We start from the raw sequence: 72,089 nt of genomic DNA on the forward strand, positions 1-72,089 counted from the left end.
TGACATGTCATCTTTTCAGAGTAAATACGAGCCGGGTCGCTCGGGGGGAGCGCTAACATGCCATTTCCCCTCTTAGAAGGAGTGGGTGAGGAAGAGAGGAGAGATGCGAAGTGGCTCGGGCATCGGAGGGGGGGGAAGTACATGCCACTGTCATCAGAGGAAAACCATGTATTTCTTAAAAGCACTTTTTTCCCAGAGGAAGTCAGAAAATAATGCTTATTTGAAGAGTTCTATCCAAAATGGATATATATATTGTATAAACTGCATAGGATCGAGTTTGTAGAAGTGTTGGCACTTGTCAAGCAAGTTAGTTAGTGACTTAGTTACTTTAAGTCACATTTTTGGGGGCTGTGAGGGGGAGATAAGCTCAATTAGCATTGATGCAAGTCCTACTGGTCACTGATAGATGTTGAAAAAGATCATAGTGTGGCGGCCTCTATGAACATTATTCACCATAATCTGTGGTTTGGGTATGTTTAACACACGCAGTTATATTGTGTGCTTCTCAGGGTTAAGGAGACACGGTCCCTTTAAGAAGTCTGGTTTTCTGAGTGACGTCAGCTCGACGTAGTGTTGTTGTGTTTTTGGCAGCGTGATGTAAATTGTCTTGCTCTGTGGGTTTCAAATAAATGACACATGAGTTGGTGTAGTCAACGGAGAAGCAGTAGCGGCCTTAGCTATGTTATCACCCGTTTCAACTGAAACGGGCCCCGCACTCCCAAAGGGCCCCCGACTGACATGCAAGCATTGAATAATTCACCCACTTTTTTATATATATATATATATATATATATATATATATATTATATATATATTGTGGCGAGCTGTGGTTACTCAATCAAAGATAACGCACTGGACACCGTTTCAAAGCTAACAGCTTTTATTGCAGTTATAACCAGTTAGCAGTTCAATATTCACAGCAAAACGGTTGGCGGGTCATTTCTTTCACTACGAACATTACTAACGGTGTCAACTAATACGAATAGTAAATTCTCAAACTAAAGCAAATACACATAATTAAAAGAATCTCTGTAAGCAATTATTTAGGGTTAAATAATCCTACCAGGCCAACAGAGCATGAGTAACAAGCTCTCCAGGCCTGGCGGAGCTGTCCACGGTGCTGAAAGAGCATGAAGTGCAATTCATTGTAAACAACCTGTAGTTTCAGACACTTTTCATTCCCCAAGCAAAATATGGCATTGCTTTTGTTGTTAATTTAATTTGAGGGAATTGTTTAAGCTGTTTTTATGTCAGCTGATACATAACACATAGGCCTAGTGCTATTCAATGCGGACTAGTAGTTGCCGAGAAGGGCGAGGCTTCTCCTCATTCCCAAAGCAAAAATGTCATTGTTTCAGTTTTAAATTGTTTGGTTTGAAATTGTTTGTTTGAATTGTTTGGATTATTTCTATGTTGAGCTGCCCATGATGCCGAAAGTGCACATAATGCATTTAAGTTGAAGTCCGAAAATATACCATTATTGATGCAAACCAACTTGAATCCTCGCTTTTTTTTTCTCTTTTCTCTTTTATGTTTTTTTTTTTTTCACACATTAGCTCTTGAAACGAGCCCCCAGATGCTTAAGAGCTTTAGAAGTTGTCCGTCTCCACATTCTGCCACTTCTAAAATAGATTACTTAAGCCCCCTGCAAGTAAGAGCAAAATGGCTAAAATGACAGGGTTTCACAGCTGTGAGGTATTTACCTGGCAGCAGCGGCAGAGCAGTGCAAGGTCAAACGTGGCAGTGTGTGATTGTTCTGGCGAAGTGCGAGACTCGGTCATTTAGCGGAGTGGAGTGGAGCGGCATGAGACCTTATAAAAGCTGGGGCTTTTTGCTGTCAGCTTGCTTGGGTGGAGGGCTGCTGGAAGCTGTGCTGCCATTGTTATTTAGGTCTCCGCCTCTGGAGAGGAGTCAGCAGCTCTGACATGTTGAAATGATTTGGAGTTCTTTTGTTGTTGTTTTTCTGTCACCTTGTGAAAAAACTCTGCCTCCATGTCTATTGTCTATTTTACAATAAAAAAAAAAAAAGTTTTTAATTGTAAGTTTAAATGATAAAAGCATGCAAGAGCTTTGCCATTGTCACACTTTTAAATGTTTCTGAAAATAATGTTGCACCTTGACTCCATCCCCAAGAGGAACTGTTTGGGGAAAATCAAGGTTTGCTCTCTTTTCGGCGTCGGAAGTTAAAAGGAATTGTACAAAAATGAGTTTCTATCGTGTAACATTCAAGAATGTGTCTGCCGTACTACTGCGGGATAGATGCAGGATAAATGTATAGACACTCTACAGTCCAACAGACCGCAGGTTTTTATAGCAAAACCCTCAACAAGTGAAGACACACTGTATAGTCGCAGCTGCAGTATTAAGAAAGGAGGAAAGGCAAAGAGTGAGAAATGGATGGATGGTGAAAATATGGATGCATGGGTGGATGGATCACTGAAGGGAAGGAATTAATTAATGGATCAGGTGATATATACAGTATATAAATAAAAAATACTATATTCTGCCTCTAATACTTACTACTACTAGTAGAAATATAAATTACTATTTTGTCCTCCTCTGATGCTATATTCTGTGTATTTGTGGTTCCCTCTACTGCCCTGGATGGAGATATACAGTATTTATATCTACACTCCTGCAACCATGCTACCTCCAAAATATCCTACTAGTACTACTACTTCAATGTCAGCCATGAAAACTCCCCATCTTCCATCTACTGTGCAGCCATCAGCACTTGTACTGCAACCTCAACTAGTACTGAGCCTGTTGTTTCTCAAATGTTGGCGATAGAGCTGAATATTAGTATTTTAACAGACAATTCATTCAAACTATCGCGTACTATACCATTCTTTGCACCTTCTGAGGACAAATTTAGACTTTTACTGTCAGAGCAGCAGCTCAGCCAGCAGGCAGCAAAACGTGGAGCCTCTACAGTGACTATATCTGTATCTGTGTTGCTGCTGCTATTTTTAGCCTTCTCTGGTGCCATATTGTCTTTATTCACAGTTTCCTCGGCCGCCTCCCGGCTCTGCGAGCCTCGGTGAGTTTGCACGGCGCTCTAGCCGACGTTCAGGAAAGTCTGGTGCTGTTGCCGGCGTGTATCTGTCCTCTCTCCTCTCAATCTCAGCTGGTTAGGTTGTTAGAAATGCCCTCCAGCTGCTCCCCGAGGGGTGGAGCAAAGTGTCAGCTCCCCACACAGCTGCAACAGTATGAGAGAGTGGAGGGATTTGATTCTCTCTCTCTCTCTCTCTCTCTCTCTCTCTCTCTCTCTCTCTCTCTCTCTCTCTCTCTCTCTCTCTCTCTCTCTCTCTCTCTCTCTCTCTCTCTCTCTCTCTCTCTCTCTCCTCTCTCTCTCTCTCTCTCATGTCTGTGCGAATTGTGTGCAGGATGAATTTGGGATTTACAGGATTTGTCACATAGGGTTTGCACGTGTCTGTGCACCACACACACACACTCACTGTCTCTCACTCTCATATACACATTTTCTTTCACACACACACACACACCTGCACCAACTGCATATGCCAAATGTAAATTCTCCTCAACAGTCCAACTCCTGCCTGTTAGATTGGTTTTCATTGTCAGGGTTGGGCAATATGGGAGTATGTGTAATGGGATTACAGTAATCTGATTACAAGTAATGGTAATCAGCTACTGAAAACATAATTGTCTCAACTTTAATTTTGATGCTGTATTTACACTTGTTTCACATCGCTCAAAATGTTTGCTGGGACGTGTTTTGGAAAAGAAAACATTTTTTTTTACTTTGTGATCCTCGATACGAGCATTATGTTATATATCTTGAAATAATCTTAGCAATCCGATTGGTCAAAGACGCATTCCAAACATGCAGCTCATATGAAGCCGGGTGCGCCGTACATCACCGGTACTTCATGATCTTTCTTGCTCTCTCCTGTTTTCACACAAACCTTTCAGACAGTACACATACGTCTGTCACCTTTATATAAAAAACATGAAATAAAAAGAAAACCGCTGTACCTGAAAAAGTGTAGGGTGAGGCTGAGCTTTTCCAGGAGTCAAGGCACTCTCAAAGTCTGTGTCAAAGTCAAGTTTAGTCAGAAGACAAGTCAAAACAGCCGCTGACGCATTTCAGCCGTCTCGTCCTCCATCAGGCCCGATGCCAGGGTTTGAGCCACGCCCCGGCAAGGGCCAGACAGCTGAAACACACCGGCCAACAGTTTGACTTCACTTTGACACAACACTCTGACATGTGGTTTCTTCTCTACCTTTTTCACATTTGACATACCACTTCAAAGAGCACCTTACACACACACACACACACACACAGAGCATATAAAACGTTTTTGTCTTTTTAAAGTAAGAATCTGTGATATTTTCATACACAAAAATGTCTGTTTTGCTACTCCGTTTTCCAAAGAAAAATCCTCTGCTGTACGGGAAGTGATGTGTTTTCCAGCAGCAGCGACAGTTAAGTAGCATAGTTAAATAAATAGAAGAAGAACTGGGTAGTTGCCATCATGGCCACCTACAGAAACTCCATCAACAGAAAATTCAAGGGGAAAGAAACAGATGAATCGCTCAGACAGAGGGAGACAAGTTTGCTAAAAAGGAACGCGACCGTTTCCGAGCCAAAACTAGACTGAACATCGGCGTCGCTTTCCAAGATGAAAAACACTCCGAGATGAGGAGCGATGCAAATGTGACTCTTCTTCTTTTGGACTGGTAGGTTTCACTATCGTTCAGTAGCTGCGGTCTACATTAAGTAACTTTATCATCATGTTGAGTCAGTGCTTACATTGAGTATAAAACACCAAAGCAATGTCTGCTTATCGCTTATTGAGTTGCAGCTTGTTAGATCTGTTGCTAAGTACTAATGTAGGTCTACTGCTAACATTACTGTAAGCAGTTGCTGTCTTTTTTTCGGCTTTTTTCTATTATTCCTCTGGTAAATAATCTGCTGTTGTTTTTTAAGGTGTTATAGTCATTTTTTAATCTGTTTTGTTGTGGGATGTTTCACTTACGAACATTAAAAATCTCTGCCCCATATCTACCCCTCCCTCTTTCTCCACTGTGTACCGACTACTAGAGCAGAAATGGCATAAAAATAACCTTTCAGCAGCTGCCGATTTATTACAGTTATAAAACACGCATCCTTAAAAAGCAGAGGAAGCCTCAGAGAAGAAAGCCTCTGGTGGCGAGACGCTGCTCACTCAGCCAGGCAGTCATGATGGAGCATGTCACAGCCATGGAAACTAGGCTGGGAGAGTGATGTGTGTGTGTGTGTGTGTGTGTGTGTGTGTGTGTGTGTGTGTGTGTGTGTGAGAGTGATTTCCAGCATGTGTGCGTGCTTGTTATTTTAAAGTGTATGCAGTCTTCAAATACTGGTAATTATTTAACATTAAATAACACATTTTAGCATAAATATTTAACTATGAATCACTTTATTTTACTGTTTATTTCTCAGTACAGATGCAGTCATCACAGCTGATTCACATTTTAAAAATGTAATATGCTCTTGCAGAGCTAATGTTCGTCTGTATTAGAGTACATCTTGTAGATTTAGTTTATCATCTGCACAGTTGATAAAAGCACTGGAAAAAGATAGAATAAAAAACAAAAATGTGCTGCTAAGACAAATATATCCTGAGGGCCCCAAAAGAGGAAGAGGAAGAACAAACCAACAAGATGAGTATCAACGACAGAAAAGGACATTGAAACTCAACAAAGAAGGAAATGGCAAAGAAACAACAAAATGCAAAGTGAAATAAAGTGGGAGTTTACACTCATCCAGGCTGTGTGTGTGTGTGTGTGTGTGTGTGTGTGTGTATGACTTAAGTCACTTTCAGGGACACACACCAGACTTAAGACCAGTTGATTGGGGACGGCTTGTGCAATTGGGGACAAAAGCCGTGTCCCCAATTGGTAAAAAGCTGATTTTTGGGTCAGTGGTTAAGGTTAGGGTTAGGTTAAGGTTAGGTTTAGGCAAGTAGTGGTTAGGGTTAGGGTAAGTCTCCAGGAAATGAATGTAAGTCTATGTAAATACCCCAAAAGTGACTTAAATAAGACTGTGTGTGTGTGTGTGTGTGTGTGTATCTGTGCATGATGTCCTAGTTTCTTCTCCCTCAAAGCTGGTTGATGTATCCAATCATGAGCCATGGAGGGCCGAGAGTCTGCAGGTTTTCCTTGCAATCACCACACCAGGTGATTTGCTCCTTCTCTGCTTGAAGGTGCGTTCATCAGTGAAATCACATGGGCTGATTATCAAATCCAAGAATGCCAAGGCGGTAGGCTACTGCTCGAACGATCTTCTCATGGAAGTGAACAGAGATGCTTCCTTACAGTTTGAGATGGACTTTGTGCTTCACATTGCATGTGTGATTCATTAAGACAGCTGTTCAATTTCCCATCTGTTTCAACCGGCTCTGTAGGCCTACTGTAGACCAGTGATTCTCAACCTTTTTCATATCGAGGACCCCTAATTTAGTCCACATCAGAGCCACAGACCCCCATTTGATGAGATTTTGTCCCTCGGACCCAAATCTGAGAATATTTTTATCGTTAGATATGATTTTGTCCAGAATCCCATGACTATCTGTATTGTAGGTAGAGAGATAACAGAGAAACTATGATCAAAACAGTCATTCTTCTACATTCTCTAATTGTGTTAACTTCTTGTAAATGAAATAATGCTGAAGTTTAACAATTCATCAAGTTGCTGGGGACCGCCTCGAATCCCCTCGAGGACCCCTGATGGTCCCCGGACCCCACGTTGAGAACCACTGCTGTAGACTACAGTGCTGTAGTCTACCTAACAGTGAGAGTTAGCTAACTAGATACTAGCTAACAAGCTGATATTATCTGAACACAAAATCAATCAGATGCATCAGTGGAGAAATGATCAGTTCCCCATTTAAAAACAGCACAGAAATTAACCGAGTGTATTCAGTTCTATTGAGACGGCCGAGTTGTACGTATAGAACTGCAATCAGTTGTTCTCAGCCGCTGTTGTCCAAGAGCTGAGGACCTCCAATATGGCCGCCAGGGGGTGTGTTATGTCACCGGAAAGCATATTTGGCTGTTAACAAGTAAAAACTCTAATTACTCATGCTTGCCCTCAGTGTGTGTCTTGGCTAATAAGGACAGAACAACCATGTCAACCAGCTACAGCTGTTTTAGTTGCCTAAACTCAACCGTTAGCCAACCTTTAGCTGAAAATGTGCAATTCATGTTATTGTCACAATCCAGTTTGTGGTGGAGGAACTTAATTTTCACATAATTTGTGTCCTCGAGAGTTTTAGAAATGTTATCAGCTCTTCGCAGTTGTTGTTGCAGAAGAGCTGAGGACCTCCGATACGGCCGCCAGCCGGTGTTTTATGTTCCCTGGAAGCCCTCTGTACCCAGGTAGCAGGTGGTGGTGGAGGGGGAATGAAGGGGTGTTGCTCTGCTAGTGAGGCGTTAGTCTGGGGTGAAATGTACGGCTGTAGCTTGAGGTGGTGTGTGTGTGTGTGTGTGTGTGTGTGTGTGTGTGTGTGTGTGTGTGTGTGTGTGTGTGTGTGTGTGTGTCAAGCCCAGTGATCCCTGAGCTTGGCGCTGTCTGGGCTGGAGGGTTGAGCTGGAAAGACAGACGGGGTTGTTGCTGTTGTTGAAGCTGATCCCCGGGGTTCGAAAAGCCTGGTGCATCTAACCTCTAGCCTCCCACCACCGCCTCTGGCTGTGACACACACACACACACACACACACACACTGAAGTCAGAGAGAGCTAGAGAGACAGGCAGAGAGAGAGAGGAGACACGACAGGAGAGTTTGAGAAAATAATTAGAATTTCAAGGAGGTGAGAATTGTAAATCGTCCGAGCGGTGGCGAGTGGGCGTGCACGTGCCTTCCTCCAGCGCCGCGCACGCCACGCCACGCCACGCGGCGAGGGCGAGAGACACGGAACGTCTCTTCCCAAATTGCCGTTCGAAACTAATTATGTTTGCCGTGTTCACGATGCCGTGTAATGTGAGCAGACGCACGTGTGTATAGAAGGCAGTGAGTGCTCATGTTTTACCTTCTGATCCCAAAGAGAGAGACAGTGAAGTCTCTCTCTCTCTCTCTCTCTCTCTCTCTCTCTCTCTCTCTCTCTCTCGAAGTTGAGAACAATAAGTCTTTATTTAGCTGGCACATTTTGTGCAACGAGTGACTGATTAAGAAAAAGACCATAAAAGGTATAGAGTTATACATCACCGAGACACAAAACCATAAAACTGAATCGCTGCTAAATGGGTTAGAGAAACAATAAAATAAACAATAAACATTATAAAATAACAGTAGCTAAAAAAAAATAGGAGAGAATAATTTACAACCATGGCAGAAAGGCAAGTCTTCAGCTTTTTTTTTTTTTTAATGTCCAGAATCCACAGCCAAAACATTTTCCTCTCTTCTCCCAATCAGTCAGTCAGTCAGTCAGTCAGTCAGTCAGTCTGTCAGTACTCCAGCCATTCAATCATTTGGATTCCCAGTCAGTCGCCCAATCAGTCAGTCACCAAATCAGTCAGTCACCCAGTCAGTAAGCCAGTCAGTAAACCAGGCAGTCAGTCAGTTAACCAGTCAGTCAGTAAGCCAAGCAGGCAGTCAGTGATTCATCAGGCCTGATTACTGACAGCCAGTAATCTAGCCAATCAGTCACCCAGTCAGTCAGTCACCCAAATGTTGTTGTTTTTTTTGGTAATTATTATACAGTACAGTATATTGAATTAGAAAAGTATATTGGGCAAAATTCAATAAAATTTCCTCAATACACAAAAAAGATTTAACGCTCGCTTGAAGCAGAAAATATGCAATAAATAATGTGAGAGCTGCAGTGGCTCCCTGTGTCAGAAGCTCATCCTGCTGTCTGCTCTTTAGCCGTTACAATACAATCCTGCAAAGTGCATTTCTGTGTTTTGTCTTCAGATGAAAGCATGAAATATGGCCGACATTAGCTGATAACAAAGAACAACAACAACAAGCAAAACTAATTTGTTCTTGAAAGACTTTTTGCTCGGATGTTGTTGTTTTTTTGTGTGTGTTTTTATTATGAATTTGAAAGCAGATGCTTGCAAAGATAATTTCACAAAATTTCATTTTTGCATTTTTGTAACAATCCCACCCAACCTTAAGCCCCACATATCGTGCAACCTAACTCTTTCTCACAAATGTAATTTTATTATAATTTTTTTTCTCTTATCAACCCACTCACATTCAATCTATAGTTTCCTTCTGTTAGTTGTTTATTTTGTTGACGTTCAGGAAGCCTAGCTATTAGCTTTAACCCAGTGGATGGAAAAACACCCAATTCACATTTTAATTCACATTTTAAAAGGTTTGTGTAAAATGCAGCAGGATCGCTTGCTGGAAACGTAGCTGATGTCTCTCTGTCTGTGTCTCTCCCTGTCTGTCTCTCTCTCTGCCTACACCCCCCTGCCCCCATGCCTCTTTCCCACATCATCAGCAAATTTCCCCTTTCTCTCTCTCTTACAGACACATCCTCGCATAATTACAATACAGTCTGGCACTCTATTTCTCTCTCTGTCACTCTTTTTCCACCCTCTTCTATTTCTTTCTCTCTCTCTTTTTCCACCCTCTTCTATTTCTCTCTCTCTCTCTCTTTTTCCACCCTCTTCTATTTCTCTCTCTCTCTCTCTTTTTCCACCCTCTTCTCTCTCTCTCTCTCTGGCTCTCTCTCTCTCTCTCTCTCTCTGGCTCACAAATCTTGAAAATTGAGATTTGAAGGATGGTGCTTCGCGAGGCCTTGATACAAGGCTACAACTCTCAGTCAAATGAAGACACTCCTTTTTTTTCATAGATTTCTGTCTGAGAGCGAGCGGCCACTCCACTCACTCCACACGTCTGCAAGTACTTTGGATTTTATTGAGGTAGTAGCGATGATGAGAGCGGCAGTATCTGAGGAGGTAGGCATCATTTACATGTATATTTTAGGCTTTTCATTGATGCTTTTATCTAGGGCGACTGACAATAAGTGCAACAGCAGAATAAGCACAACTCCTACTTCAAAATAAGTGGAAGCAATCGATAGTAAGGAGTCCAAGTGTCAGGCAAGAACATATCAGAAAAAGTAGAAAAGGAAGAAAATAATGTATGCACATTGAGGGTAACAATGAATACACTGTAAAAACGACAGAACAATGCCCTCTTGAGTTGTATTGAAGTTATTTCTGAAAGGAAGCAATTTGCTCTTTCAGGATACAAGCAAATAACCTAAATTCATATATATATACCTTGGAGTATTGCTGTGGATTTTTAGGGGAAAAAAATGCTCGTTCTGTGATGGTTGGAGACCACAATAAAAAAAAAAAGTAAATATGCACTCGTCTTGAATTTACATTTTGATTCCCTTTGATTATTCACAGTTGAGTCCATTCTCCACAAGGCTCAGGACAATTTCATGCATTTCCATCCTACTCAGTACCACCATCTCATGGCATGCTGCTCAAATGCACTGCTGGAGTCCTACACCCAGGACTGCAACTGCATGACATGCTGCCTGTGTATGGACACTATATAAATGTATATATGTAGAATGGTATGCATTATCAACTGTCTATTGTTTGTATTGTGCATCTGTTCTGTCCCCTTGTGCTGAGTGTGAGCTCCGGTTGCCCTGTTGTCTCTGTACCAAATGTGCCAGTGTGTTAAAAAAATTAAAAAACTCTGATTCTAGTAATGCTACTTATTCCTATTAAAGGTTTAGCTGATGAAGACTGTGATATACAGTTGGTTTGACTGCTGTTGACAAAATGCTCTTATTGTAAGTCGCTTTGGACAAAAGCGTCTGCTAAATGATGTAATGTAATATAATGTAATGCACTATGAGAGTTTATGCTATGTCTCTGCACCAGTGTCACCACAACAAATTCCTGTGCAAATATTATACTTGATAAATAAATTCTGACTCCAATTCAGGGAGCATTGTTCAAACTGAATTTACTCTACTCAGGTTGGTCAGTATCTCTAGCCTGTAACCTTGTTACTGTGTTTTATACAGTAATTGTAAAAGATTAGTTAAAAACTTTTTGTAATCAGTTAGTTAAAAAATTGCACTTTGAATGTGCCCCAAAATTTTTGACATTGATAATTTTTTGACAGGTGCTCCTAAAAAAAAAAAAGTAAGTGTAGAGCCCTGTAACATGTTATCCTATTACCAGTCTACTCAATGGAACAGGTAAGTGTCAGCAGTGGAACAGGTAAGTGTCATCAGTGGAACAGGTAAGTGTCATCAATGGAACAGGTAAGTGTCATCAATGGAACAGGTAAGTGATATGTTTTTGTACATTAGGACTCTTTAGTCTGGCCTCTCACCCAGGGGCTCTCCAGCATGGTTCAACCCACCGGGACACACTCCTGCCTTACCAAACAGGAGTGTGCACTGATGGGCAGAACCATGCTGGAGAGTCCCAGGGATCACAGCGGCACGCAAGCCTCCACGCCACATCAAGGCAGAGTCCATGTGGAGGTTTTTTTTTATGAACTATTTACAAAATCAGGATATTTGAAAAAATGAAAACGAAAAAAGCAGAAAAAAAGAAATCTGCTGCCTCTATTAAGGTCTTTCATGAATGGAAACAAAAGAATGAAAACAAAAAAACGCAGACAAATACCATCTGCAGCCTCTTCTTCTGGAGGACTGTTAGTCTCTTTTTTACTTGTCCAGTGCCTTCCTTTTCTTCCTGAAAGCATCATATGTCCTTGCTGGTATGGAGTGTGCCTGGCAACTTTTCTGGTACTGCTGGTAGGCGTCCTTCAGTTTGACCAGAGGATCACGGTTCACCAGCCGACACCTCCAAGTCTGTCCACTGCATTGATGAACTTGCAGGCAGGCACATGGCGTGAGATCTGACTTGATGCCATCCTGGTCATCAACAGCCTGGACGTCTTCCTCAGGCTTGGAGGACCTCTTCCTCGGTCTCCTTTGATGGCGGTTTCAAGCTTGGCAAGCGGACGCTTTGCTGCTGCACACGGAAGGGGATGGAGTCATGGAGCTTCCAGATGAGCACATCGTACATCTTGGGTAAGGTAATTGTATTCTATTTTGATACAATCAAAAGTAAACTTTATTTTAATAAGTAGAACTTTTTTCCAATTAATTTTGCTTTGACTCCCATGCATCTTCAACATCACAATTGATTCTCAGTGTGTTTTCAAACGTCTCCTACATGTGAGAGGCAATTGGTGTGTGTGACTCAGCAGGTGTCAAAAAAGACAATACCACATTTTCTATACATGAGTTTACTTATCAAACACCAAGTAACAATAGGACTTAGAACAATCACACTGTATCAGCGAGGGAATGAAAAGACAAACTGGATGTATAAAAGGTAGACAGGACACCAGACCTGTTCAACAAGTGTGAAGGCATCAGATCCATTGGTCCAGTACGCCTGCATTATTCATAAACACCTTCCTGCATCCATTTTCAACTGTCTGAACGTTTCTGAAGTGGAATAAACCGTGACAACTTCTACTCTTCTGCTCAGCCGCAGCACCGGCCACATTACACACTGCAGCATGATTCCCCCCTTTTAAAATTCAATTACTCCCCCTTTGGAAACAGAATGAGAATTTTTTTTTTTGTCTTTTTTTTTTGTCTTTTTTTTTCCTCATTGCCATCATCTTCATCATCACCGGCTTCATTGCTGTTTCTGATTAGCTGCTTAATGAGTTCACACGCCATTATGTTCAATCATTGCAGGAGTCCTCATTGCTCTAGAATTATGCAGCCGCAAGACAAACAGTGCTGTGGAGGCTATGACAGAATGCACACACACACACACACACGCACTTTAATGTGTGTATGCACGTGAGGCTCACAGTGTACTATATTGAGCATTGTGTGTGTGTGTGTGTACATGTGTGCGCATTACACACTGAGCCCAGACTAATGCTGGTCATTGTTATTCTGCTGCTGCTGTCAGATACAATCATTGGTATCTTGCTAAACCATCAGGATACTCACCGACTGTTACAAAAGTAACGATGTATTCACATAAATAAACTGTCTAGATGCTGAATACAAAGAGCAGCACAATGGGAAAGACAAAAAAAAAAAAAAAATCCATTATGTTTTGCACTCGTTGACTTATTCTCGTTAAAATACAGTTCTTTTCACACTGGAGGATTCACACTTTTCACACTGGAGGATTCACACTCAACAGCGGGATAAATTATGGTAAGCGTCATGATAAAATAATAGAAATTGTGGATGAAACAAAAAAAAAAACAAACATTGGGTTCCATGCATTTGAAGCACTGCAACTCAGTTCAGTTTGGCTTGGTCTCAGGGCCGTGCAACGTTTTCATATGCATGGGATGAAACATCAGATGTCAGTTAGAAACAAGTATTTGCAGTTAGACGGGACCCCAATGTCATTTCCCCCGGACAGACTGTGTGCATTGCATTAAGAAACTGCATGTACTGTATGTATCATGACAAGAGAGAGCAGAATCAAACAAGCAGGGTCAGCTGTCCCTTCAGCCAATGTCGGTTGGTACAGTATAGTTCCTGAACTGCTGTGTGTATTGTTTTCATGTCTTTTCCTTTTACTGCATGTAGGCTGTCACCCACACAAGGAAGAGTTAAATCAGTTTCTGTGTATTGGTAAAAAAAAATTCCTTAAAGCTCTGTAGGAATATATATTTATATCCTATTAAGTTCCAGCCAGTCAATCTGACCAGTCAAACAGGCGTTCTGACTGTGCTTTATAAGCCTATAAAGGACACCTCACCATGCTTTATAGTTATGTGCCTTAGTCCATTGAGCAACCAAGGAACCCCATTCCACAGACTGGGAGAAAGAGATCTACATATTGCGTTTTACTATGTTTTCCAAAATGCTATCCATTTTGGAAATAAGACAACAGTGAACCTGTCGTCCCCCACCAGTGATGCAGTCCACCTTACAGCCAATCAGTAGCAAATATATCACTTTGATCTGGGTGCTACAATTAGTGTAATTTTGAAAACGCAAAAATTTGGTGTTGAGATGCATCACTCCCCCAAGTTTCAGCAAAGTTCAATGAGTGGTGTGTGAGATGTTGCGTGTAATAAAAGAAGACTGATCCCTAGCTCCTCCCCTCCCAAAAAAAAATCTCATTACCTGAAGTAACCTGAAGTTCCACACTGTAAAGGTGTTTTCATTTTGTCAATACAGGACTTAGCTTATCAGCTGAGGGCTTCCAGGTGACGTGACACCCTCTAGTCCACAGCTCCACACACACACACACACACACACACACACACCTTCAACCCATTCTATTGTTGAATTGTATAGGTACTTTTCATGTACACTGAATGTGATATATATTGAAATGTCCTACATATATTGAATTGTCTCATACATATACTTAATTGTCTTGTGGATGTATATTTGACTATAACCATAGATATTGTTTATTTTTATATTTGTGCTATACTATGCACGTCTTTGATACTTGACGTTCCAGGTTCTTAATTGTTCTGGATTATTCATTAACAAAAAGACAGAAAAGGAGGAGCCAACCTGTGTAACATGCACTTTGACAAAGACAATATGTGGAAACGTGTCAGCGTTTAACAATAAAGAGAGCTATTTTAAGAGAGATGATGTTGCAGTCAGTCTTTGGGATTTGCTGTCCTCACTGAGTGACAAGCACTCCTATCCCAAGAAAAAGTGTTTTGTTGCATCGGCACAATACTGGAATGTAGCTCCTTCTGTGGAGCGGGCGAAGAGTGTTAGTGTGTTGATTCCCAAAGCGTTTGGCAACAAATCGGTACATCTGATGCCGAAGCTCACGCATTTGTGCTACTTGCTTGTCTAATCCAAAGAGGTCTGATGATCACTCTCGCTTCATACACAGTGTAGCCCTTCACTGTCTTGCACATACACACACACACACACACACAGACATACACACAAACACACGCACATGCATGTGTACACACACTTTTATGTATTTATGCAAACACTCACACGCACGCACTTACACATGTACACACATACACAAACAGGATTTTCTCTTTTAAATGCACACAATACATGCATGCACATACCAAAACATTCATACACACACACACACACACACACTCTTTTCACACACTCTCAGACACACACATTCATGCAAACACACACACACACACACACACACATATTAACACATGTACACACTCTTTTCACACACATACCGTCTCTCTCTTTCTCTCTCACACACACACACACACACACACACACATTAACACATGTACACAAACACAAACACACACACACAGACTACCAGCGGCAGCGTAGCCATGGAGAATGACAGCAGATATGGACGATCCCCAGGCTTCCCTCTCATGGGAACATGGCTGCCAACAGCTGATCTGCCACATTCTTCATCATCATCTCCATCGCCGGCGCGCTGCACACAACACCCACAACAAATCTGCTCGTCCTTCATCTATCTCTCTTTGTGTTTCCCTGTCCTCTGCCTGTTCTCTCTCTCTCACCCCTCCCTCCCTCCCTCTGCCTCCCTCTCCGTCTCTCTGTCTCTGTCAGTTTGATTCAGTCTGTGCAGCTCAATGGGTCGAGCATGAACCTGCCAGGGTTCAGGGGTAGTTTGCACTGACATTGTGTTCACATTGCAAGCAACTTGGTCGATGTGTCGCTCTATTCTGACTGTGGGCGGGGCCAGAGGCTCTGATTGCATCTATGTAGTGGTCTGCAGCTACGAGTTTTGAACAGGCATGTTTTATTCACTGCTTTGGTATTTACTTTCATAATGTTACATCCTTTGAATTAACATAGCTAGCTAGCAAGCTCTAATTACACTGAACAAAAATATAAATGCAACACTTTTGGTTTTGCTCCCATTTTTCATGAGTTGAAATAAAAGATCTAAGACTTTTTCTATGCACACAAAAGGCTTATTTCTCTCAAATTTTGTTCACAGAATTGTTTAAATCCGTGTTAGTGAGCACTTCTCCTTTGCCAAGATAATCCATCCACCTGACAGGTGTGGCATATCAAGATGCTGATTAAACAGCATGATTATTGCACGGGTGTGCCTTGGGCTGGTCACAATAAAAGGCCACTCTAAAATGTGCAGTTTTATCTTGAAAAAAGACATTTATTAGGCACTGAACTATGGATCTCACATGACTTGGGCTACAGATATGCATTTTTTGAAAACCAGTCAGTATCTGGTGTGACCACCATTTGCCTCATGCAGTGTGACACATCTCCTTTGCATAGAGTTGATCAGGTTGTTGATTGTGGCCTGTGGAGTGTCGGTCCACTCCTCTTCAGTGGCTGTGTGAAGTTGCTGGATATCGGCAGGAAGTGGAACACGCTGTCGTACACGCCGATCCAGAGCGTCCCAAACATGCTCAATGGGTGACATGTCTGGTGAGTCTGCAGGCCGTGCAAGAACTGGGATGTTTTCAGCTTCCAGGAATTGTGTACAGATCCTTGCAACACGGGGCCGTGCATCATCATGCTGCAACATGAGCTCTGCTGGACATTCCTGCAGTCAGCATGCCAACTGCACGCTCCCTCAAAACTTGCGACATCTGTGGCATTGTGTTGTGCGATAAAAACTGCACATTTTAGAGTGGCCTTTTATTGTGACCAGCCCAAGGCACACCTGTGCAATAATCATGCTGTTTAATCAGCATCTTGATATGCCACACCTGTCAGGTGGATGGATTATCTTGGCAAAGGAGAAGTGCTCACTAACACGGATTTAAACAAATTTGTGAACAAAATTTGAGAATTTGAGAGAAATAAGCCTTTTGTGTGCATAGAAAAAGTCTTCGATCTTTTATTTCAACTCATGAAAAATGGTAGCAAAACCAAAAGTGTTGCGTTTATATTTTTGTTCAGTATAGATAGCATTCATTGAAAATAAACAGATACAAACTAAAACGACTGAAGAGCTTTCCATCGACAGCAACGGTGGACGCAGCCGTTCTTCAAGCATCGCTTTTGAGACGTTTATTCCTGTAGTCTTTCAAATTTGAAGTTGTTGAAAACTGGGAAACCTTGAATAGTTGGATTCAACTTCTTCTTCTTCTCAAAAAGTTTGCACTTGCCAGGCAGAGCTATTCCTCATGAAATCTGATTGGCTTTTGACGGCAGATGACAGCAAAAAAATCAGTCGTAGCAAACTTTTCTCGGACAGGCTCGTTGAGCGTCCAAACATCAGCAAGTTTTCCCAGTCGCTCAGCTCTGTAGGAAGTGAATGGACTTCTGGTGATTTGTTTATCACGTTTCTTGCAGTGTGAACTCACGGTTATAGTACTACTATAGTGCTTTGGTTAAATGTGCCAACTGAATGGCAGTTCGTTAAGCTTTACTGGCATAAAGTGCAATTCAGTGGCATAAAGTGCAATTCAGTAGAGTCAAATCAATCAACTTTACGTATATAGCAAGTTAAAACAAAGTTCTTTAGGGGAGATTACAAAACGATTACAAAAGATTACAATCGCAAGAGCAATCGAGCATAAAATAACATATCAGACAGTGAAAGGTCAATGAATGGGCTTATATAGGCTTTAAGACGGGTTTCAGACGAGCTGATCTGATGCTTTAGGGAAGCCTTTTCTGCAGTCTCGGTGCAGCCAAGGTAAAAGCTCTATCACCCATAAGTCTTAACCGGGACCTCGGGGCCGACAGAAGCCCCTGATTAGAGGATCAGAGCGACCTAGCCGCATTGTACGAGGACAGAAGTTCAGAAATATATCCATGCAAAGCTTTGAAAACATTGGGAACGATTGGGAGCCGGTGTCCAGGAGTAATATGGTCCCTTTAGATAAGTGTGGACAAGCTGGAGACAGGAGTTAGATGCCTGACTAAAACCAGAATACACAAAATTACAGAAATCGTGACGGGAAGAAATGAAGGCATGAATGACTCTCTCCAGGTCGGAAAAGGACAGAAAGGGCCTGATTTTGCCAAAGGATACGCCAAAGCTATGTTTGTGATCAATAAAGATAGTAATCAGTAAGAGCAAAATGAGCCTCTCTCTCTCTCTCTCTCTTTCTCTCTCCCTATCTATCCATCCATCCATCCTCCCCTTCCCCTCCCTCTCTCCACCATCACTCTCATGCCAAGCGGCGTGATAAAAACGGACGCTGTTTTGGCAGTGTGTTCGCTGCCTGCTATTGGCCGGCTGTTGAACGGCACTGCGGAGACTTGCACCCTGAACAGCCTCCAACCAGCCTCCAACTCCCAAAAAGCATAATTAGAACCGCAGTCGTCTTTACGTGCCAAGGACTCCACGCATACAGAGAGTTTACTTTGGTGTGGTTGATGCGCTCAGACGCAAGTTTTGTACAGATGAAGTCTCACTTTTTGCTCCATGTTTGCTGAATTCATGCTGCACTTTCCCTTAAAAGGAACTGTTTGGAAAAATCAAGTCTCTTTTTCAAAGTCAGAAGTTCTGCTCACTCGTTGGTTGAGAGGCACCAGTTTTGTCTCCAGTTTTATGAAAGAATTTCCTGCAGTATTAAAGGATAATTCTGGTTATTTTCAACCTGGGCCTTATTTTCCTAGTTTTTGCCATCATGATGATTGATTGTGTGCCAACTTTCCTCCCTTATTTCACTGTAGAGCTTCTTGTACCCGTCGTACCCGGCAATACACACTCAGAGGGCCAACGCAATCTCCAACAGCCGAACAGCGATTAAAAATGTGGCACAGATGGGTAGTTCTATAATTGTGGGACATTTCATGTTCGTGGGTCATATCTTGCATATATTTTTTAAAATCCTTCATACATATTTATGTTTGAGCAAAGACCATCATTATGTATTACAGCAACTGTCATGTATTTATGAAAGTAAGCTGGATATCACTGAAAACTGTTTTTCCCCTTTTGGTCACAACAACCTTCTAATTCGGCAAAAAAACAGAAGCTTATTTATGGATTCTTTTCATCATTTTCCTTTGATGAACATGAGATAATCATGACAGACAGGCATTCACTGCTAATACACCAAACATTAGGTGTGAAATAGTAAATTTTATGCCTGTAAGCTTCTCTTAGTAAGAAATGGTTTGTCCCCAAAACACCTAAACCTCCCCTCACCTCATGATGTCATTTACTGAGGAAGAAAATCCTGGAATCCGTTCTCGTTTTTCTTAAAATTTATTATAAAGTTGTGTCTGAGTCAAGAGAGGATTTATTGGAGGTCAACAGTGTTCCTCTAATATCATTAATAAATGACATTTAATCAATTGTTTGTGTAATATTTATGAAATTTCTCTTTTAAAAATGCCATACGGTATCTGATTCTAGGCCTCCATGTGGAGTTCAGGCCCAAAACTGCAAAAATGATAACATAGTCGATAAATTAATCAGTTAACATTTCATTTGTCGAATAAATATCTGAAATAATTATAGTCTGAGCTTGGCAAGTAAATATATTACATTTCAGGGATGCTTTGGAAGAAGATATATATTTTTTTATATACGTTTTTTGCCACTAATTTACACAAGCAGATGCAGAATAAAAGCACTGAATACTTCTGTAATGGTAACCACATTGTGTGTGACACTACACACACACAGACGCAGAGCGACACACAGACACCAAAGAACGTACAGAATGTAGCTTCAAGTCACAATTGCTTTTTATCTGGAAACAGCATTACATGCAGCATGTGTAATGTGCTTTAGAGTCGCCGGTGCTTTCTGAGAGACACTCACAAACAGCACATACTGCACATGTTCACATATAGGATCTACATGCCTCCCACTTCCCAAACATAATTGGAGTGACGAGTTTTTGTGAGGCAGGAACATTACATGCATGCATAATTTAGATTAGTGTAGCCGTGTTTCCGCACCGTAGATGCACCATGGTAACACACATGTGGTAAGAAGGGCTGTTTACCAATCTCTGTTCCTTTCACTTACAAAACAGAATCAGCAATCACAGCCCGCTTTCTCTTGCCAAGTACATCCCGCTGTGTACGAGGAATTTGCAAAGTGCAAATGATGTGTAGAGATTCACAGTTATAGTAACACAGACAGCTGGCAAAAACAAGAGTGAGACGCTGAATATTTGAAGAAAAAAGAATCCGCCACTTACAAAATGATTGTATGAGTAAAAGTAAAATTCATCATGGAAAAACACATTGTTGAACTGTGTTGAATTTCAAAATATAATGCATATAATGTATTGCAATTAAACATTTGATGTAAAGAAAGGGATTGTGCAAAATTTAACGACAACTGACTCGACATGTATTCTACTTTATGTTTTAAGCTTCAGACTGAACTACATAAGTTCTTGATTGATTGATTGATTAATTTTTTTAATAACAATACTGGCAAGTTGACATTCTGTCCATAGCATCTGGAGTTTGAATGCTGTACAAAACATTTCACCTTTACATTTTAGACTGATGCTCTGATCCATGTCTTACAATGACCGCAACACTAGAGTAAGCCTCAAATCTTAAATCACCATAAAGCAATTAATCATATGAACTGCAAAGGTCAGACCCATAGCGCCCTGACGATACTCCTGTAAGAGAGAAGTTTAGGAACAGAAATATGAGAACCTGACGATATTTTTTAAACGTCAAGGTAAGAGCAGGTAGAGGAAGAAGCTGTGGGAGAGCGGATGATGTAGGGAGGAGAGGGTGAGAGATGAGATTTCAACTTACAACAGCAGACGTGTGAACACAACACAGGACACAAACCCAGCAGGTTTTCATCATAAATGCACACTTGAAGGTACAGTGTTTAGACAAGGACATTTGGCAGAAATTTAAAAGCCCAATACATCGACACCCTGCGGAAACAATTTTGCCTCATTACCGTCTAGATGAGAGAGAGAGAATTTAGAATTCTAAGAATTCTAAATTCTAAGGGGGGGGGGGGGGGGCACTACCAGAGCCGGCCCTAAGCATTGGCGTTATAGACGTTCGCCTAGGCCACTAAACTGTAGAGAGAGCGCAGGGGGCGCAAGCCAGAAAGTTTTTTTTATTTCTTACATATATATATATATATATATATATATATATATTTTTTTTTTTTTTATTATTATTTTTTTTTTTTTTAAGGCGCCCCCCAGAATATAATAATTTTTTTAGGCGCCCCCCAGATCAGGATTCATATGTTTTGAGAATGAGAATATGAAAAATAAAACGTAGGGCCGCCCCCAACACTGCGCCCCTCTATCATGTTTTCTTTGGTTTCTTCCATTTGTGTTGTCGCGTGTGACGCGCTCGCGGCTAGAACAAGTGGGGAATTTAAATATCGTTAAGTTACTAATTGACAACTTGAAGAGGGGCGACCCCAACAAAAAGCTTTCTGGAGCACACTGGAAAAGGCGAAAAAAGATGCAGGAGGAAAAACGGCAGGGAAACAGAGGTATGTCTGATGACTGTTTGTGTTTATTGACATTTTTCAAGCAAAGGTTTAAAGCTAGCCAGCTAGCTAGCTAACGTTAGCTAACGATAGCAGCTGATATACCGGTAGTATCATGATGGGAGCTGGCAGATGAGCTGCTTTACCTGTCGTCATCTAGATAGATAGCTAACTACCTTTACCTCACTGATATTATTAAAGCTATCTATTTTGTTCCATCTGTAACTTACAAATGGTAATGGACACAAAATAAGTCTGCTAAATCATTAATGAGCTAGGTTATCACTTCTAAAAATGTATTTTGCATAGAAAAGGAAATTATGTCACCTAGTCAAAACTAGTCAGGCTGCTCAGTATTATTGCAGATAGATACCTACATTATGATCTGTATAATTTCCAGGTGCACTTTTAAAATATCTGGGTAATCCCACCACTGCACAACCTGAGGACTCAGTCTACTGCATCACTGCCTGTAGCAGGTGAGTTCAGTCAAGTTTTTTGTGATATTGCCTGTTGAGTTTATTAGGGTCGGGGGTAGTTCATACACATATTCACACCTGGAAGCTTCCCAGCACAGTACCACAGTTTTCTAGTGTTACAGACTAGTACAGTACAGTGCAGTACCATACAGTAGCACTTTTATTACCACTAAGTTATATGTCTAACTCCCCCACCCTACACACACACACACACACACACACACACACACACACACACACTCATAGTGGGTGTCTAACTGTATCCATGCATGTTTGACTGTGCCTGCAGGTGAAAACTTGTCATCTACACTACCTGTCCCAAGTGTACCTGCTACACAATCTGCAGGAGAGACATCAATCTCATGTACTACAGCACAGTCTGCAGCAAGTGAGTCCAGTTTATTATTGCACATTACATTACATACATACATTACATACAATACATTACATGCCCGTGCATAAGACTGTCTCGGCGGCACGCGGGGGGCGCTTTTCCAGAATCTCGCCTAGAGCTACAGAAACGCTAGGGCCGGCCCTGGGCACCACACATTCAAACCACAATTATACCTTTATAAACTTTGTCATATTTTCTTTATATATTAGGCCTACTCTCTGGGGGGAATGCATACACGGCCAAAATTAACCTTTGATACTAAAAAAGAATATGCATAAAGAGAAAGAATCGTGATTGGTGTGTAGGTGCCCCCCTGCCTCCCATCACATTTGAATTTGTCCAGTTTAAGCATTTTGTGCGGTAAAATAAAACCCGTTCACGGAGGAGCTGCTAAGAAAAGGTAGGCTGAAAACTACTTTCCCAAGTGTGTTCGCCGCAGTCAGGCTTTTCTTAACCTGCCTGTTACTAACTGTAAGGGTGAGAGATGTTTTTCACAACTTAAAAGAGTGAAGAACGAACTGGTCGAGTTGATGCTTGTGGAAAGGTTTTCTCTTTGAACTGGATGCGCGGTTTGTGATGCTTATAACAACCATAATTTCGAATAGCCTACGCATTGCAATATATTCAGGGATGGACTGGCCATAGGGACTACCGGGAGAATTCCCGGTGGGCCTCTCAGAGTGCGAGGGTGTCATGGGGCCGGAACGCAATCCGGGAGTGAATCTGACGACGGAACGCGCGTTCCGGTTCTGAAAAAATAAATACAGAGCAGTCAAAATTTGGTGGCTTAAACAACTGGTTTAGTTAGTTTTTACACCAACTTTGCCGGCTGGGCGGTGCTTGGACCTTCGAGCCAATCACAGTGCTTAAAAACGCGATCCCCACCCAACTGGGAAGCCGGGCCACGTTAAACAAACTCACATCAAATAACCGGCACAGCTTAGTCTGAGCCGCGGAGCTGACAGGTTGTGTTGTGAAATCACCAGCAAGGATGGTTGGTGTCCGGCCGATTGTGGTGGGCTGGTCTGGACAAAAGTCCCAGTCTGAATGTGCTGCTCCTTTCACCTTCTGCAGTTCCCACTGTCACATCAACTCACCTGAAGTGATTGTTTGCTACAGTTATTGAGCTTGCCTTATTTTGTGGTATGTGGGGCCTTGTGTGTGGTGCTGAAGTTGCATTAGATGTCTGTGTAATGATTTTTTTTAAATTTTTTGTATTATGATTTTTTTTAGTCATGCTCTGTAATGGCTTGGCATTTAGTCTTCATTCAGGCCTTTGGAAATTTATGGTGGAAACAATGATTTTTAGCATGGTGTCTTTGATATGAGTTGCATTCAAATTTAATACAGTATAGCTCTGTGTGTAAAGCCTAAAATGGCATTTGTAGGCTCAAGTCAATCTATGGTGTAAAGTTATTTGTTGGTTAGTACATTGTCTTACATTTGTCTGCAGTTATGTGTGTTGAGCCTGTATTGTTTAAGTTAATGTAAATTTATGATCTTTATTGGCATAGTAAATTTCACTTTTTTGCATGTCAAGTGGACGGAGGGGGGCGCGAAGTGCCGTACTGACTTACGGCAGAAAGTCAGACCAAACCAGGAAGAAAACAGACGCAGTTTGAATGCAGACTATAGTTACTTAGATTGAACACCGTGAAGCTAATCTGGCAGATAGTGGTAACATGGAAGACAGGACTGTAACCGCTGGACCCTCTGCAACAAAACAAAACAAGAAGCCTATAACAGAAGAGGCTAAAACAGAGGGAGAGGGAGGGCAGCGCGAGACCCGGAGCTCCCGGTAGCTCCGCGGATCGATCGGCTTGAAGTTCCTGGTCCCCAGCCCAAACCGTTTAACTCAGCAGCCCATTCTTGGACTGAAGGCACCCCCTCAGTCTTCTATCCTCTGAGAAGAATCTGTCTGCCTATCATGATACTAGTTTGGACCCAAATTTTAATGTATTTGTCTCCTCCCATTAAGACTGATCCATCACCTAAAACAAATAATCTGGGGCTGAATGGAATTTGGGTCTCTGAAATCTCACAGAGAATATCATATATCCTGGCCCAAAATTCTTGAACTTTGTCACAGGACCATACAACATGAATTAGGTGACCTCTGACTTGCATCGCCAACAGTTTGGTGTGTCTCTTAACCCAAGTCTAAACATTCTGGAGGGAGTCCAGTAAAAGCGATGCATAATCTTAAATTGCATGAGACATACCCTCGCATCCCCTGACATTGTTTTAATGTTCTTACAAATCCTATCCCACTCCTCATCCTTCAATGTCAGGTTCAGATCCCTTTCCCATGTCTTCTTGAGAGCTGATAAGGCCCCATTACCCAGGCTCTGAATCATCATGGAATAATACACAGATGCTTCATGACCTTTCCCATAGCTCATTAATACTTTATCTAAAAACTCTGCAGCTTTGGGAGCTGGTGTACTAGATCCAAAGATCCCCAATAGCAAATGGCGAAGTTGCAGATACCTGAAGAATTGAGACCTGGGAATTCCAAATTGTTGTACCAAGTCCTCAAAAGATTTCAATATACCATTGTGATATAGATCCCCCAATGTAACAATGCCCTTTTCCTGCCAATCCTGCCAACAAAAAGGGGATTTACCAATACATAACTTTGGATTCAGCCAAATACTCGAAGAGACATTTAGATACGGATCCAAATTAAACATCCGGGCAACTTTAGTCCACATAAATTTTAGGTGAGCAATTATTGAATGTGCTTTTGCTTCTCTAGCCAGTTTGACAGACAGACTTTGCAGAGGTGACAGTGGGGCAAGAACAGATTGCTCAATACAATACCAGGGAGGGGCCCTCTCAGGAGGAAGTGACCAGTGGGCCAGGTGTCTTAGATTAAAAGCATACTAGTAAAACAACATCTTGGGTAGTCCCAGACCTCCTCTATCAATTGGTCTTTGTAGTTTACTGAGGTGTAATCGGGGTCGTTTACCATTCCAAATAAATGTCTTTGTTATCCTGTCAAACCATCTAAAATGAAACGAAAGGGGAACCTCCAGTGGAAGAGAATGGATGAGGTAATTGAGTTTGGGAATGCAATTCATTTTTACGACATTAACCTTCCCAGCCATAGACAAATTAAGAGCCGCCCATCTATTAACATCACAAGAGATTTTGTTTAACAACGGATCAAAATTCACTTTAACCAAGTCTTTCAACTGAGGGGGGAATAGGATGCCTAGGTATTTGATACCTTGCTTGGGCCACTGAAATGCACCTGGTTGGAAGGCTGTAGAAGGGCAATAAGCTGTTAAAGGGAGCGCCTCTGACTTGGACCAATTCACCCTATAACCTGAGAATTTTGAAAAATAATTAATGATCCTGAGGAGGCAAGGTACTGATCTACCAGGGTCGGACACAAAAAGTAATATGTCATCCGCATAAAGCATAAGTTTATGCACCACCCCACCTGCCAAGACACCTGGGAAGTCAGTCTCCCCCTTATGGCAGCCGCTAGAGGCTCTATAGCTAAACAAAACAACAAAGGAGAAAAGGGGCGAGCCCTGCCTTGTTCCCCTCCCAAGTGCAAAATATTCAGAAATGAGCCCATTGGTTTGCACTGCAGCCTCTGGGTGCTTGTATAGTAAATGAATCCACTTTATAAAGGTGCTGCCAAACCCATACACTCCCAGAATTTTGAATAAATAGCCTCATTCAACCATGTCGAACGCCTTTTCGGCATCCAGAGAAATAGCGGCTACCGGGGGCTGGACCTCAGCTACCGACCACATGATATTAATGAGACGTCTTATATTATCTGAGGAGCCACGACCGCGGATAAACCCCACCTGGTCAGTATGGATTAGAGATGTAATTACCTTGTTTAACCGGTTTGCTAGGATTTTGGAAGTTATTTTAACATCCAGCTGCATTACAGAAATTGGGCGGTAATTCTGACAATCACCTGGGTCTTTACCCTTTTTAGGAACAAGACTAATCAGTGCCTGCCTCAAAGTTGGCGGCAGTGCACCCCTCTCTAATGCCACTGTATACACCTCTAACAGAGATGGAGCTAGTTCTGTTGCAAAGCTCTTGAAAAACTCTGCGGTGAAGCCATCAGGCCCCGGCACTTTACCTGCAGGCAGGGCATCAATTACCTCTCTAAGTTCCTCCATAGTTATGTCTGAGTCAAGAAATTCTCTTTGCTCTTCTGTCAATTTAGGAAGCCCTAGTGGCTCTAGAAAAGTATGAATTTCCTCATCAGTAGAGGTAGACGTTGAGCTATAAAGATCAACATAAAATTCTTTGAAAGTCTTATTAATATCTACAGTTGCAGTAAATACTTCGCCAGTCGGGGACCTAACAGCACGAATGGTGGAAGCCGACTCTCTCTGTTTTATATATCTGGCAAGTAGCTTTCCTGCCTTGTCCCCTGACTCAAAATAAGTTTGTCTTGCCCTGAATAAATTAAATTCAACCTTCTGAGATAATATATTGTTGTATCGATATTTTAATTGAGTCAGTTCTCTCAGGCCGTTATGTGACATTCGCCGCTTCAGCTCTGTTTTGGCAAATTTAATTTTACTTTCCAATTCTAGCAGTTTTTGTGCAGTAACCCTTTTACGAAACAAAGTATGTTGGATAATGTGTCCCCTAAGCACAGCCTTAAGTGCCTCCCATGCCACACCCGCCGATGACACAGAGAACCAGTTAGTCTCTAAATAATCTTTTAGCTCTGTCCTTAACCACTCTATATTTGCTGGTTCCTGTAATAGAGATGAATTAAGACGCCATCTACAAGAACGTCTTCTTTCACTTTGAGGCAACAGGTCTAGGCACACCCTGGCATGATTGGAAATTATGATACTCTCTATTAAACATCCCGTAGCGGAGGAAATAAGTGATTTGGATATTAAGAAAAAATATATCCTAGAATAAATCTTGTGCACTGATGAAAAAAAATGTAATCTCTCCCAGAAGGGTTCAGGATTCTCCAAATGTCCACTAATCCCAAAGTCTTGCAAGCCCTCTGCAGTGTCAGGGAGGCCCTGGGAGCCCTACGTACTGCAGCACCACTATGGTCAAGGACCATTAACAGATTAAAATCCCCCCCCAGAACAATGTCATGGTTCCCAACGGCTTGTAACTTCCTTTCAAGATCTATAAAAAATGTCTGATCCCCATTAGGTGCATAGATATTAGCCAGAATTTGTGTTTGCCCCTGTATTTCAGCCAGCACAATAATAACTCTTCCTAAGTTATCTTTAATTTGTTTGAGACATTTAAATTGCAAATGTTTGCTAATCAATGTAACGACCCCCTTGCTCTTACTAGAACCTGCACTGAAAAACGCATATCCAACCCATCCTCCACAAAGCTTTTCAGACTCCTCTGAAGACATATGTGTTTCTTGTAGAAACACCACATCATATTTGTTGCCCTTAAGACTGGTCATAACCTTTTTTCTCTTGATGGGATTCCCCAATCCATTAACATTCCATGTGGAGAGACGCATAGAACTTAATTTAGACGACATGACTGCCTACATATTAATGAAACACAACCGTTCACTAGGTACAGTTCAGTTTCGCAGTGGTGATAACTAAACACAATAACCCCCAAAACACGCACAAAACATAAAATGTGCATTTGAACCTGAACTTTGCACATTTCAGCCCCCCCTCAAGGTCCATCCCATGGAGAACCGATGGTCCGTGACTCGTCCACAAGGCTCCACCCTTCCTACCTCGCATGCTCTGGTACTGTGTTAATTAGTCCAAACCAGTGTCTTTATATTGACGTTCATAAGCATAAAGGTAAAAGAAAAAAGAAAAACAAAGCAGGCTATCATTGAAATGAAGGCTAAGCCCCATAATCACTCATCCCCCCAGCTACTCACACCATAGCGTCTATGAAGGCCATTGCCTTCCGAGGGCATTAAAAAGTCTTTACTCCGTCTTTGGTTTCGATTTTCAGTTTAGCAGGATTCAGCATTCTGAAGCTCACCTCCCGTTCGTGCAGTTTTTTCTTGCAGTCCTTGAATTTGTCGCGCTTCATCTGCGTGGCCCTGGAGTAGTCCGGAAAGAGCATTATGTTGTTATTTCCCCAGCTCAGCTTGCCTTTGTTCTTCGCCGCCCGTAGCACCAAATCCCTGTCCGATGATCTCAAAAACTTTGCCAGTATGGGTCTGGGTCTGTCTCCTGGCCTGGGCTGCTGGCTGGCGACTCTGTGTACACGTTCAATCTCGCGTTTTCCCTCTATATCCAGCAAATCCGGAATCAGTTCCTCCAAAAACTTTACCGCATCCCCTCCTTCTTTGCCTTCGGGAATTCCAATAAAACGAACATTGTTGCGTCTCGAGCGATTCTCCATGTCTTCTAATTTTTCCCAGAGCATCTCGACATCTGACTTGCTAGCTGGCGGGTTAGCCTGCCACTCTTTCTCGGCTGTTTCAAGATACTCCACTCGCTTCTCGACCTCGTCTATTCTTGTGATTAAAGTGGAGAGTTTAGTCTCCGGTGGCGCGGCATATTTCTGTCAGGCCCTCCATATCGCTGGAAATCTTCGTTAGTGCTGCATAGATGTTACCAATGTCCTTGTCATGGCCTCTGTATGCCATGTCCTAAGAAATACATTAATCTATTTCATATTCTTCAGTCTAACACTGCCACCTAGTGACGCAGAGTGAAAATGCAGTTTTAGTCTAGAGTTAAGTTTCACTTTTGCTTTAGTAGAGGAGATTACTCACGTTTCTGTGTTCTGTGGTAGAACATTTTCTTCTGTATGTTGAAGCTATCGAAGGCCATATCCGTAAGTTGATATCTCATAAGTCTTTATTCATCTATTGTGATTGTGGAACGTAAATATTGTTCATCTTGTACATTATTAGAATTGCTGTTTTCTCAGTTAGCACAAAGCAAATCTGTTAGCTTAGCTACCAGTCTGTAGCCTATGCAGCCTAGATTAAAAAATACATGCTGTTTCATGGCATCTGTATACATTTACTTACTCTGATTCTGGTTATAAGGCAATGTATGTTTTAAGAGCCTTTATTCATGGACATTTTTGTATTGATTTGTGTTTCAGTTTCAAAGTCAAGTTATGTCTCTCAGTAAACTCAACGACAATGCAACCCTTCGGTCTCAAGAGTCTTTCTGGGCATATTTGATTGTTTAGCTAGCTGGATAAACTGCTTTAACCACGGAGAGGGAGGCCAGCATAGTCCTGACCTATGTCGTGAGGCCGGACACACCGCCGCCATCATGGTCTTGTATAGCGTCAGGTCCTTGTGAGCATAGATGTCTTTTTATATCTCCACAGGCCGATGACTTCGAAATTTTCGACATCTTTTAGCACCCGTACTGTTTATCAACCAAACCGAGCACTAATTTCCCTGGTTACATACCTTTAAAAGGATAAAGGTAGCAAAGCGATGAGGAGCTCGCTACTCGGCGGCCATCTCTCACATTGCGTCACGTGACTCGTAGTGATTTTTTTTCTGTTCATTTTCAATTAATGCTACCTAATCAGTACTTGCCAGCTAGTTGGTTAATTTGTTAAAACGACATAACATTATGAAAGGCAACACCAAAGCAGGAAAAAATACATGACTACTACTGTTCAAAACGTTGTAGCTGCAGACCGCTACATGGATGCAATCAGAATCAGTGCATTAACACAAGAGCCGATTCCAACTCATTTGGCTTTTGTCTGAATGAATTATGATCCACTGCATGATTTTGAACCATTATATTATTTAATTAAGCCAATGAAACGTAAAATCCCAATTAGGATGAAATCTGTATATTATAGTTTCATAATTTCAGAAATTACAACCAAGGTCATTAGCTCGCTGATTTACACTTTTACTGACATTAGCCTTGCATTACGCTCTGTCAAGACTTGGCTTCAACACCAACCCCCCCCCCCCCCCCCCCCCACACACACACACACACACACACCCCTCCCTCCAAGCCCATAATAACTAATCAATACTCTCAGGCGGTCGCCAGCTACACTGCAAAACAAAAAAGTCCTTCTTTCCAAGCAGAAAGGTGCTTGCTGGTTCCACTAACAGTGTATTGTTTAGTTGGTGGAAAAGGTCAACGTTAATGATCCCGTTTCCCAAGACCATAAACTGTGTCTTGACAACCAGTAAGTCTTACTGAGTGCCAGATCCATAGCAGATAATCAGCAGCAGGCAGAGGCTCCAGCCGTTAATATCGACGGCTGCTTAAGGAAGCATGTCTTTATAATTGCGTGCGCTGCTCAGACATGCTGTTTGCTGCATTCCACAAAAAAGTGGTTTTGATAAATGTTGAAAGTAGAAAAAGAAATGAGCCCAGAGAAGATTGTTATAAAACATGTTTATCCCCTCTTCATCATTATAAAACAACAGACAAAATATCATTTTCATAAGCAGTATTGATTACCTCTTTCCTGGGGTTCCCTCTCAGCCACTCGGGCAGTGTGTGTATGTGTGTGTGTGTGTGTGTGTGTGTACTTGTGTGTGTGTGGCGGTGTAGTGTGTGTGCATGTTCATGTGCATGCATTTGTGTATATGTTTATGTGTATCACTGTCCATTTTAAGATGTCAAAAATCATAGATGCTAAACTCCCAAGGGCTTACAGATTACCATAATAATATTGTGTATAATGTGTGTGTGTGTGTGTGTGTGTGTGTGTGTGTGTATGAATGCCTGGGAATTTGCATGTACACATGCTTTTTCTATGTGGGCACAGGTATGTGAGTGTGTGTGTGTGCATTTATATTTATGTGTGTAAGTGTGTGAATTGGTATGTTTGCCAGGGCATTTAAGCATGCATGTGTTTTCTTTATGTGTGTGTGTGTGTGCTTCTTTAAATATTCTAATCAATGTTTACGACCTCAGGTGGGGGTGGGGGGGGTGGGGGGGGGTGGGTGCTGTCAGTTTGCCAACTTCAATGCAGCTGGAGATTCTCTCTCTCTTCTCTCTGTCTCTCTCTCTCTCTACTAATTCTCCTTGCTCTCTCTCCCTTCTCTCCCCACTATACTCTCTCATCCTCTCACAAGTTTCTTTAACCTCTAACCAGCCTGATTTTTTTCTGGCATCATCCGTCCTTTCTTACCTCCCCTCTCATCTCTTTCCTCTTTTCCTCTGCGTCTCCTCTCTCGCTGTCTCTCTCTTTCTCTCTCTCTCTCTTTCTCTCTCTCTCTCTCTCTCTCTCTCTCCCCCTCTCTGTCTCCCTCTCTCTGTCTGTCTCTCTCTCTCTCTCTCTCCTCTTTTGGGTTTCAAATCATGATCCCCTCTGCTGCAAGGAAAACTCCACCTACTCAGCGCCGTTAATGTAGTCACTGACAGTGAGAGCTCTCTCGCTCTCTCTCTCTCTCTTTCTCTCTCTCTCGCTCTCTCTCTCTCTCTCTCCCGGGCATGCCCCCCCTCCCCTCCCCTCCCCTCCTCTTCCTCCTCCTCCTCTCCAAGCATCCTGCTCTCCTCTCACATCGCTCTCCAGCTCCACTTGCGCTCGCAGCCTCCCGCCTGTCCGCTGCTCTCTTCTCTCCTCTCTCCCTCTCTTTCTCTCTCCATCTATCCTCCTCCTTTTACACACGCACGCACACACACAGACACACACACACAGACACACACACATATACATGCATGCACACACACTCCCTTCTCTCTCCATCTCCCCCCTCTCTCAGTCACACTCGGTCCTGTGCAGATTGAGGAGCCCCGGAGAGGAGATGATGATGATGATGGTGGTGATTTTGCTGGAGGCAGAGCTCTAGTGGCTTCCCCACCGTGATTTTTTCTGTTTTGCAAAAAGAAAAAAAAATTTAAACCAAGAACAATGTTGATGCAACAACACCGCCTCCCTCTGCGCTGCGTTGATCTGCCTGCCTCCTTCCCAAAACCAGCCCGTTTTGGGGGGATTTAAGAGAGAGAGCGCTGCGCTGCGCTGTGCGCTCTGCGGTTCTGGTGCGCTGGATCCCTCCTTCCCCTCCTTCTCTTCCTCCTCTCTCTCCACTGAAGGATGCTCAATTCTTTCCGCGAAGAGGAATACTACTACAACTACTACTCCTGCTGCCGTCCGCTCCTCTGCCCCTGCCAGATCGCTGTCTGAGAGGCGCCCCAGTCCCCCGTACCCTGAGGGAGGAAGAGGCATGTCAGAGGCACCCGCCGCTTCAGGAGCCAAACGCATGGAGACGAGCCGTCTGCTGGTTCTGCTGGACACCAGCCTCTAGACCGGACTAAGATTGCCTAAAGAGAGAGAGGAATTTGGGTTCCTAAGAGTCCCTCCTGACAAGCTGAGAAAATCAACGTACAGCTATACCAAGGAACACCGGCTGCTTAACCAGCTCTATGGTTTTCTGACTTGTCCAAGACTTGGCATCTGACTAAGAGGTAAGGCTGTCTTTACTTTGACTTGCGCACTTTGCCTTGTGGTTTCTGGAGGATTCACTCCTGAGCAATGTTGATTCTGTACTTTGGAGAGGAACGATCCCTCTCAGTGATGTGGCAGATTTTGCTTTGCTGGATTATTCTCTCTCCTCTCCATGCTGTTTGCTCATTTTCTTATTCTGCGTCCACGACAGAGAGAGAATAGATCCTGGGCTCAGCGTGCAGCGGAGTTATTTCCTATCAGAAATGAATGGCATTGCATATCCTATTTACTATGCATCATCCGGTGTCTGTAGCAGTGTCCCTCACTGTGTGCGTCTGTGTGTGTGTGTGTGTTGCTCCTTACCAGGCAGTAGAAATGAACAGCATTGCAGCTGAAAATCCAGATTTAGCGTTAAGTGTGTCTCCAGGACTGCTGAGCATCCAGCGTCTGTTAGCAGTGTGCCTCAGTGCGTGTGGATGAGTTTGTCATAATTAGTCCACTGGCATAAGTGAACAGTAATCTGTGGAAAATCCAGAATTAGGATAACTGCATTCAGAGTTTGCTACTGCAGCAACTGAAGAGTTCATTTCCAAAACGATATATGTATATCCATTTCTGGAGAGGAGGGATTATCATTATGTTAAGTTTATCATTATATTTAAGTTTATCATTCACTAAAATCTCTAAAATATAGATGACCTGTCCTGCCTTCTCATTTTGTCATCCCAAGACTTCAGTTACCTACAATCCTTTAAAGATGTACCATGATTTCTTTGAATTACCATTTTCTAAGGTTTTTCTCATATGGTGAATATCTAATTTTGGAACAAATCTCTTCGATTATCATGGGATGTAGCGTGTGTGGATGGGTTATTCCTCATAAAATGGCATAACTGAATTTATCCAGCGCATATTAAATGTACCTCTCATCACCCAAATCAACTGGTCTGAATGAATGGCAGTGGATATGGAACATCATGATGTGTGATAACTGCATTTAGAGGTCTGCTATGCATTCAGTGTCTGCACCAATGTGTCTCACCATGTGTGGGTGAATTAGTCCTAATCATCTCGTTTGAATGAATGCCAAAGGATAAGAAACATTCATATGTACATTGACTGTATTTGGAGGTCTGCTATGCATCCGTTTGTGCATGGGTTAGTCCTTGTCGGATGGCATAACTGCATGGTATCTGTATATGGAAATCCAGACTGAGGGTAATTGTATTTAGAGGTTCACTGTGTGGTCCATCCAGTGTCTGTATCAATGTTCCTCACCATTTGTGGATGGTTTACTGCTAATCCAATGGCATAAATGACCCTTAATGGGTATGGAACATCTAGATGTGAGTTCTACTCTACAGCCAGTGTCTGTACTCGTGTTCATCGCAGTCTGTGCTTGAGTCATCACGAGTCAGATGGCATAACTGGATCGTGTCTGTATAAATGAATCCCAAACTTAGGGTAATTGCATTTGGAGGTCCACTATACCCAGTTTCCGGACCAATGTTCTTCACCGTTTGTGAATCAATTACTCAAATGAACGGCAGCGGATATGGAAGCTAGGATGGGGTAACTGTATATTTTCTGCAGCCCGGAAAAATAGAAAGACATCAGCTGTTCTGGAAAGATTTAATACAGTGCGAGCTATTTTAGCATACTCTATCATGCTTTTATGGTGCATCTATCCAGCTTTAATACTCTGTAATGAACATGTTGAGGGCTTGGAGCCAGAAGTGCCAGAAGTGAGATCTATATAAAATGAGATCTATATATCAAGTAAAAACTCTATTTAGTAGTGTAAGTATATCTTTGTTTATTTATGTGATGACATTATTATTATAAAAATATATTTACAACAGTTGATCAAAGTTATGGCTGCTTTTTGTTTTGGCTCTCCTGTGAAGTTTGCCAAAACCTACTTACTCCCTTCTGGCTTTAGATCCTCCATATACAGTTTGTTTAACATAATTTATATAGTAAATCTTATACACTACAACCAAATTAGTATATTATAACACAAAACTCTCTCAGCTGACTACTTACAATAATCTTCCTTGCACCTTCGTTCACCTTCTGAATTTTCCAAACAATTCCTTTTGGAGGCGGAGCTAAAGTAGGGACGGGAGGATCTGCTTATCTCACGATACGATTCGATACGCGATATCAGAATCAGAATCAGGTTTATTGCCAAGTAAGTTTTCACAATACAAGGAATTTGCCTTGGTATGTAGGTGCATACAATAAACATGGAGAAAAATAAGAAAGTAGAAGTAAAAAACACAAGTACTGCAAGTCAAAAAGTCAAGAACATAAATATAAAAAACAAAAATAGAGATATTTACAATACAGAATATGAAAAAATATAATAAAAAATGTGCAATATATCTGTTTTTAAAGTAAAATGAAAAAGCTGTACAGTTTGTGCAGGAATGTGCAAAATATTGACCAGAGAATGTGAATATGAGCTTCACGATTCGATACAACCACGATACGATGTAATAAATAAAAGTTCAATGACAACAAAGTCTGACTGCGCAGAATTACGTTTATTTCTGAGAAACAAATCTTTCTAGCGATGCCATTGGCTCGCTAGAATGTAAACAACAATTTAAAAATGTCATTACAAAGTGACAATGATATAATTTGGATGGAGAGCTTGAGAAATTGTGATGGTCAAGCGTCTCATTTGTGATTACTACAGCAGAATGAAATGTAGCTAATATCGTGATTAATTTTTTCCCCCCACGATACGTATTGTCACATTTTTGTATTGCGATATATTGAATTTCGATTTATCGTCACATCCCTAAGACAAAATGCAGCGCTAATTCAGTAAGCATCTCAGCAGCTTTTTAAAAAAAATAAATAAACGGAACAAAGAAAATGTTTCTGTCTTTTCAGCCATTGAATACTGCAAGGAATGGTCTGGTGACTAGTTGGTTGAGAGACCTTTCATTTTTCCGTCACCATGTACTAATTTGGTTCTGCCGTTTGACATTCAAGAGAGAAATGTCTGCAGTACTAATGCAGGACAGATGCAGGATAAATGCATGAAAGGGGAGTTGCCACTGTGTGATGAACAATATTTTATTTTTTTTTCATAATGGATTTGTTCTTTTTAAAAAAGAAATAAATTTAAAGTGACAACCCGCTCCCCTTTAGTGTCTTTATTATTTGTTTCGGCAGTTGGAGAGCAGAGAGGGAAAGAGCAGGGAGACACGCAGCTCCACTGGGATCCGACCCTCGGACAGTGAAGACACACCTGTGATCCCATAGGTGGGGAAATTGTTCTTTGAAGCTCATTATGATATCCACATTGATTTTTTTCACAGTTAACAGCTTGTCTCCCCGTCTCAGGTAATACTGCCCATCTCCATTATCTCAGTAAGGTTTCCCATCTATCACGCTGTGTTGAGAGAAGTGCATGTTACCATGGCGTCACGATACAGTGATACCAAGACTACAGGGATTTTCAAAGGAGAGAGGCTAGAGAGCGATGCTATTGGCTGTTGGTGTGTGGAGGCATTTGTCAAAGGTGCTGCTTGGTTTGGGGCTGTTGCTGAATGAAATAGGAGTGCTTTCCAAAGGCACTCTGAAGGAAAAGTTTAAAAAGCTTTTATTTCATTGTTAGTTCAAAAGAATATTAAAAACAATTCCAATGTGTTTCGGCCAAGAGCCGTGAAATAAAGGCTTTTTAAATTTTTGCTGTCAGAGTGCTTTGGACTCCTCCCTTTTTTTACCACAGGCAGATTTGTTGGATGATAATCTGGATTCAGATTAAATTACAAGCAGTAACAAGTGAAACCTGACGTCCCCCCATAGAAGATGCATCGTCCCTCCAAATTTCATCAAAATCGGACTGGTGGTGTAGCACTTGTGGCTTTTCAAAGTTTGAAATTTTGAGCATTAATTCTAGCGCCTCCATCAGGCCAATCAGTGCAATTTTTAAATAACAGAACACAGCGCCAAAATGCATCATCCCTTCAAGTTTCGTCAAATAGATAGATAGATAGATAGATAGATAGATAGATAGATAGATAGATAGATAGATAGATAGATAGATGGATACCTTTATTGTCACTGTACGAGTACAATGAAATGTCGTTTGGAGCAAGCCAATAGATGCCTAATTAAGGATAAAAACTATAAGAAAATATAAACACTATAGAGTATAAGATACAAAAATATAAAATAGATAAGAACGAAATAATACTGTATATGCACAGAATAAAAGAGTGTAATGTCCGGTACTGGGAGCAAGTGGAGCCAGTAATGCAGCATAGTTGGAGAGATATTGCATAGAACTGATTATTGGGGGGGGGGGGGGGGGGGGGTAGCATAGGTGAGTTAAGGAGGGGGGTTGAAATAAATAGAGGAACAGTCACAGTGGTTGATAAATAATTCCATTATTGCACTTGAAGAGAGGTAGGATGACTAGTAAACAGTCACAGTGGTTGAGATAAAATAGTCAGTGCCAGTAGAAACGGTTGCACATAGATCACCATGTGTAAGTGTTTAAATGTGTGTAATGTAGCTGAGGGATAGAAACTGTTCCTCGGCCTGGTCGTGCGAGCGTGCAGGGCTCTGCAGCACTTGCCAGACGGCAGAGGGGTGAAGATGCTGTGGCCGGGGTGGGTCGGGTCTCTGCAGATGTTCACGGCTGCAGCGGCTGCAGCGGGTTCTGTAGATCTCTTCCAGTGTTGGGAGCTGTGAGCCGATGATCCTCTGAGCCGTTTTGATGATGCGCTGGAGGGCCTTCCTGTTCTCAGAGGTGCAGCCGGAGTACCATGCTGTAATGCAGTATGTCATGATGGACTCTATGGCGCACCTGTAGAAGTTGACCAGCAGCTTTTGGGGAAGTTGTGCTTTCTTCAGGCACCTCAGGAAGTGAAGAAGACCTTTCTTGGCCATCGCTGTCGTGTTGATAGACCATGACAGGTCATGGCTGATGTGGACTCCAAGGTATTTGAAGCTCTGAACTGCCTCCACCCTCTCACCGTTGATGCTGATGGGATGGTGGCCATTATGTTTCAGTCTCCTGAAGTCCAAGATCAGTTCTTTTGTTTTCTTTGAGTTGAGAACGAGGTTGTTGTCCCGGCTCCAGCTCTCCAGGTTCTCCAGGTTCTCGACCTCTTCTCTGTAGGCTGACTCGTTGTTATTGGTGATCCTACCTATCACGATGGTGTCGTCCGCAAACTTGATTATGATGTTGGAATCATAGATGGGTTTGCAGTCGTACGTGTAAATGCAAAAATTTACTTCACCCGTTGTGGGTCAAAATGAATAAGCAAGGTTCAAGAGTCTTCTGTGGATTCTTTATTCAGCCATGCATGGTTCAGTTCAGTGTTCCAAACAAGCAACAAAGAAGTGACAAAGAACGGAGTTTAGGATCCACTTATATAGGTTAAAGTAAACAAAACTATAAATCTTGGCTCATAGCCAAACCCACTTGGCTCAAAACCAAACCCACTAGTTCGGACTTTTTACTGCGTGTCCACCTATAGAATCATTTAAAACCACACATAACCATATATAGTTATCATGCATGCATTCAAGCACTGATTACATCATTGTAGTAAGCAGGACAAAAAACACTCCACTTTCCAGGACAAAGGAAAGCAAGAACAGAGTGTACTATCCATATAAAAAAGCACATTATACATTTTATTTCTTACATACGTGAAGAGGGAGAATAGACAGGTGGTGTTTGAGATGTCACATTTAAGTTAAAAACTTTGACCTTTAACTACAGCGCCCCCATTAGGCCAATCAGTATATTTTGTAAGTATAGCTGGATTTGTGTGGCAAGTTTCATGTCATACAGACCTAACGATGTAGGAATTGGGCTTGAAAAGTTAGAAATTTTGACTTTTAATTGTAGCACCTCCATCAGTCTAATCAGAACGCATTGCCAGTGTGCGTAGCTCTGAGTCGGGGCGGTGCAGCGGAGAACATTTAATTTACCCCTCTCTCCACCTGACAGCTGGGTTGCCAGGTTTCTGACATTAGTAAGTTTTTGCAAATTGGGGCTCTTAGCAGGCCAGTCACATTCCCTTTATGCCTTTAATTTCAAGAAACTGACAATTCTATAATCCTAAAGAGAAACATAGCGTAAATGAAACAGGCCTTAAAGCTGTGCCATATTTCCAATTATATGATAGCCTTTTATTAATTAGCATATTATATGGACTTGCATGATTGCACTGTTCGTTCATTAGGCCTATAATAGGCTAATTTGTGTTTTTATTTCATTTGATTTCAATATCAAGTGCTATAATTTGGAAATGGCTGGAGGCCTAAGAGGTTTCCTATGTTGAATACAGAATCAGTTAGGCTAAATAAAGTGAAGCTGTTGTGTTTATAGTGGGTGTTGGATGCAAGCCTACTCAAAAACACACAGTGGCCGCTGTACTTGCGCCCTCTTTTCTCCAGAGCAGGCATGACGGAGTAGAAAAGAACCAACTTTGAAAGTCAGAAACCCAGATATTTCGGGGAACGCCTCTTTTTGGGAAAACTCCTGAGAGAGAAAGAGCTTCGCTGCACGGACAAGCATAAAGGCTGAATGTCGACCTGCATATTTTTGTGGATAAATCCCCACTATGTGCGCTCATCTCAACTCTGAATATGAGCTTTAATTGGAGTAAGTGTAATCACAGTAACACCGTAACGTTGATTCAAGACCCTTTAACTTAAGATAATCATGATGGACTTGTCTGTCTCTTCTTCTCTGGTGTTCATACCAGGTAAGAACACATGCAGAAATAGCTGAATATGAGCATCAGTCCGGACTTCATTTTGTTCTGCTAGGCTTTCCAAGCATGAGCAACTGCTGGCTATCAGACGTCAACATCCGTCTCCTTCTACCCATAATCCCTTATGTTTTGGAGTCGTTTCCTGTAGTTGGTTGGATTACGTTCTCACTCCTAACGAACCGCACCGCAGTTCTCTTGTTAGAGCACTGAGACTTTCAGGCATCTCGGTGCTGTTATTTGGTGCCACTCAAGTTCAAATGGCATCGTTCACAGCTGGACAAATGAACCAAAATGAAGGAGTAAACACTGCAGAGTTAAAATGAACTGCTGCAGACATGCTTGGTGTGACCGCTCCCTTAATTTAATTAGTTATACCTCACGTTTTGGGTTCGAATCCAACTCTCTAGTGTTGGTGCAGAGGGGAGAGGCCAGGAGAGAGAGGCAGAGAGAGAGCAATTGGGTCCAAGGAGGAAAGAAGAGATAGTGTGAGAGAGAGGCAGAAAGACAGAGGGAACGGGGGGGTGAGAGAGAGGAGAGAGGATGAAGGGAGGAGACAGAAGGACCGGGGAGCTGCAGGTGTTGATCGAGCCTCGACGAGAACAGAGTTCCCGTCGGAAACGAGCGCCACGATGATGGACACTCGGACAAGACAGCTGGTCAAAAGACATTAATAATGAATCTGGAGTTCGGTGTAGCAATGAATACTGCAGCAGGGAGGGAGGAGAATCCTTGGAGGTGTTTCTCCATGACTCTCCCTCACTCATGAATTACCAAAATGAGCGCATACGCCCGTACACATACACACTGCAATTTGCGCACAGCATATCATAATCATACACACACACACACACGCAATGCATAACTACATTAGAGCGCAGAGGACGTCACCTAAAAGTCCTGAAAGTTGATTTTGAGCCAGAGGACGAGCTGCTGTGCCCTTCAGTGTCTCTGTGGCTCTCAGCACCTTAAACAAATCAACTCATTTTAGTGGCCTGACTGCAGCCTTCACTGTCCTTGTTTAGCCTTGAGACACACTTCAATTTGTGTGTGTGTGTGTGTGTGGATAGATAGCGTGTTGTTTTGTGTATGTGCATACATGCTTGTGTATATCCAGGTGGAGCAGTCGACGCTTTTTGTAACCTTAAACAACGTTGAACCTCGGTATATATTTCAATCTTGGCTCAGTTCTAATTGAATTTCCCTGAATTCAAATATTAAAATGTGTGTGTGTGTGTGTGTGTATGTGTCCAGTCCACTCTGTCCACTCTCTCTCTTGTCCACGTTGGCCGGATGAGCAACATTGTGTCTCTACACAAAACAAAAAACAATGCAACATAAAAATAGCCTCTCTGAATTCATTATGAATATATTTATTTCTTCTCCTCCTCATTCAGCAGGGGAATGCTTAGTAAATCTGTGTGTGTGGGGTTGTGTGTGCGTGTGTGTGTATGTGCATAAGTATGTGTGTTTTTCTCTGTGTGGAAATGTGTACATGTGTGTGCTTGGATACATGAATATGTGTGTGTGTGTGTGTGTGCTGAGTATGAGCGGTATGCTCTCGGGGCAGAGGAAATTGGAGGCTTACTTCCTTTCCACTAATTACCCAGTAACAGTCCCCTCTAATTGCCAGGGCTTCACATGCATTTGATGTCTTTAAATATCCACCAGTATAAAGCCAAGCAAATGAAGCAGGGAAATGAAGGAGAAAAGGGCAGATAAAGGCATAAAAAAAGCAGGTCAGTGTGTTGCATTTTGTTTGAAGTTGCGTACAACCCGTAAACGGCGCTGTACAGATGTCGCCAGCGGAGAAATCCCGCTTTTTACTGCATGCTGCGCTTTGGATCCGTCCCCAAGAGGAACTGTCTGCCGACTGGCTGGCTGAGAGACACCGGAGTTTTGCTTTACCCCATCCGACATGTTGATGTTGAATAGATGTTGTGCCAACGCTGAAAACCTACATAAATACAGCGCCAAAATGAAAGATGAAACGATGTCTGCAGTCGTTCACAGCTGCTACCTGGATTGTTTTGTGAAATCAGGACCTAAATACCGTCTGATGTCAGTTCAAAGCAGCTGTTTTATTATGAATTTCTACCGTGACGTAATAATATAATGTGAAAATTTTGCGCTCGTTTCGGGTTGACGCCGAACTTGGCCGCCACCTGCACATCACCGCCCGTGAAAAGCTCGCTGTGACACGATACTAATTTGAATCTACTGAGTTATTTCCAAGAAAGAAATGTCTGCAGTGGGATTGGAGGATAGAAGCAGGATAAATGCATGAATAGGGGCTTCTATAATGGCTACCGCTGTATACGGTAGTAATGCAGGATAGATAAATGCATGAAAGGAGACGTTTTCATTGCCTACCTCCTGTCAGCTGGATGCACGGCCTCTCGGCAAAGCAGCGGCTCCGAGCTAAACACTAGAAAGCAAACAGTCTGAAATCCAGTTTTACATAAATATTTAATCGGCGAAAAAAGAAAATAAATGAAAAATAAGTAAAAAGGGGATGGAGTTTTTGTTGACTGTTGACAGATGGAGCGATGAAGCCTAACTGTGCTTACCTTGTTGTCTGTGTGTATGTGTGTGTGTCCTCAGTGTGTCTCCAAATGAAACAGCTGTCCCAGGACCTCAGAGAGAGACGGCCGAACATTGGCACAGAGACACAGAGAGAGAAAAGGCAGATGTAGAGAGAGAGAGAGAGATAGGGAAGATAGAGAAGAGAGACAGACAGAGGAAACAGAATCTCTCCATAAACAGCTTTATCGGCCGTTGCCACGGAGCGACGGTGACAGCCTGCATTAGCAACCTGGAACTGATTTAGCTTAAGAGTTTGAGTCCTTTTGAAGAATGGACCGGGCTTAAAGTGAAGAATAAAAACCAACACAAAGGTCCGTCTGAAGGTTAGGAAACTCATGGAGGAGAGGTGTGAGCAGCGAGCTAAAGAAAGAGAAGACAGGCAGACAGAGAGAGAGACGGGCGGGCAGAGAGAGAGCGAAAAGATCTCATAGAAAGTTGTGAAATGAGAACAAACTCTGAAACACAGATTTACCTGCTGTGGACACGAATTATGTGGAAATTACATTCCTCCACCACAAATTGGATGTGACAATAACAGGAATTGGACACGACATTTTCACCTAAAGGTTGGCTAATGGTTAAGTTTAGGCAACGAAAACAACTTGGTTATGGTTAGGGTTCATTTTTATTTTTATTTTACTGTTTATTTTTACAGGGACAATGCACAATTTAAAAGAAATTGCACCAGAGTTAGCTGCCAGCTAATTTGCATCTGTTGTCCCTGGGCAGATGATGCAAACAACACACACACAATCACATGCTATACAATACAGTAAAACACAGTAAAAACAGTATGAAGTGAAACAGTCACACTGAAACAGTATGAGTGAATATACCAGATTAGGGTTAAGGTTATGGTTAAGTTTAAGCAAGTAAAACAACTGTGGTTAAGGTTAGGGAAAGGCTTTGGTCATGGTTAAATATGAAAAACTTTCGCTAAAAATTAAAATTTGACTCACACTAGAAATATCCTTAGTAGAAGCTGGAATTGAACTCAATGTGACACTAGTTACTGTTTATAGTCATGTGACAGTTTCATGCTGCGAACACAGAATTTTAACACGTTACATGCCACCAACACATAATTTGGTGTCAGGTCGTGTTCATTTCATGTATTTGTGTGAGATCATGTTGAGAGACAGACAGGCAGACAGGCAGAGAGACAGACAGGGAGAAAGACAGGCAGGCATAGAGACAGACAGGCAGAGAGACAGACAGGCAGAGAGACAGAGAAGCAGACAGGCAGAGAGACAGACAGGCAGAGAGACAGAGAAGCAGACAGGCAGAGAGACAGACAGGCAGAGAGACAGAGAAGCAGACAGGCAGAGAGACAGACAGGCAGAGAGACAGACAGGCAGAGAGACAGAGAAGCAGACAGGCAGAGAGACAGACAGGCAGAGAGACAGAGAAGCAGACAGGCAGAGAGACAGACAGGCAGAGAGGCAGACAGGCAGAGAGGCAGACAGGCAGACAGGCAGAGAGGCAGAGAGACAGACAGGCAGAGAGGCAGACAGGCAGAGAGACAGACAGGCAGAGAGACAGACAGACAGGCAGACAGGCAGAGAGGCAGAGAGACAGACAGACAGAGAGGCAGAGAGACAGACAGGCAGAGAGACAGACAGGCAGAGAGACAGACAGGCAGAGAGGCAGAGAGACAGACAGACAGAGAGGCAGAGAGACAGACAGGCAGAGAGACAGACAGGCAGACAGGCAGAGAGGCAGACAGGCAGAGAGACAGACAGGCAGAGAGGCAGAGAGACAGACAGACAGAGAGACAGACAGACAGACAGGCAGAGAGGCAGAGAGACAGACAGGCAGAGAGACAGACAGGCAGACAGGCAGAGAGGCAGAGAGACAGACAGGCAGACAGGCAGAGAGACAGACAGGCAGAGAGACAGACAGACAGAGAGACAGACAGGCAGAGAGGCAGACAGGCAGAGAGACAGACAGACAGAGAGGCAGACAGGCAGAGAGACAGACAGGCAGAGAGGCAGACAGACAGAGAGACAGACAGGCAGAGAGAGGCAGACAGACAGAGAGACAGACAGGCAGAGAGAGGCAGACAGACAGAGAGGCAGAGAGACAGACGGGCAGAGAGGCAGAGAGACAGACAGGCAGAGAGACAGACAGGCAGAGAGAGGCAGACAGGCAGAGAGACAGAGAGACAGAGAGACAGACAGGCAGAGAGACAGACGGGCAGAGAGAGGCAGACAGGCAGAGAGACAGAGAGACAGAGAGACAGACAGGCAGAGAGACAGACGGGCAGACAGGTAGAGAGACAGACAGGCAGAGAGACAGACAGGCAGAGAGGCAGACAGACAGAGAGACAGACAGGCAGAGAGGCAGACAGGCAGAGAGACAGACAGACAGAGAGGCAGACAGGCAGAGAGACAGACAGGCAGAGAGGCAGACAGACAGAGAGACAGACAGGCAGAGAGAGGCAGACAGACAGAGAGACAGACAGGCAGAGAGAGGCAGACAGACAGAGAGGCAGAGAGACAGACGGGCAGAGAGGCAGAGAGACAGACAGGCAGAGAGAGGCAGACAGGCAGAGAGACAGAGAGACAGAGAGACAGACAGACAGAGAGACAGACGGGCAGACAGGTAGAGAGACAGACAGGCAGAGAGACAGACGGGCAGAGAGAGGCAGACAGGCAGAGAGACAGAGAGACAGAGAGACAGACAGGCAGAGAGACAGACGGGCAGACAGGTAGAGAGACAGACGGGCAGACAGGTAGAGAGACAGACAGGCAGAGAGACAGACAGGCAGAGAGACAGACAGGCAGAGAGACAGAGAGACAGACAGGCAGACAGACAGACAGGCAGAGAGACAGAGAGACAGACAGGCAGAGAGAGGCAGACAGGCAGAGAGACAGAGAGACAGAGAGACAGACAGGCAGAGAGACAGACGGGCAGACAGGCAGAGAGACAGACAGGCAGAGAGGCAGAGAGACAGACAGACAGAGAGGCAGAGAGAAAGACAGGCAGACAGGGAGAGAGAAAGACAGGCAGACAGGCAGAGAGACAGACAGGCAGAGAGGCAGAGAGGCAGAGAGACAGACAGACAGACAGACAGAGAGGCAGAGAGACAGACAGGCAGAGAGACAGAGAGACAGACAGGCAGAGAGACAGACAGGCAGAGAGGCAGAGAGACAGACAGGCAGACAGGGAGAGAGAAAGACAGGCAGACAGGCAGAGAGACAGACAGGCAGAGAGACAGACAGGCAGAGAGACAGACAGGCAGGCAGACAGACAGAGAGGCAGAGAGACAGACAGGCAGAGAGACAGGCAGGCAGAGAGGCAGAGAGACAGACAGACAGGCAGGCAGAGAGGCAGAGAGGCAGAGAGACAGACAGGCAGAGAGACAGACAGGCAGAGAGGCAGAGAGACAGACAGACAGGCAGGCAGAGAGGCAGAGAGACAGAGAGACAGACAGGCAGACAGGCAGAGAGACAGACAGGCAGAGAGACAGACAGGCAGAGAGACAGACAGGAGAAGGGAAAAGCTCCTGGGACTGGATTGCCTCCTGACTGTATAAGTAGAGCAAATAGGTTGGATCACGAGTCAGATCACATCAATACACATGGAGCGGGGGGGGGTTTGTAATGCCTGATAGCATTACAGCGTTACCTCGGGGGCCACATGGTAAACAAGTGCGATTTAATGTGTTACCTCCTGGGACGTACAGTGTGTTGATTTATTGTCCCAGATATCATCATTAAGCACGATTCAATTATTCAATCAGTCAGCTGGCTAGTTGCTTGTTTGTACACTTTTCTCTGTACTTTTTATGATGATCGGTGAGAGTGAGACCCAGCGTTTGAATAAGTGACACCTACTCTTAAGAGATAATTGATGGCGCAAAATTAGATGGAATAATCGACAGTAAGTAGTCAATAGTGCAAATGATAACATTTTTAAACACTGGATCATCTATATTTTAAATATATTTCATGATGAATTTGGTGATGAATATTTTATTTAATATAGCACAATTTATTATTTAATACAGAACTTTGAAATACAGCTCTTCCTATATTAGTAGTAACATTTAGTGAAATGAGCATGAGCTCTGAAACCCAGATTACATGTTGTGCATGCAAATTACGTGAAGATGAAATTTCTCCACCGCAAATTGGATTATGTGACAGTAGCATGAATTGGAGATGACATTTTCACTTGTTCATCACATGAAAAAGTTAAATGGTTACGTTTAGGCAAGTAAACAACTGTGGTTATGGCTAGGTTTAGCTTTTAGTCACGGTTAAATAAGAAACACTGGCTCAAAATTTAAATTTCACTCACAGTAGAAGAGTTGGGAGTTGAACTTGGGTCGTCTTGCTTTCCACCGCTCTGCTTCAGTGTCAGATCACTTCCAGTTTCTAGTCGTGTCTCCTTCACATAATCCTTTCATGGTGGGAAAACATATTTCTCTCACATTTTGCATTTCAGGACATTGTGCTAATTTCACAAAAGTTCAGGAGACCAGGGTCTGATTTCACTTGTTGGCATGTTGCATGTTGCACCAGCTGACACACTGCTCATCCTGACATTTTGCATGTAATTGCATACTGACATACTGACATTGACAATGACATACAATTACATTACAAGCAAGCAAGCAAGCAAAACTTTATTTATATAGCACATTTCATTCCACAATGTGCTTCACAGAGCGTGAGCTACCACGGAAGTTACAGCCACAAAAACTCTGTGGATAGTGTACAAGATAAAACATTAGACATAAGTAAACACAATAACACATGTGAGTTAAAACCATTAAGAAAGTAGGAATAAAATAAAATAATTAACCAGCAACCGACCAGTAAAAATAATAAGACGTGAATTAAATCCATTATAAAGTAAGAATAGAATAAAATAAAATAAAATAATAATTAACCAGCAATTGACCAGTAAAAATAATCAGACACGTGAGTTAAAAACCATTAAAAAAGTAAGAATAAAATAAAATAATTAACCAGCAACTGACCAGTAAAAACAAGACATGTGAATTAAATCCATTAGAAAGTAAGAATAGAATAAAATAAAATAAAATAAAATAATAATTAAGACCAGCAATTGACCAGTAAAAATAATCAGACACGTGAGTTAAAAACCATTAAAAAAGTAAGAATAAAATAAAATAAAAAATGTATAATTAAGACCAGCAAACCAGACTACTGAAAGGCGCAGCTAAAAAGGAATGTTTTCAGTTTATTTTTAAAAGACGATCACACCTAACATGATTATTACAGTGCACAATTTAACTGGACAGGATGTGGGAACACAGTCAGCACCTGATTGTTTCTCCTGCTGGATTGAATAACAGTTTACCGAGACGAGGCAAGAAACACCTTTCATCCCACATAAAGAAATAAACTACTAAGAAGTCTCTTTCACAGCTGTGCGGACGCAGGTGGCCGTGTGTGAAGGTGGATTATGGGATTACGTGTGTGTGGTCATTGTAGAAGTCCACCTTCATGCATCAATCCTGCATTAATACTGCAGAAATTTCTTTCTTAAACGCCGGGGCAACAGGGTGAGGAAGTGAGAAGGGAGACCAGTGGAACCAGGTTCAAGTCCGCATGTCAACAAGCGTCTACCCTCCACTTCTCCTGAATGTGGAGCCGTAGTGCAGCAGTGGTTCAGCAAGCGTGCGGGGAAAAAGTCGGACATTTACGTCTTTATTCTTGCTTTTAATACACGCTATGACAATATGGGTTGGCGTTTGTGCATACGTGTGATTTTAGACCCAAGTGCTTTGCATCAACACATCTGCACCTGATTCACGAGTCGTCCTCTATCAAGACATTTGGCAGCTTTCCCCGAGTGAAGTTGACTTCATCAGCGTCATATGTCATATGATGTCTTTTTTTATTTTTTATTAGGAATTTAAAAGCACAACAACTCAAAGGAGTGTCATGACACAAAATCCCAGAGGATAGCACTTAAAAGCATTACTAAAAACACTTATTTCCAAAGTGGTCCTCGATGGAAACAAACAAACACAATACATGGAAACAAACAAAATTACAGGATAAACCTACTAGCCCCCCTTGCAACCCCTCGCCCATGGTTCAAACTCGCTCCCTTAACAGTGACCCATCAACACTCCCCACAAAGCCGCCTTAACTTTTGTTTTAAAAATTGCCTTTGTTTGGCTTTGTTTAATATGCAGGGGCAGGTTGTTCCATGAGGAGATCCCAGTATAGAAAAATGAGCTTCTTGCTATTTTACCTTTAACACGAGGAACACTGCATGACATAATGCTTGCTCTTGTGTTACAATTATGTTGGCTTCCAACCATATCAATTTGACAGTTCATATATTCTGGGGCCCTTTTGTGAATTATATCAAACATATGGTTAAGTTTCAGTTGTTTAACTCGATCTTCAACAGGTAATAATCCAACTTCCTTCATTTCTACAGGTCCTAAATGTGTCCTGGGAGGAGCATTGAGCATGTATCTGATAACATTATTCTGCGCTACCTGCATTTTGTTTTTAAGCTTTTGGGAAAGTCCGCTATACCATGCGGAGCAGGCATAGTGGCACTGGATTAAAGTTTCTTAACCTTAATATTAAAAAAACGAGTGTAACGATATAAAAACTTAAGCTTTTTTGCAGTTTTAGATAAGATTGTAGCTGCAATTTCCTCCCCAGACAGATTGGTCGAGAGAGACTCCAAGGTATTTGACACTGGTTTTGGATTCAATAATATTTCCTTCACACTGTACCTATGTCATTGCCCCTAAAATATTGTTGCTGCGCTACAGCTGTTGGCTGTTTTGAACTAACTGGACAATGCTGAAGTTACTACTCAAAAAGTGTCACTTCTACCATGTGCATGTGTGTAGTTTGGGACATTTTTGTGTTCCTTTTCTTCCTGTCAATATGTGTTAACATACAGGGTGTCATTTGGAAGGCGACACAAGTAACTCCATGTGGTCCCTATCTAGACCCATGGATTTATTGAACATAGTATTTCTTTCATTTTACATTAAGATTTTAGGCATTTAGATGATGCTCTGATTCACAGTAACTTACTAGTTCAACTGAGGAATCAGCTCCGATTCCAAAATCAACAACATTACAAGCAAGGAGTTTCTGAGCACCCGGGTAACAAATGTTACCAAATATTGCAGTGACCCGACAATGATTATGTATGATTGAAAAGTGCTTGAGGTCCTAGGAAATAGCTTTTATAGGTTTAAGGGAATCACCAGCATGGTTGGAATGCATATTTGACCAGTAAGATTGCTTGGATGAAACTAAACATTATGAAAATACTATTTGGAGGCAATATTCCTTTTAGCAGGGACAAGAATTCACAAACGGGACAAGATTAATGGCGGTGGCACAACGGACTATAAGGAAAACAATAACTGTGAATAGAAATTATATCGTCATAATCATTTGCCATCTGTAATTGTGTTGGTTTGGTACGATGTCTGTTTGGGCTTCCCTCCAAGAACAAGAAAGAGAAGGCAAAAGCTGAGGCTTACACTTAGGAATTTATCACTTAAGTGTTTACTAAAGCAGTAAACTGAATGAGCGTCCAGGGAGCTGTCTCTCTCGCGACGCCGGACCTTTTTTGTTCTTGAATTACGGCGAGCTCATACAGCGAGAGTCCTCAGACTTCGGCACCGGGCTAAAGAACATGCATCGATTTGTTTGTCAAAGGGGCGAATAATTCTGATGAGGTATTGATCACCGTAAATCAAGGCATAAGTCACCTTGGATAAGGGCATCGGGGCGCTACTGATAGATTGTAATATGATTATTGAACCTTGAAACAAGGCAATGAAAAATGACCACTTTGCTGACTGGCTGTTTAAGCTCATCATTCACTGAGGGATTTTATTGACAAGCTCACAGGGAACACAATTGCTGAACACTAACAAAAGAGACGGCGGGTTTGCCTTTTATTTCCTCAAACGGATGGTTTCCAAATGGACTTTCACACTCCGGGTGCTTTAGTAGCTCTGCAGCGCTGTAGTGAAGTCAGACCGTGTGTTCGGGTGGAGGGGGGGAAGTATTGCGTCATCAGCATATCTTGAGTAGTCGACTGTGTGAATGCCAGCGGCTCGTGAAGGATGGTTATTGGATCAGAGAAAGAGAGAGAGAGAGAGAATGAAGGAGCGAGAGAACAAGAGTGAAAATAAGAAGGGAGCGAGAAAACGAAAGCAACAGAAAGTTGAGAGAAAGTGAGAACGAAATAGAGCATGAGAGATGCAAAGAGAAAGAGAGAAAACGGAGAAGAGGACAAGACGAAACGGCAGAGAATGAAAGAGAGAAAAGTGAGAGAAAGAGGTAATTAGAAAAAGAGTGAGAGATAATGAGAGAGCTAGAGACGAGAAAACGGAGAAAGTGAGAGATAATGAAAGACAGATAATGAAAGAGAGGATAGGAAAGCGAAGAGAGGATGAATCCAATTATATTTGGCTTCAAAAAGCCCGCTGGCATCTCCATCCATGTAGGTCGTGTTCCTCGGCGCTGGCAGGAGACACTCTGACTCACTCCATCCACGGTTTCAGCTTCTCCCTCCAGTGTTTCATCACTGTCCTCGCCCCTTGTATAACAAGAGTTAACGTGTGTGTGCTGGTGTGTGAGTCCAAACTCGGAAGAGAAAACCTGAAACATTATCCATTTTAGGGAAAAAAAAACAAAAAAACATTCATTACCTGAAATTCATCATTCAGTAACTCTGTAATTTTGCCACTTTGTCAGCAAAATATTTAAAGTGGTGATCCTCAATATCCTTCTTTAAAAAAATATATATATATATTTTGCCGATATCTTGGCCATTACTGTGGTGTTTCTGTACTGCACTTCCCACAGATCACCTGTCAATCAAACAGTGTGGGCGGAGCTTGGATTTTCTCTTGATGCTTAATAAGCATTAACTAACCCTTAATTAACAGTTAACTAATGTGTAATTTACTAATGGTGTTCATGTTAACTAAGGTATTAATTTATACATTATTTAATAGTTTATAAAGATGACTATTAAATAATGTATAAATTAATACCTTAGTTAACATGAACACCATTAGTAAATGATTACCAGACACATTAGTTAACTGTTAATTAAGGGTTAGTTAATGCTTATTAAGCATTAACTAACCCTTAATTAATGTACCCTTATTGTAAAGTGTTACCAACTACGGTTGCCGCTGATGCTGAAACATAAAAACGCATCACTTTTTCCCGGGAAAGAGCTACCAGACACCATTTAAAACAGCAAATGTAAAAGCTTTCATGAACTGGGTACAGGTCGAATCACTATTGTGTTGAATCAATAGATAGAGTAGCGTTTATTTATATGAAAATGTCCTACCATGCTTTGAGAAGAACCATCATTTTGTGCCATCAATCACTTTCCAAACGGAGAATTTCTCATTTTGGAATGAAAGTCTTCATATGCTATGTGTGTACATGTGTGTATTATGTTATATTACTACATTTTAGATCGTGTGAATGTGTGTGTGTAAATCGCTTTTGGGAGCACTTTAATGTTATGTATGTGTTTCTGTTTGCTCTTGAATTCCTGTGTCTTCAGTAGCATTTTCCGGAGAGGAAAGCATCAAAATCAGTTGTGTATGTGAGCATGCTGTTGTACAGAATTGTATTTGTGCGTGTGTGAATCTGAATGAGCGTTAGCTCTTGTGTGTCTGTGTGTGTTTGCTCTCCAGTTCTCTCGCACATTTGGTGCCGTTTACATGAGAGAGAAAATCAGTGTTGGCTCCCAGACACAAGGGCCTTCTCTGAGCTGTGGAGAAAATTAAATGAGTCAGGAAGTAAAATGTATTCATTATTTGATTTCCATCTCCCGACGCCAGCCACTGAATCGTCCGGTATAACGAGCTCAGCACAAGAGCCTCTGGCGCCCGGCTGTAAGTGCACAATAACACCGGCATATCATTCTAATGCAGATGTTCCCACCGTCGAATTCGGCAGAAGCCCCAACGCACGTTGAAGCCGAGTGAAATATCACAGTCGGAATTGAAAGTCTTGGTTTTTTTTGTTTCGTTTTTTTTTTTTTTGCAATAAGGATTACAACCGTAGCGTGCAACCCTGTTTACTGACTGGAACCCTGGTTGAGTGAGAATGTGCATGCACAATGGCTTAGTGGTAATGTGTCTGTGCCTGTGTGTGTGTGTGTGTGTGTGTGTGTGTGTTAGTGTTTACCAGAGGGTAGAATTAGCTGCGGAGATACAGAACCTAAATTGCGGAGGCCAGCAGTATGTGAGCTAATATTGACTGAATGAGCGATGGTCATATTTACCTGTTGAATGGATGGCTGCTTTGACTAATGACTGCCTGATATTTCATTTTCTTAACTCCTGATTTTGCAAGGATGGCTGGACTAAATTAAAAGATATGGAGGGTGGAGGGGAGGGTGTGGGTGTGTGTGTGTGTGTGTGTGTGTGTGTGTGTGTGTGTGTGTGTGTGAGCACAGATGAAAAATGGGTAATTATTGAAAACGTCCACAAATCCTCAGCGGACATATTTCAAGCATGCAGGAGTGTTTGTCACAGGAAAACTGTTGTGTTTTCTAGTGGAGTTAAAATACAAACCCTTTTTTTCCCCTCATCTCCACCTCCCACCCTCCACCCTTCCCCCTCTCCACATCCCCCACCCCTTTTCTCCAGGACTATACTCTTTTTCTTTTTAATCTGGGCTTCTATTCACTTATTCTTCACTCACGCAGCACCTCATTCTCATTCACTTGCAGTTTCTGAGGAACAAGTGTTGCGAAACCCCCCCCCCCTGCTTTAACGGCATTTCAAAGTAGCACTTGAAGTTGTGGGTTTTATCTGTCATGACTCTTTTCTACTCCACAGTCAATTCCCGGGACTCTGGCTTTGCGCTGAGTTCCCCTGTGATGATTCTCATAATATTCATTAATTAGGCTATAATATAAAATACAGAATGAAGGGAATGGCTAGAAAATGCTACTTGTGTGGATTTTGAAGAATCTAGAATCAGAAGATCAAAAATGAAAGACTACCCCGCATGATTATTAGCCTACCAAAAACCCAAAGAGATGTAATTTGTACCTTGGACCTCATTCCCTAGGCAGCCATTTTGAATTTACGTGGGGAAAGTCTACACATCATACAAACACTGGAATCAGACAAATTGAAAAACATATTCTCAAGAATCCAGAGGGACATACGTTCTCATTTTAAGGTAATATATTTGGCCCACCATATATTTGGCTAGCTACCAGATTCTAGCCTAGGTAGCTAGCTAGTCTAACTAGCTAGTAAGATAGCTAACTTCCCTGCTAAATTCACTCAGTCATTGTAGTTGTTGTTCCAGAGATTGTTAGCTAATTTGATCTAATTAGCTAATCTGTTTGCCTGAAGTCCTCACTTATGTTTTCAAGTAATATTTTATGTATATGCCAATCCGTATAGAGTGTGATATAAATTCAAAATGGCTGCCTTGGGGAATAATTCTTTGTCATATTGGAAAAAGCAGAAGAACAGGATGACATCACTGCTACATCTTCAAAGCGTTCATGTGTTGGAACGCTCACATCCAAAATAATTATGAATTTTAAAGCAACCATAAATGAACTGCAGCAGACATCACCCCCATTTCATAAGCAAGAGGTAAGCTACATGTAATACGACTGTAAACATAACTGATAATTTAGATTTATATTATCTTGTATTGCCAACATCAGTGGATTTGCTGCCATGTTTGCCACCTGTGTTTATGCCAAGTGGGAGATATCAGAGCCTACAAAAAAAATCCCACATATCCTACTTCTAATAACCACTAGGAGGATGACATGAGCGTTTCTTCCCAGTTGGCAGCTTGTATTCACAATAATCCAACATGACGTGAATACAGCATAAGGTCTATTGGTGTCAGTAGTCCACTGGCCACAGCTGGCTCTGTGTAATGAGTCTCTCCCATCCAGGATCTTCTGATTTGTTTCCCCCGACCCTTCCTTCATCTCCGTCCTTCCCTGTCTGTGTCTGTGCTTTCTCTTTCTCCGCTTTCTCTCTGTCTCTCCCTTTCCTCTCAATCTATTCTTTCTCTCCCCGTCTCTTTTATCAGGTTTATCTGTCTACCTGCCCTTTCCGCTCCGGTTCCTGTTAAGTCTGCAGGCTCTGTCACTGCAAACTCACCCTGTAGCCGACAGGATTGATTTCCCTCCATCAACTGTGCGCGTCTAGGCAGATCTATAAATATACTTCCTCCAAAATGGAGTCCCCATTTTGATGAGCAGCGGCGCCCAGAATTGATTGCGAATGTGTTGAATGCAGTTGGTCAATCCAGTACCTTGAGGGGGAAGTGGGGAATGGAGGAGGGTGGGAGGGAGTGGCAAGGATCTATTTGCCTATTATGCTGTACAAGCGCTCGATCAAGAAAGACGCCCCAAGGTTGATCTGACAAATGTATACGTTTTGCAAATCTATGCATCTGTGTGCGATATGCTGAAGCGGAGGTTTTACCTATTGGGCGTGCATAAGTATTCAGCAGAGGGATAAATTCATGTTTTCTCTGGGAAGGATTGTGTAGCTGGTTTAAAGTCAGACATTCGGAGATGTATGTGTTCAAAGGCTGTTAGTGTTTTCCTGGGGTGTGCAGTGACGCTTTGTCATGCTTTCAGCCTGCAGCACCTGTAGGGTTTCCTCCCTGCTGTGCAGCACATGTATTCACACACAAACACACACTCCTACAGATCTGGGCCTGCGTCATGTGGTGGCATTACACTTACATTTTTACACTGCCACCCCCCCCTTCGAATACAATCCAACTCTACGACAGGGAAAGTCGTCCGTTGCTAATATCAGATGTCCCCCATGGTGGTTTTGTTGAGCCAACATCATGTAGACTATACCAGCGCCATGGGAGAGCCTTGTTTACCAAAACCTCTTTATTCTGGCTGTCATGCACCACCAGGGATGCTGAGTTGGGAGTGAAATCCAAGTGGAGAGTTTTCCAAAATGACATATGTACTGTTCCCACAAAACAAACCATGTTAAGTATGCTCTCCCTCCTCAGCTCTCCATCCCCCTTCAGATGAGATAATCCTGTCGCAGCTATCAAACACCCAGTCCCACGGTGATATATTATGTTGGGATGTTGTCCAACCAACAATGCTATATTTGTGCCAGTGTAACAGGACATTTCTGCTTCCTGTCTCTGTCTATTCTTCTCCATAAGAGACACTGGCGTCTGGGTGAACATCCAGTTTGTGTTCACACTGAAACAAGCTGGGTTTCTCCCACCCAGTGAGTCAGCAAGCCTCTCAGCTCAGCAGCACAGGCACGAGGCTGGAGATTGCCCACAATCCTGTGCTGTGTTTTTTTTGTCAAACATTACAAATCCCTTGTGGGTTCAGGAGCTTCTTTGTTCCCTGCTAAAGGGAAGGGGCGCAGGACAAAAAGTCCTCTCTTGCTGAAATGGGTTTCATTGTGTGGGACTCTTGTTTTCGTGTGTGTGTGTGTGTGTGCGTGTGTGTGTGCTTGCATGTGTGTGGTTGTCCTGACAAGGCACAGTGGCAGACATTAACAAAGTCCCCCTTCATGCATTTATCCTACATTAAAACTCTACCAACCACTCAAAACAATAAATAATATATATACAATATATAATAGTATATAGTGTATGTGTGTGTGCGCGTGTGTATGCGTGTGTGTATGTGTGTATAAACGTTCATATAATGTCTGGTTAAGATATGATAAAAGTTTACTGGGCTGAAATTTCCCTACAGGGAAAATAGGCTACATCAAAGAAAAATAGAATATAAATAAAATAGAGCAAATGGGGTTTATGTAAACATAAACAACAATGCTAGAGTATGTTCAGCAGAAAAGTATGGATGAAAGCATAAAAAAGTATGGATTTTTCCACATGTGAAATTCATGTGTTTAGCATTAAGAGCATTAAGAGTGTGTGCATTTTAAAATAGAAGCAGTAGTTGAAAAAATATATATATACAAAAATCAATATATATATGAATATACAAAAATGGAGAGGAATTGGAAGGCCAATCAAGAAATTTGAGATGTGTAAATTAATATTGCATCGATGCACTTCACTCCTTGGTTGCTTGTTATAACTGTGTAGCCTATATTTGTAATAACTTGGTACACCTATCACATTCCACCTGTTGTGTAATTACACTTGTCACTGTTAGTAGGGATCCTGCTTATTGTTTTGCACGTTTCTGTTCATCAGCAGCGCAGAGCGGAGCTTAGTGTTTCAAAAAAAAAAACTCCAGCCTTCGGCATCCCTGGGGCATCGTGGGTTAAAGCACGTAACTGTGTTGTACTCACAACTTTGTTTCAATCCACTTTGCAAGCTTTGCTGCATGTCACGCACTCTCTCCTATTTTTACAATACGATACCATTTATTGTCCAAAGGGAAATCAAGAAGAAATAGAAACAGTGGACAACAACACTTTATTTATTAGTTTCTATGCCAACTATTCTGGTGACCAGGGAGCTAGTTGGGGATATTTCTTGCGTTCTCTTTTTTAATTCTTATGAATGTATATTGTTTGAAGAAGACTTTTCAGTGTATAGTTGGCTTGGTGCCACTTCTGTACTTGGCTCGGCTGTGCCTTTTATCTCACAACATCACAGTTGTACCCATTGTAAACGGAAAGAACATCCTCCAGGGTATTACTGTTATATGAAAGGAAAAATCCACCTTTAAACACTTTGACAATGTACTTTCTGGGCCCATTTTGTTGTTTGGTGGTGTATTTTTCTTATTGTCGTGGACAACGTGACGTCAAGAGACATGTCTGTGCAGGTTTTCATTCCAACCAAATACAACACCAGTTAAATAGACCAGAATGCAATGCAGCCACGAGAAATGTTGTGTTTTGAGTAAGGGGCGACACTCTCACTTTGTCTCAGCTGGAAAAACTCTCTGCTATCACCATCGCTCTCTCCACCTCGACGTATAAAACACAGCAGAATGCAACAAGTTCATGCCCGTTCTCTGGGGATTGCTGAAATGCATTCTGGGAAATCACTAACTGAAGCAGAAGTAGATGAGGCAGGTTTGAAGGAAAGCGGCTGCACTAAAAAAAAAGCAAAAAAAAATACACCACTTCATCACAAAATAGCTCCTGGAATGCAGCGCACAAACTGATGATAGTACAGCAGTGTAAGAGTATCTCAGGGTGTATTTTTCCTTTAGCACACTGAGCCTCGCCTCGCCTCGCCTCACCTCGCCTCGCCTTTGCCACGGGGCGAGCGCCTCTCCAGGTGGGGAGATCCATCCCGCCTCTCTCCACTGCATGGGACCAAACAAAGCAGAACTGCTCTAAAAAAGACCCCTTATTAAGAACGCTCCAGCATTCATTTCCTTCTCTCATGGCCTCTCGCCTGCGGCCATAACACAAGCACCTGCAAATTGCCTCGGCTGACCCGCGCAGGTGCTCCGGTCTTATTCTCCAGCCTAAAAAAAAGATAATTTGTACTCCTGGCTCTCGCTTTGAATTTTACAATTTGGAATTAAAAGACTGGGGGGAGAAATAAAGTCTCAGGGTCCAATTAAGGGAGTTTTGTGCATCCCAGGGAGAGATGATTATGGACAATAAGAGCTTTTAACAGGCATGGCATAAGGTAATCCACCCCCCCCTTTCCCCACTTCACCCTCCTGTGGAAGACAATGCCCGCTTCAGCACAGGCAGTAAACCATGCCCCGGGCAAGTCAGATTGATTGGCTGGCATAGTAACAGCACGATCAAACTGGGAGCCAGAACTGTCAGCCACCAGACGAGATCTAATAAAGGTTAATAATAGACTTGGAATAAAGACGGCACATGTGATATCTATAGTCTGGTGTCCGTCGTACGTCTTGCACTGCCCCCTGTGCAAGGTATCTGCAATACATCATAGGTATTGCACATGGGGTGAAGCGCTCATGGTGTAAAAAAAACTGCAGTTGTGTGATCGTGGAAAGCGAAGTGTAGGTGTGTGTGAAAAAAAGAGAGAAGCTAATAGCACTCTCCCTCGCTCTTACACAACTAAATCATCAGCGTTAACTCTCAGAGTGTTAAAACTCAATTCTGTGCCAGTGTTTATAAAAGTTCACACCCATCAGATGGTAATTTAACACTTTTAGATAGTTTCCACCAGCAATATAATGGTCAAACAACTCTCTAAACAACTTGTCAGCTCCAAATAATTGGTACTGAAAAATCACCACTTACTGCATGAACACTAGTAGATTTGCTGCGTAGCGTGGATCAAGTCCGATCTTGAAAATCAGTCACGATGCCAAGCCGTGGCTGTAATCGGCCTAAAAACCACATACGGTCTGTGAAGTCCTCCGCTCTGTGTGTGTCGGTTTGTACCGTGAAACTCTTGTGAGCCGTCACAGTGTCTCTGCCGCGGTGTCACCAAGATAAAATTCCTGTGCACGCATTGTACATGGCAGTTAAAGTGATCCTGAGTGTGATAATAACCCTCACCTGGATGTGCTGTCAGTGGATTTGCTCGCAGAGTCGTTTGACGTTTTATTTTTTAATTCGTCCTTCCTTCTCCTCGCTGTGGATTTCCATTCCACCGTCAGCTACACGGATTACGCTGTAACAAAGCAAATTCAACCACGGGATAAGGTTAAGAATCATCCATTACAATGCATTATATGCAGTCTTATCTTCATGTCTAATGGCCTACATAGGATTTTTCATACCGACAAATCTGTGTAGGATGTTCTTTAAATACATTATTGTCAAATGGATTGGGATTGTGACCATCTATGATACACTGCTCTGTCAGCTGCTTCCTGTTAGTGTATCCCATTATTTCTCCACCTTGCTACTTGTCATGCAATAAGTGATTTGAAGAGATTTTGAGGGCAGTCGTGCTCCAACTCAAACTGAACCGAATGCCAAAGGAAAGCACGCAGCAGATCACCGGGGCTGCTGTTGGCAGCTGTGACAAGTAGCCGCGGCTCTGCTATCATCGCAGAATGAATCAACAGATCATCTACAAATATTTTATAGACGTATATTTGTGTGTCTATAGATAGGTTAGATAGATGACAAAATATGTCAATGTAGTATTATTAAATGCTCTTACCTGGGCCATAGCAGGTGGGTGTTGGGTGTGTTGGCTCTTCTCCCCGCCTCTTGAAAACTCCAGCGAGTGCCAAGCAAGCCGTGTCCCATCTGAACGAACCATAACACTTGCAGCTCCGCCCATTGACCTCTACAGGATGACCGGAGGTGTCATTTGCCCTGCTGCATGCATGGAAGACCTGAAGTAGCTTCCACACATGAATTGCAAATCTGAGTTCTGTTTCCGGGAATACATGGGGCTCTGTCTCATTGTGGAGACAGATATTCACACACATGCACACAGCTACTGTACACACACACTCATACAGAAGTTTCCTTTGTGTGAATTACATTTTTTTTGCTGCATGCTTGCTGAACTAATGCTGTGGAGAGGAATTTTTTGATTAAAAACAGCAGGATGTCTGGGATGTCTTTGTAGGTCACATGCGGTAACTACTTGGTTTACAGTTTTTCTTTTCATAATATGCTAATTCCACTGTGTAATATTCAGGCGAGAACTACAGTATCTGCAGTACAACACAGATGCAGGATGAATGCATGTAGGGGGATTTCTACAGTGTCTACTTGCTGTACAAACTCATACACTTCTGTGACTACACACACACACACACAGTTGTTGACACAGTTAAGGACACCAGCGCCACTCTCCTGGCCGCCGTAATCCTATGGAGGAGAACTGGGGGAGACTTTTATGCATACGGCAGTGTCATTATAGATAACAGCATCAGAGGGCTCGCTAAACAAAAGCGCTCCCTGTGAAAGGGATTTACCAGGCAGAATTGTAATGCAAAGGATACGTCTGGCCCGGCGTCGCTCTGTTCGAGTGGTTTTGTTCCCTCAAACGCACTGCGTTCTCCACCGGAAGAAAGGAAGAGAGCATCAGTGAAGGTTACGGCGACGCCGGCACTCCGTTCGCCGGCCGTTAGAACCCGAATAAACTTGTCAGGAGTTGTACGGCTTACGACTTTCATTTACCCTCAGACCGGAGCTGATGCGCAAATTAATCTGTCGGTGATTCAGCCTGATGCAGAAGGGCGTAGGTGTGTTGTGTTTGAAACCGGGGCCTGTTTGTGTGCTGTGTGTGTGTGTGTGTGTGTGTTTTGTGTTTTCATACTTATGAGGAGCAAACGTCCTCATAAAATCCACCAAAGTGAGAGAGGACGGTCCTTACTTCTTTAAGTGGCTAGTTTTATTGTTAGGACTTGGGTTTAGGGTTAAGGTTTGAATTAGCAGTGGGTTTCTGTTAGGTTAAGGGTTAAAGGAAAAATCTGTCCTCTTAATAAAATAATCTCAAGGTTTTTTTTCCCCTAATAAACAAATTTGAACACAAAACAGCTAATGGTGATATACCTTGCATTTCTGGGCCCATGCTGTTGTCTGGTGATTTTTTATACTTACTTTTTATACTTTTTTATACTTTTTTATACTCCTGTGGATAACTGGCCAACAATCATACGGGGAGAAATCCATCGTAGAAGAGCCACTGACAGTGGCTTCAATAGACCAGAATGCAATGCAGCCACAAGACATGTTGGGGCTTTGAGATGCGACTCTCACTTTTTCTCAACTGGGAAAACTCTTGCTCTATTGCTATCGCTCTCCACTTCCACCTATAACCCTCAGCTGAAGGCAACAAGTTCAGGCCCATTCTCTGGGGGTTGTTGAAAGGCATTCTGGGAAATGTAGGAAATCTCGAAGTGAACTGAAGTAGTAGACGAGGCAGGTTGAGATAAAGTGGGTTCACCAAGAAAAGTTAATTACAACACTTCATTATAAAATAACTCCTGGAATTAATTGAACATCACAGATTGATGATATTTCATAGTGTAAGAATATCTGAGTGTAGGTTACGGTTAGTTTAGGGTTATGGTTTGGCATGTAGTGTTGAGAGGTGTGTGTGTGTGTGTGTGTGTGTGTGTGTGTGTGTGTGTGTGTGTGTGTGTGTGTGTGTGTGTGCGTGTGTGTGTGTGTTTATAGGCTACAGAGTGGAGGCGAGTTCATCGTATAAATAACTGCTGTTTGTATGTGTCTGCATGTAAACAAGAGAGAAATGGAAGAAGAAAGATAGAGAGAGGTGCTGGTGCGTGTGTGATGTTTTATTTAGTCTCTGCAGGCTCTCTCTCTCTCTCTCTCTCTCTCTCTCTCTGTCTCTCTCTCTCTCTCTCTCTCTCTCTCTCTCTCTCTCTCTCTCTCTCTCTCTCTCTCTCTCTCTCTCTCTCTCTCTCTCTCTCTCTCTCTCTCTCTCTCTCTCTCTCTCTCATATGTGGAGAGTCAGTCCCCAGAGGGCTGAAAAGAGAGCTTTTCCTCCCTCAATTATGTTGTCACATTTGGGAAAAGATAGTTCTCCTTTATCCAGCATTCGCTTTTCCACATCTCTCTCTCTCGCTCTCTCTCTCTCTTTCCCTTCCTGTCTCTTCCTCTCCTAATTCCCTCTCCTCTCTTCCTCCCTCTCTCCCTGTCTGTTATCTTTCTTTCTCTTGCACTCTGGCCTAAGCCCGTCGGATTTGTCTTCATCTCCCTCCCTGTCCTTTACAGCAACATTTTCTGTCTCCCGAAGGTCCTGCTCTCTGTCTGTCTCACTCTCTCGCTCGCTGTCTCTCTCCGTCTGTCTGCCTTTTTCTTTTTCCATGTCTTTCTGTTCTCTCCTTTTTCTGTCTATCGGCAGTTCCTTCAAAAGTCTTAAATTGTCTTAAATTATCTACATTTAAAACTACAGAATAAACTACAGAATGCAACTTTTTGCCCTACGGCAGCTAAGTGTATTGTGTTATTGTTATTGTTAAGACAGAAAGAGTTATAGTTATTATAATGTAGCTGATTTATTTATTGTTATTGTAATGTCAATAAAGTTGCATATTGCAGCTTTAAGGTCTTAAAATATCTTAAATTCAGTTATTAGAGGTCTGAATGTTTTTCACCATGAAATAACAGGTCTCTTTGGTCTGCATGTCTACTCTTTAATACAAAACAGGGTTAGTAGTACAATATTCAAAACATTTCTTTTTGGACTTAAACGCACAGTATGTAATTTCTGCCGCTAGGGGTCTCTCAATCAAAACAATAACAAAAGACGTAGTTTGATGACGTTGTGAAGTAGCGTGGGATCATGGGAGTTTTTTTATGGGGACAGCAACAGGAATGAATAAGCAATAAAAACAATAGAATGAAAAAAACAACAGAGTGGCTAGCTAGCTAGTTGGCTGACTTCCTTCCTCACTCTCTGACGTATCATCTGGTGTTTCCTGTGTTTCCCCGGAGGTTAGGGGGTAAAGGGGATATGACGCCACTGACAGGCGACCAAATGAAACGCACTGTTACCTTGAATAAAATTACGGATTTGAACATGGGTTTGAACATTGTTGGAAACATTTGGGATAATGTAAGTACACAACTCAACAAAATATATAACATAGGTCTAGTCGTTTTTAGATATTTTAATGTGGAAATGTTACATATTATACCTTTAAATAGTCTTAAATTTGGCTTTCTGAAGCCTGCAGATATCCTGCTTCCACTCTTCCTGCCTCTGTCCCACTCTCTGTCTACTTCATTCTGCTTATCTCTCTCTCTCTCTCTCTGTCTCTCTCTCTCTCACTCTGTCTCTCTCTGTCTCTCTCTCTGTCTACTTCATTCTGCTTATCTCTCTCTCTGTCTCTCTCTCTCTCACTCTGTCTCTCTCTGTCTCTCTCTCTCTCTCACTCTGTGTGTTTCTCTCTCTCTCTCTCTCTAAAAACGTCCTCAGGCACTTTGTGTTGGAGTGCGGCTGGGCCTTCTGCTGCCTGTTCGCTGCCCAGTTAAGGCGTTTTCAACTCCTGGATAAAGGTTAAATGACAGGAAAGGTGCAGTGAGAGCGAGGTTTCTTCAGACCTGGATTGTGTCTGACTAAACGCTCCTTACCAGAGTTGGCCTCCAACCCTCAAACACGAAATGCCATTCATCAAACACTTTTCAAGTACTTATCATATCTAAATATTCTATTCAAGAGATAACTTTTACAATACTTTCCATCCTTGTTGAATTCTCTCTGCTTTATTATGCAATCTTAATATAAGGCACCAAACGCTAGAGCGAGGTAGTGAGCCTGAGGTTGGATCGCATCTTGGCATATTCAAACGCTCTTCACAAGATCTAACTAGACCTTCGTGATACCATTCATCTCATTGTTGCATGCTCAAACCTTCGGCGATCTGATTTGCTAGGTTGTCAAGGCGAGGTTGCGCTGGGCCTCGACATCTTCAAACACTCATAAGAGCTAGTCAGATCTTCAACATAGTTTTTGTGATATCTGTTTGGAAGATTCAGTCTGCTTGCTCAGTTCATTGAAATCAACTAGCAGCGGCAAGGTTGTGAGGGCAACAGAGGCCATTCTGTCTTTCCTCCTCTCAGTTTTCCTTCTGAATGCAAATGACTTGGTCAAGGTTGCAATCAAAAGTTTTCATAATATAACCATTTATTCTCCCAAAGCTTGCCCATGTAACATCTAGGGTAAGCAAGCAAGCAAATGAATTTAATACATTTAACAAAAAAAAGAATAAATGAAGTAGAAGTCCTTGTCTTTTATCCTGCTATGCTCTGAATGGATGTGATCTGTTTACATCCACGTTCAGATAACTGCCCCACTTGTGCCTTCATACTACAGTGGCAGTCTCCCTTATCTATCATCTATCCTGCAGTAGTACTGCAGGCTATTTTTCCTTGAACGTTACACAGTGGAACCAAATTAGGATATCAGAATCACACCAGTTACCAGACTGTTCCTTGTACCTCCAATAAAAAAGAGAGATCTTGAGAGAATAGAGACCAAGAGCAGCAGTAGTTCAACAGGGACGCAGTAAAAAGTGGGACTTCTATAATGGCTTCATCTGCAAACTACACAGATCAATACAAGGTATACACACAAAATATAATAAATCACATCAAAACTGCAAAGCAGCAATACTAGAATTCCCATCCCCATGTTGATACAGATGATTATTAATGGGGTTGTTTTTTTGTCTTTATGTTGTCATAATAATGTGTACCAACCGTTCCAAGTTCTATTGTTTGACTGGCAGTGACTGATGCCTTCCAAAAGGTTTTTACCCGAAGGTTGCTGGTACCAATCCCTGGAATTCTCAATGGGGAAAGTGAATGATAATCCTCTCCCAACATCTGCCAATGATGTAACCTTGTGCTCTGTGTTCTTAAGCTCCAAACTTCAGTGGCCAAGAGCAGAAAACGGTGGTGGTACTGGGAGGCTCCCAGTGACCAGCAGTCTGTAGACTGTGGTTGTACTGGGCAGATTTCAGGTGCAAGTGTGTCTTCTGTATAAATGTGAAGCAGGGCCGGGCAGAAAAACAGCATATATGCTCAGAAAAAAAACCCTATTATGGATAAATTAATGTAAAAAAATACAGGCTGTACCAGAAACAAGGTTTGATGTTTGACATCATGCTAAAAAGGAATAAAAATGTTGCCCTACAGATGGTGTTACCCACAGTGAGCCGAACGCAATCTGGAAATCAGTATTCCACAACCCCTACATATCACCAATGATAAAGTGTAGACAGGGCCTGGCTGAGAATATATGATAATAACGTGACTGCCTCCACCGCTGCCTGGAGCTCATGTAAATACATTACCCCCCTTCCTATTTATCGGTGGCCATAGGCCTCCCGGTGAGGATAGAAACCATTACGATGATAGATATGAACCAGAGGCAGCAGCCAGAGCGGCGGACCCGTCCCACCCAGCTGCATGCTGGGAGACTGTGCGTAGCGGCTCCCCAGCCGGGCAGGCGAGGCGCTGGTTGGAAGCGCGGGACGGGAGAACGCCTGGGGAAAACAAATAGTCGCTGATGGAATAAAGGTGAGCGTTTCCGTCCCTCACATTTTACCATCACATTATATCAACTCCTCTGCAGGTTACCAGAGTGATGGAGATGCAGCTTCTTCTTCTTTTTTCAGGTTCAGTGGTTTGTACCGTGAGGAGATGTATATTCAATTTATGGTCATTAGCCAGCTAGAAAGTGCATGTTAGCCGCTGGTGCTTTGGCACCGCTCCCAATTGGTTTGAAAACGATAGCATGGCCCTGGCGGTATCATTTGAAACCCTGTAAATGGTCTCTGCTGTGTGAGCCTATGAGCTTAACCTCTAAGGAGTCATATGTGCTTATGTGATTACACACCACATCATATCAATATCAATGGAAATCGCTGCCCAGCTGTAGTTATTCGTGTTTTTTTTAGCTGCAAAAGGAACAATAAATGCATTAAGAAAAAGTTCATCATTCAGTATCTCTAAACTGCAGAGGATCAAGTCTGTCAGTGTCACTGCAATTTGTTTTAATGTTCTACTGTCAATCATTTTGTATGAGTAGGTGCCATTTTCTGTCAAACAGTGGGATATCTCATTTTGGAATGAACATCTCTGTTTCTAGTTCCTATTTAGATGAAGCGATATCAGATATTTTTAGCTAGATTTACAGCGACTTCAAGCGATCGGCTCGTCTTTTTGTTTTTTTCAAGCACAAGTTAAAGACGGCTCCGGCTTAATTACTGTGTTCAGTTCATCAGGGCATTGTTCCCTGCACAATGCTGAGGAATGGCAGATGGCTAGACACACACACACACACACACACACACACACATATAACCAGGCATGCATGCATAAACCAAACCACCCACATCCACCTCCATAAACGGATACCCACACATATACACACACACACACACACACACACACACACACACGATGCTGCAGCCTGGTAATTAGAACCCAGTCGTCTTTTTGACACTGTCACGCTCACCTTTGTTGCTCTGCAAGCTATGTGGCTCTCTGTCTGTCTCTCCTACCAGGAACAGACAGGGAGAGAAAGAGAAAGAGAGACAGAAAGAGAAGTCAAGCAACTAAGGGCTGGGAGAAGAGTTATGTGGCACATAAGGAGGGATCGGTGTTCAGGAAAAATGACATGAGAGGAAGAAAGGAAAGGAAACAAAAGGAGGAAAGGAAGAGCAAAAAAAAGAAGCAACAGAATCACCTTGTGAAACATTTCACTGTCAGAAGCTCCTCAGATTTATCAACTCAGTTCTCTGTCTGCCTCTCTCTTTAGATAATTGGAAGGTAGCGGCTGTGTGCACAGAGCCACGGGGAGAGAGAAAACATATTTTGGCAGGGCTTGACAGGTTAGACAATGGTAGAAAAAGAACAAATGCTGTCAAGAGACAATAGTAGATGACTGGAGGAGTGGTGCAGTGTGTACGTGTGTGTGCATGGGTGCACACCCCTGTGTTTGTGGGTACATTTGAGTGTGTGTGCATGCACCTTTCATAAGGCATCCTTGCCCTCGAAAGGGAGACCAACAAACGATAGTTACGCATGGTAACTATGGTTCTACGATCATAGGCTCACAGATGGCGCTCTATTGGCTTAACCACTCATCTAGTTGCCTCAGCGCACTGAAAATGTGCATGCACATGCTCAGCCAATCAGGGTGAGCCTATATAACCCTATGACGCTCCGCCTTACACTCAGCATCCACCATGTCTTCAGCGACTTGTTAGATGGCCCCGCATGTGATCATAGAACTATGCATATTGTTCCATTTAGCACAGGCTTCACCCTCTAATTCTGCTCCATCAGCTTAGGGGGCGAAGCCTGATCACTAAACCGCCTGCTGTGACACTAACATGCCGACAACATGCCGCATCACAAGCCTGATTGACTGTAAACAACTGTACATTTGTTCCTTTACCGCTGCTCAGCGTGTAAGAGAACAAATCTAATGCTATGCCCATCAGTGTTTAACACGGGGGTCTCCAAGCATAACAAGCGAGTGATTAGTCTTACTAATGCTCCAGCAATTTAAGACCATCACCATAGTCGTCCTGTGTTCCAGAAGTCAAGTCAAGTCAAGTTTATTTATATAGCCCTTTATCACAAGCATGTCTCAGAGGACTTTACAGAGAATGTGTCTAGCTAGACAAACATAGTGAAAAACACAAGGTAGGCAAGAGCAGATTTAGCAAGACAAACAATCTACCTATTCTACATAGCCTAACCTACCCGGCACCCCAGCCTTAGACCCTAAATGCACACAAGGAAAAACTCCCAGGAAAAACCTTAGTAGGAAAACTTGGAAGAAACCTTGGGCGGGAATCAAGCCCAACCTGGAAAAAGACCCAGACATGTGCAACAGATAATATCTGATGAACGGGGCGTCGACCGAGACGGCGCTGTACAAATCTCCCTCCACACTTATTCCACTGAATAAGGCCGTTGACGCTGCCACGCTTCATGTAGAATGCACCCGTGTAGCCACAGGAGTGTCTCTGCCCGCCAACACATAAGCTTGTGAAATGCTAGCACAAAGCCTCTGTTCAGACGCTCTGTCTCCATAGCATACAGACAGATATTGTGTGCGTCTCAGCATAGCCGTGCGTTCCACATAGCATGCCGATGTGCACCGGAGCAATGTGAGCAATGCAACCTCTTCCTCCAGCATGGGGAGGAGGATAGAACGCATCCAACTGAACCGTCCTAGACCTAAACGAACTTCTAATGTTTTTAGGCGTGTGGCATGAGTCAAATCCAGACAGCGCGCACAGATCACTCACTCTCTTAACTGAGGTCAGTGCAAACAGTAGTGGCGTCTTGATTGACAACAATTTAAGAGAGATTTGCCTAATAGACTCGAAAGGCTCTTTAGAGAGGGCTTTGAAAACCTGGGGCACCCGGGGGTCCTGGGGCAACAGTGAGAACCACAGCAGAAAAGATCCACCTCTGCTCTCCCGATCCCAGCCACTTATAAATATCCACGTTGGGAACAAATGAAGTGATGAATTAATATTGATAAACTTATGTGTCTGTTCTGGTCCTCTTAGTCATGGAAATATGGAGATCCTCCCACAGTTGACTCAGCTGGGGTGCTTGCTTACTATCACTCAACATAGTGTGTGATAAAGTGTTAGCATGGAGCACCAGAGTGAATGACACATGGATGATTCTGGTTTTGATTTTTTGTGTCAGTGTTCTCATCACGTAATGGGGGTAAGCTGACAAACAGGCCAATCTTCCAATAACACTGTGTTTTCCTTTAAGATAAGATGAACTTTATTGATCCCTGAAGGGAAACTGGGTCATTGCAGCAGCTCTGTTGTTGTTTCTGTGCCAGGGTTTATGATCTGGACTCCTCTCTCTCCCAGATAGTTTTCCCTGTGTGTCCGAATGGATCTCGCTCTCTGTATGTGTGGTGTGGCAGCGCCGGCCGAGTCCGGCTCATTAGGGTTTCCTTTGGTAAGCAGGGCCAAGTCTTTGGCCCGGTTTCCGTTACAGTGACATACAGGACTCATCGGGGATAACTCTGGCCTGGTTTCTGTTACAGGCCAAACAGGGCTAACAAGGGGGATCAATCAGTAAGTCGATCAGTGAATAGATAGATAGATAGATAGATAGATAGATAGATAGAGCTTGTGAAAATTGTGACGGTCAAGCGTCTCATTTGTGATTACTACAGCAGAATAAAATGGATTGCAATTCATTCACAATATGTATTGTCACATTTTTGTATTGCGATATATTGAATTTTGATATATCGTCCCATCGCTAATAGAGAGATAGATAGATAGATAGATGGATGGATTGATAGATAGAGAGATAGATAGATAGATAGATAGATAGATGGATGGATCGATAGATAGATAGATAGATAGATAGATAGATAGATGGATAGATAGATAGATAGATAGATGGATCGATAGATAGATGGATAGATGGATAGATGGATAGATAGATAACTTGGTCAGCTGTACATTGACACAACAGTCAGCGCTCCTGATCCTGTGTTACTGACATTGTTCTCTGACCTTGAATTTGGGCCTTGGCCTGGTCAGGTCCAACTTCGCTCCCACAGTGGAAAAGCAGCTGATGTTTTATTCAGCGTGTCTCCCGCCGCAGACCCCCTTTGCCCCTCATCGGTGTAGTTTAGACGGTTTTAATTGGTCCAGCCATCAGGAAAAGGAGAAGAGAGACGTCTTTTGCATATGTAAGGTGGCGAACTCACACCTGGACAGGAAATCGCCCAGCCAGACATAAACCACGCTCTGCTGACGGGGGGTCTTCGCCCGAGCAGCCCGGCCAGGACCGGCTGCCTCTTCCCCCTAATAACGGCGCCCTCCGGCTATCCGCATTAATTCTCTGCCCCCCCGCCGGCTCTCGCAGAGTCCGCGAGTCCGGCATATGCTCCAGGAGGTCATCATTTCGCCGTGCATGTGGGCTAAAATAAAACGAGAATTACGACCTCGTTTAATGGTGTCGTTTAAAATCATGCTGAGGCCCGAAATGGCATGGGGCCTCCCCTCCACTCTGTCTTCCCCTGTCTTTTTCATTGGTGTTCAGTAAGAAGATGGGGAGGGTGGAACCAGGAGCGAACCGCTGCGTGCCGAACACCGCCCGACAGCTCTAGATGCTGTTTTTAAAACTTCTGGGGGGAAATCCATTCAAAGAATTACGTATTTTGTTGGCTTGTTTATTTACCGTTTTATGGGGAGGCTTATACTGTGGTCTATTTATATTTCTTCTTAAAAAAACGGATTCTAGTTGTGAAATACAGATTCTAATTGTCTAGTATACATTGCATATTAATCTATGCATTGTTCATAGCATTGCATATAATCATATTTATATACATACATACATTTTCATATGAACAAAAAAAAGGGAATTCCTGTAATTACTGAATTTGCCTTTATTGTACCATATTAATCTGTACTGTAGCTTATTTTATCCTGTACTATCGTAATATGCTTTGGCAACACTCAACACTACCTGATCCTTGCCAATAAAGCTTTCTCTGAATCTGAATCTGAATGTGATTCTGAATGTGCAGCAGTAAATTCAGCCATCCTATCCACATCTGTTGTGATCATTAACATCAGCTCCTACTTCTCAATTCACTGCGGCGCTGCTTCCCTGATTAAAAAAAAAGAAAAAGAGAAAACACAGTTTGATTTATATAGTGCCGTGGACCGGCCTAGCAATTGTCCACCCCAGCAGCGGCTATCAAGGGCATCTCTGATCCGAGTATAAACAATCAATTATTTTGGCTAATGACCCAACAAGATCCCCTTTAGACGAGGTCAAGCTTCCACTTGGCAGGCTCCCTCCGCCCCGCCGAGTCGACAAGCTATCCAACATCAGAGTCTGACACCTCCTCCTGAAGGACTGGCTCTCCTCTGCTGCAACCACGTGCAGCCGGACCGCCGTCTGGCCGGCCTGTCCGTCTTCCCGAAGCCCGGTCCGTAGTATTTTTTTTTATTTTAAGGCTTTTCTGCTTAATTAGACAGTATGCAGCGGAGAGTGATGCTACAGACAGGTGAGAGTGAGACAGGGAAACCACAATGATTGATTAATTGATTAGTTTACACACTAGCCTACATGGACTTACATTACAGTTACATGGGTGTACAACATCATAAAAAGATTCAGCAAATCCAGATACCACACAAGCAAAATATCCTGCCTTTTCCCCCCATGCTTTATAAATGAAGCGAGAAAAATGCAAACCGCCCTTTCTAAAACACAGTTCAAGTTTTTCATAATCATCTAGCCAAAACAAATTCATAGAGACGGAAGTCATTTTGCTAAACAACACATTTCTTAGATCAACATATGGACACGGACAGTAGAGCATAAAATGAACATAAAATGAATCTCATTCTCAGTATCTCTCAAATCACAAAGTAGACATGTTTCATCTTCAGTTTTACTAAACCTCCCTGTTTCAACAGCTAACAGTAATGTATCTGATCTTAACTGTGCACAGCTGAATATCTCCACTCGCTTCATATGTGTCAGTTTGGGATTATTCCATTAGTTTGAAATAAAAAAAAAATATTCTGGTCTAGTAGTTTTGGTAGGGCTGGTGTGTTTTGGTGTGTCTGGTATCATGAAGTCCACAACTGATATTTTCTATATGCTTGCGACAGGTATTGAGTGAAAATAGCCAAAAATTGTTGTGCCCAAAACATTTTTATTTTACGTCAGTTTTACAAGTAGACAAGATAGTTTTAGTTCAGTTATAGCTTTTTTTCACAAAGTCTCATTTTTATTTAGTTTAGAACAATGTTTTTTAACACCTAGTTTTCATCTTTTACTATAATAACCTTACTGACTATCTACACTGTCCTCTTGCTTCTTTTCCATCTCCCTGTTTATCCATTATTCTCTCTACCGGTCTTCCTGTCTGTAGAGGAATTTAGGAATTTGCGTTTTTACTCACTGGCTTGCTCTTATAGTTTTAGCTGAATGATCGTTGGTCATTTAATGATCTGTGACAAATATAAATAATGTGATGCTGTATTGATCACCACAGTGAGGTCAGAGGTCAGGCTCAGCTGGTAGGGATTCAGCCTGTTGCTCAAAGACACTTCAGCAGGACGGATGCTTGCTGATACAGGGGATTGAACCAACGTCATCCAGCTGAGTCCTGTTCTCTAACCACTGAGCCATCCTATAACACAAGTGAGAGAGATCTGGTTTTTAGTGTTGACTTTCAGCAAAATAAATCCTCTGCAATTAGATGGACGACAGAAGCCCTTGGAACCATTTTGTGTCTGGCAAACAGAAGTGTTGCGCAAGTTAGCACTTCTGGATATACTAATTATGTTGGATTTGTATTTGTAAATCTTCTGCCTAGCCTGTTGGGGGATGAGGCAACATTTCATTTTCAAACAAAAACATGGTTTAGCCGCCGTCTGGGGTGGTTCTGTGTGTACTTTTCATCATTGTTACAGCAAAAAACAGCGCTCCAACTGGGAAATACATTTCAGATTCAACACTGCAGAGTGTAGCTGCGCCCAGCTCCGTCTCTGAGGTTCAAGGGAGGGTTGTTTTCCAATAGCCTTATTTTGTACTCGCCCGTGGGGAATGGTAAATATGCTTGTTTTACAAAATGATGTATTTAGAATACATAATAATGCACTGCGCTCCAGAGCCAGATTGAATTTTTGCCATTATTAATTTATGAAGTTTCATTCTATCCATCCATTTTATGAAAAAAAATAAATAAATAAATGAAATTAATCAGTCAGCATTTCAAAAACATACAAGATTCTATCATCAAAAACACAT

The sequence above is a fragment of the Centroberyx gerrardi genome, chromosome 11, assembly GCF_048128805.1.
Source record: "Centroberyx gerrardi isolate f3 chromosome 11, fCenGer3.hap1.cur.20231027, whole genome shotgun sequence".
NCBI lineage: Eukaryota > Metazoa > Chordata > Actinopteri > Beryciformes > Berycidae > Centroberyx > Centroberyx gerrardi.